The sequence below is a fragment of the Microcebus murinus genome, chromosome 8 (genome assembly GCF_040939455.1).
Source record: "Microcebus murinus isolate Inina chromosome 8, M.murinus_Inina_mat1.0, whole genome shotgun sequence".
NCBI lineage: Eukaryota > Metazoa > Chordata > Mammalia > Primates > Cheirogaleidae > Microcebus > Microcebus murinus.
Window position 1 is genome coordinate 513,192 of NC_134111.1, and position 72,089 is coordinate 585,280.

The window sequence follows — 72,089 nt, forward strand, 5'->3', positions numbered from 1 at the left end:
TTTATAATTACATTGTTACTGTGATGCTTATAATAAAGATTTTGCACTTAATGAAAAGTCATACATTTCTGAACACGGAATGACTACTTGTTACATTCTATCCTACATTTTTCTTTTAACATGCAACCTGTCTGGCCAGTGAAACAGAAATAAGCATCTTTTTTATTTATATTGAATCAAATATACAAATACATCACATTAGAGAAAATGGGTAATTTCAAAAGTGTTGAGAATTTACTAGCAAACTAGAAACTTCAAAGGTTCTGAAAGGAAATATTTTGTTTGTTTATGTTGAATTAATTGTTTAAAACCCTAAAGCTTCTGAATTGGAACCTGCCCGTGCCGATCCTCTGTTCTTACATGGTTCTTACTCATGTTAGGCCTACTATGTTATTTTATTATTTCAAAGTTCATTAAGTATTGTTTATATGACCTGTCTGCAATTACAGCAAGGATTATTATAAAAATTAATGGTGCTCATAAAATTACCTGAAGATATGAGTAATTCCACAGTGTAGTAATATCATTTTACTTAGTACATTCTATCTTTTCATTTTCATTTGGGAAGTATATTGAAAGCACTTTTTGGTTACTGTTTCTTTTACTTTTGGTCATTGAACTAATTGATTTATTAACTTTATCAGGCTACTTTGTTCAGGTAAACACTAAGAAGGATTTATAAATTATGGAGTTGATTTTATATTTATTTATTTATTTATTTTTTATTTTTTTGGAGACAGAGTCTCGCTTTGTTGCCCAGGCTAGAGTGAGTGCCGTGGCGTCAGCCTGGCTCACAGCAACCTCAAACTCCTGGGCTCGAGTGATCCTTCTGCCTCAGCCTCCCCGGTAGCTGGGACTACAGGCATGCGCCACCATGCCCGGCTAATTTTTTCTATATATATCAGTTGGCCAATTAATTTCTATTTATAGTAGAGACGGGGTCTCGCTCTTACTCAGGCTGGTTTTGAACTCCTGACCTTGAGCAATCCGCCCGCCTTGGCCTCCCAAGAGCTAGGATTACAGGCGTGAGCCACAGCGCCCAGCCTGATTTTATATTTAAATAGAAGAAATAAGCACAGGACAGTGTTAGATATGTAATAGATGCTTTATAATTATCAGTCAATATTTCTGTAGGAGTGAGCTTGTGGCTCCAGAGAAGAGATTCAAAATGTCCAGGGTAAAAAGTCACTGACTTTGCATGTAGAGCAAAGGAACTGGCAGAACAACCAACTCTTGGAATTTATAAGTGGAAATTCTCCTTTCATTTCATAATTATCTCAAGTTTTTTGGCAGTTTTTATCTTCATGCCCTTCTACAACTCTATCTAAGCCATTCTTCTTTCTGCCTGTGCTTGGGCTACAGTATTCTCACTTTTGTACTCATGCACAGCCAGTTCACACAGTACTTTAAAAGTTCTGATGAGAAGTGTAGAATTTTTTTTAATTTGGTGAACAAAAATTTTAGCTAGAGAGCTTGAGGCCATTTATAGGCTATACATACAGCATTCTCATTACTTAAGTAAAATTAGAGAGGTTCAGTATCCTAAGGCTAAAGTAAGAGCCTTAAAGGCCAAAGTAAGATAAACAATTCTGAAGGCCAGAGGAGTAAATCAAGAACTCAGCATTGTTTGCTTTTGTAAAGGGAAAGTTATTAGATCCTAACATATAATGTCATAAATATGAAAATAATTATAATAAGTGAAGCATTAGTAAGTGTGTGATGCATATGGTACGTTCTATAAAAAGAAATATGAGAATTTGGCAATCTCTTAATAGGGAGTTTAGGTGAAGAGCATTCGATTTGATTTTCTGTGGGGCGCGATGTCAACGCCATTACAAGTTGGCGCCTGTTTCCGGCTTTGCCTAGAGCAGCAAACAAGTTCAGCGCATGCGCAATTGTCGGTTGCCCTGTGGCGCGAGAATGCAAACAAAGGGTCCTGATATGGACTAATGCTTTGGTGGCTCGACAGCTGAGCGGCCTATCGCAGCTTAGGGGTTGTACTTCTGGGGTATATAGCGGCCTGCACGCTGCCGGGCTGGGTCTTCCGCATCATGTAAGTCTAAAGGGAACCCCATTAAAGCACGGTCAGAAGAACTCCGGTTGCCGCGTCTTCCTTGCTGGCGAGGCGGGCGCGACAATTTTCTATGAATTACTTATAGTACAACATATGCATCCATCTAGAATCTACTTATGAGTGTGTATTTTCAGTGTTAGAATATAATAGAATGATTTCTCTGGATTGAAAATATTTGGAATAATCTTTCTTTATCTGATATTTCAATCTTAGGGAATTTATTTTACATAACTTTATCTTCCTTTATTTTAGCAGGTTCAGGGCACAGTACAGAGTTCTCATTTTTAGTCATCTAACTGTGGCCAACAATTCGGCCATTCTCTCTAGAGGAATCTCAGGGATCATCACCACATTTTGATTGAAATTTTCATTACTGATTTTGGATGCAATCCTGTTTTGTATGCTCATAGTGGCCAGAGGTGAGACAGTGAGCACTGCATACCTCTTCAGTGTCTTCCATAACACAATCATCAGCACCAGGAAGTCCAGGTGTCTTTAGCTTTAAATAAAAGCATTAAAACCTCTTTCATGTTCTATCCTGGATTATGTCTGCTGTAAATATCAGAGTTCCATTGCTTATGACTGACAAATGGAATGACAAAAACAGCATTCTCACTCTGTTGCCTTGGCTACAGTGGCATGGGATCATCCTAGCTCATAGTAACCTCAAACTCTTGGGCTCAAGCAATCCTTCTGCCTCAGCCTCCCTAGTAGCTGGGACTACAGATGTATGCCACAATGCCCTGCTAATTTATATATATATATATTTGGCTGATTAATTACTTTCAATTTTAGTAGAGACATGGTCTAACTCTGGCTCAGGGTGGTTTCAAACTCCTGAACTTGAGTGATGCTCCTGCTTGGCCTCCCAGAGTGCTAGGATTACCGGTGTGAGCCATTTGGCACAGCCAGCACAAACTCTATTTCCACCAACAGCTCACTTAAAGAATTGGCTCAATTAGAAAAGTTAATTCCTTGGGATTGGAAATCTTCTGTTCCAACAGAGTTATATCTTCACCTAAATTTTTATAGTTCACCACTTGGGGCAGGGAAAAGATGTATCAGCAACCCTAGCTAAATGGGTCTACAGACCCACCAATACAAATTTCTGACACAAATTACGGGTCAGGAAATTTGGTTTGGTATTAATGCACAATTAAATTATGATGATCAGGCTATTTCTCAAATTCAACTGTGCTGTATTAAAGTGTGGAAAAAGATAGTTTCTCTTAGGCTGTATCTTCCTAAATAAATGTTAAACAAAATGCTAATGAAACTTATGTAGATTCAATTACTAAATTGCAAGAAATATCAGGTGCAAGCAATGATTAGTCCTTCTAATTTAAGAAATATGATATTAGTACATTGGCTTTTAATAATGTTAATTCTAAATGCCAGCAGCTTTATGCTCAGCATAATGAAACATCATGGTGCCACCGCTGCCATGGCTGCTGAGCCACCCAGGCTGTGGCTGTGCTCAGCCAGGCAGCCCAGCACCAGCTCCCCACCACTGCACCCCAGTGGTACCTTATGTAGCAAGTGGAGCACCTGGCTGCTGAAAAAACTTTTAAGAAATTGCCAAAAGGTTTTCTCAGACATTTAAAACGCAACTTTTGGCTGAGACTGTTGGCACAAAAGGTAATTTCAGAGAACAAAAACCATCTTGTGACAATGGCCTGTTAATACCATCTACTGATATATATATATATATACACATATATATATATCAGTTATATATATATAATCAGTTATATATATCAGTTTTATATATATATATATATATATATATATATATATTAGTAGATGATATAGCTTGCTGGACTCTGAAAACTGCAGAAATGTCCACAGAAATCATATGTTCAACACTATGTTTTTCAGTCCTAGACACATTGTAGAATATATTCCTTCCTCAATGAAAGAATGAGTGAATGAATAAAATATACAGTGGAGAACATCACAGACCTTAACCTCAATGTTTAGGTACTTACTAAAACCAGGGGTGTCTTTATTCCCTGCTGGAGATACTTTTGTTTTTGTATTTAAAAAATACCTATATTATACAAAGTATCTAGAAGAATCAAATTCATAGAAACAAAAATTAAAATGGTGGTGCCAGGGACTGGATGAATGGAAAAATGGAGCTATGTTTACTGGGTGTAAAAAAGTTCTGCCAATTTCTTTCACATAGTGTGAATATACTTAACACTACTGTACTGTATACCTAACAATGTGTAAGATGGCAAATATTATATTGGGTGCATTTTACCACAATTTCAAATTGTAAATTACCTATGTAGTCATCAAGTGGTTTAGAATAGGACAGGGTTATTCTGTCTATATGATCACATTGGTGATATTGGCCGCATTGGCCAGAATGTTTTCTCAGTCATGATCATTTTTGCTTTTTGTCAGATAGTCCTAGAGGGTTTTGATTCTATGTAAAGTGCTTAAAAGTGGGAGAGGTTTTGGACCTCTTCCAAATCTTTTTTTTAGAAAAGAGATATCCAAGCTGAGGTCCAATATTATGTCCATTACCTTCTGGGTTTGCCCTACACAGCAAGTTCTTTCCTGGCAGTATCCAGGGGCAGTTTTTTTTTTTTTTTTTGAGACAGAGTCTCACTTTATTGCCCATGCTAGAGTGAGTGCCATGGCATCAGCCTAGCTCACAGCAACCTCAATCTCCTGAGCTCAAGCGATCCTCCTGCCTCAGCCTCCCGAGTAGCTGGGATGACAGGCATGCGCCACCATGCCTGGCTAATTTTTTCTATATATATTAGTTGGCCAATTAATTTCTTTCTATTTATAGTAGAGACGGGGTCTCGCTCTTGCTCAGGCTGGTTTCGAACTTCTGACCTTGAGCAATCCGCCCGCCTCGGCCTCCCAGAGAGCTAGGATTACAGGCGTGAGCCACCCCGCCCAGCCTGGGGGCAGTTCTAGTAACAAGGCAGGTCCTCAGAAGCCAGGGCCTGTGAGTGGAGCAAGAAGAGGGTGGGGCATGAAATAAGATCCTGAGAGGTGAGAACATGGTGGAACGGATGCAGACAGGAAAATGGGCAACCTGAGTGAGATCTACCCCAGTAAGGGAGTAGCACAGGAATGCTTTTGTCTCAGGACAGCAGAAGACCCTGGACCAGGCCAACTGCCAGAGAGTACTGAGAGAGCCCTGGACTGGATCAAGCAGTGGCAAGGCCACCATGACACACCAGAGGGAGAAGGTGATCTAAGATGATATTCATCACAACTAAATTAATTTTATGTCAAGAGCATGAGAGGGTGGAGGTGGAGATGGGTATATACACACCCAGTGGATACAGTGCTCACCATCTGGGAGATGGACACACTTGAAGCTATGACTCTTTTGGGTCAATACATAACCTGATCATTTTTACCCCTGTGAAATAAAAAAAAAAATTAAAAAGAACTAAATCTTGTGAGAAACATACCACAAGGAGCTACTAACACAGAAAGTCTATACTCAGCATTACAAAAATCCCCTCCAATATTGAGAGATGTGGAGATTGGTACAATGGGCAAGAATGGGGAGGGCACCCCAGGAAGGAGGTGTCAGGGGCTAGGGGATGGGGATTGCAGGTGCCAGTGAAAGAAAAGACGCCTTTTTGCACACCCCAACCTCTTTCATAGACTTAAAAAAAAAAATTTGAAGGGCTCTCATTCCACACTACATTACACATATTAGCTATATGAAAATTCATCGACAATGTGATTCAATAATATTGTTGTAGGAAAAAAATAGAATACCTTTTGATAATATTTCTTTGCAAATAATTATATTTTGCAAGGTTTTTATGTTTTCTTTTTGTTTGTATTTTAGTTTGTTTTTAACAAGCTAGAGGTTTTACATCAGGCTTCTGATATTGTTTTAGACCTCTGAAAGTTCACAGGTAGCAGGTTCTAGGCCTGTGTTGCTCCCCTGATAAAACAACATTACCCTCCACTCTTCACTGTGCACACTCCTTGGGCAGTTTTGTCTAGTCCTGTCACATCAGCTCCCCCTAAATGCTACAAGTGCTAAAATGCAGCTTCAGGTCCACACGACAAACCACCACCCAGAGGTGGTTGCCTTCCCTGGGCAACCCATGCTCACATTTAGCAGGTGGAAAGCTAGGCTCACTCTGGACCTTCTTTCACACCCTCTGTGGTACTTCAGATCATCTTGTCTCAGCAGAAGACACCACAATCATTCATCGTTTGAATTTGAAAGCCCAAGAGTCATTATCAAGGCATATCCTTCACTTGATATTCTTAACCACTTCGGTACTGTGCTTACTGGCCGTTAAAACTTGCCCTCTGCCGACACTCATACTCTGCCCGATAGTTTGTGCTGTACATTGATGACAAATCGGTTTTGCTCTTGTGTGATGAGGAAAGGTTCAAAGCACTGAAAGCTTGCTTTACATTATAGGCAGCTTTAGGAAAATAACTATAATAACTCATAGGAAGGACTTGTTAAAAGGTCACAGATTTCTAGTAACTTATTTGCTGAACATACACACTGCAACTACAGAGATAAAAGCTGTAAAAGTAAAAGCTTTTGGCTGTCGCCTAAAGTCTACCTCAGCTGCACACCTTCATATCATGGCTGTTGGCTAAAGTCAATACTCAGCTGTCCGTTTTCATCTGTGGCTGTTGACTATAGTCGATGCTCCTGTAGAAGTGGTAAGTAGGCTTAAGTCTCATTGATTCCTTAATATTTCTCTTACCTGATTCATATGTTCCTACCTCCGTAAAAAATACCATTGTGCACTTATCTCACCTCTAATAGTACCTGAAACTATCTCTCTCCTTCATCAATGCCAAAGCCTCAGCAGAGCCCTAGTCACTGCCACCTTGATTGGTCTGATGGGTTCCCAACTATGCTTTCCCCCTGAAAGTTGGCCCCTGCAATCCCACCCATACACCTCTACTAGCTAGAGGGATGATAAAAGGCCAGTTTTATCACATCAATCCCTCTACAAAATTCTTCAGAGCCCCCACAGTTTCTGAGCTATCAGAATCAATATATAAAGCTCCTTTGTATTGAACTCTAATTCATGATAGTTTCCTTCCATGCTCTCCTTCATCATTCCACCTGTGTTATTTTCATAAATGTTTAAGTATCTACTATGCACCAGCCACTGCTGAAGCATCCTACACATGTCCCATGCTCTCTCATCATTTACAAATAAATTGTATTTCTAATTACACCATGCCATTTTCTACCACTTTACCTATGCAAACATTGTTTTTTCTCTTCCTGAACTCCTTCTCCAACTCCTCCTGTGCCTAATTAATTACAGTCCATACATGCCTGAATACAGAGATAAAATGTAGTGTGTTTTCTTTACTTATGACATACCTGGTTTTCTCTAGGAGCCCCCAGTCACAAATATCAGGAAAAAAATTAAGTCCAATTCCCATTTTACAAATGAGAAAACTGAGAGTCAGTAAGCATAAATAAATTGCTCAAAGTTATATACAGCAAGTAGAGGAGCTTGATTTGCCCAAAGTGGTACTTAGAAGTATGCTATACAGCTTCTTTCCAAATGGCTCGGTTATAGAAGTGTTTGCACTGCTTACAGGAGCTTTCTGCTGTGAAGAAGCTTTGCTATATGCTGAGTGGCTAAAATATGGTCCATTCATTCAATTTAATTAATCCCTTCTGGCAACTTTCAGACTTTATAAGGAAAGAAAATCTCTCACTTAATGTCCCTTAGGCAAATGATACATTGGGGTAAATTGAAAGAATACTAGAACTTGTATTGATGTTTACTTTTACCTTTAAATGTAGTGATGATGCTTTGCTAATATACAGATAATAATAAATAAAGACTCTCATATGCATGAATTAGGGTTGCATACCCCAAGTTTTAGATAAACAGTAGGGACCCCTGTTCTCTACTGACCTCAGCTCATTTCCTTCTACTCTCCACCCAGCTCATTCCACTTGAGCCACAACTCACCAAGCTCACACGCATTCGGCCCAACCCACCTGTCCACTGCCCTATATATTTTCTGATCAGCAAGCCATCCCTCATGTGCCAGTTCTCTAAGTCTATGTTTGTTTCTCAAATGGCCTTCAACTTTCTCTCTAGGGATCATCCCATCCCTCTCACTGACTGAGGCATTCATCTCTTCCTCCACATCACCCTGTTGGCAGCAGAGTGTCAGACACTGTCCATCCTGGCTTAGGACTGCTACGTGGCCATCTGTCACCCATTGTGCTACCCCAACCACATTCCCCATGTTCTCCTGGTGCTTCCATCTTCGCTGAGGACAGTGCTCAATGCCTTGATCTATGTGCTCTATCCTCTGACTTTCCATTAATTCACCTTCACGGAAGGTCATCATTTAGTTTCTGAGATCCCAGCTGTATTTAAACAAGTCTCTGCTGACACTTCCCTCTATATAAGGGTCTTTTTATCCATGGTGTTATTTTTCTCTTCCCTCCTATCTTAGCTATTATGGCCTCTTATGTATATATACTGTCCACTCAACTGGTGACAGTCTCAAGCCTGGGGCACATGGAAACCCTGGCTACTTACTTCTCTCACATGTCCCTGGAGTCTCTATTCTATGTGGCTTCCATTACCAAGTATCTTCTACAAAAGTCTCATTCCCCTGGGCAGAAAAAGTGGTCTCTGTCATCTACATCATCCTAATTCCAATACTTAACCCTCTCATCTACAATCTGACAAACAGGGATGTCTTGGAACCCCCAGAAGAGTTCTCAGAAAATAGGGAATATTACATACTTAACTTTCCACCGAAAATCCAAATCTAAAACAATGAAATATATACATTGAAATGGTGGGATTTACCATATGTAGAGCACATATTCATATACATTTAACTATAAAGCCAGATATTTTGAAGAACAGATAATAGACAAAAAGAAATCATCCTGTCTTCAAAGTTGATATGTAAATTGGTCATTTTCTTCCTTTTATTCATTTCTGTGTTTGTACTCCAATATAATATATTTGGAATGTAGCTTATTTGTGTACTATATCAAATATCAATTTCTTATTCCTGTGCAATCATCTTATTTGGTCATTGTTATTTATTTTGCTATATTTTTGTTTTTATTTGAGAAATAATTGTATATGTACATGTTGGACACAGTGTAATGATTTAATCTAGGCATACTTTGGGAAAGATGTGATAAAACTAATTGATATTTCTCAAAAAGCAGGAATGAATGTTCCACAGCTATATGTCAAAAAGCTCAACCAATCTAATCGTCATGGAAATGAAAGTTAAAGCCACAGTGAGCTATTACCCCACACCTGTGAGAATGCCTATTCTCAATATGATGAATGCTAAGTGCTGGTGAGGATGTGGAGAAAAGGAAACACTTGCATATTGTTGCTGTGAAAATAAATTAGGACAGCCAAATTTATTTGTATTTCAGTAAATTAAGAGGGTACCAGTCGTGTTTTTTTCTTTGATGTCTACCCCCCAGCCCTGAATCCCTGGTGAGCACCACCACCATTTGAGCACTGTAGTGTTAATCAGTCAGTACCAATTTGATGGCAAGTATATGTGAAGCCCATTCTTCTGATCTTGTGTCACTTAAATTTGGATATTGGGCTCACTCAATTCAGGAAAATATAAGCAGTGCTAGCTAACTGTCATTTCTTAAAATTGAGTAATATTTCATTGTAAACATATGCCAAATATTAATAATCCACTCATGAACTGACGGGCTCTTGGGTGGTTTTTATTTTTTTACTTTAAAATTGTAACATGCTCATTAATTTCATTTCATCAGAATTTGTATCTTTGGAGGTGTAGGTGCTTATCAAATAATCAACAGGTGTCTTGAAAGTTTCATCAAACTATAGGAGCTCCCTCTAAGAAAGCCCACAGGGGAGGGGGAACTGCAATGGAGATTAAGGGTAATGACATATTCATTACCCTTAGGATAACCTAGTTCACTTTGCAAATCTTATTACATCTTGGATGGGGAAACGCTATATTGATAAAACTTTCCCTCCTTCCTCAGGTGTAAAAGTGGCTCAGGGTAGAATTAACGGTGGAGCAGCACCAAATTGGAATGGCAGCCTTATCCATCTCCACAGCTGGAGCAATTGCTGGAAACAGCGCCAAAACAGGGCACCATTGTCCCAAGAAGGACCAGAGATATTAACTATCTTCTTAAGATTTGTAAATCCTTTTGAAAGATTTTTAAAAGGTTTTTTTTAAAGAAATACTTTTTCTGAAACTGAGCAATATCACTTTCAAATGAAATATCAAGGAACATAGCTCCCTATCCCACAATTTCCATGTGAAGATGGGATCCAAACTTCATTGAGCACCTAGCTTTAAGTTGCAAAATTATCCTCCTGCATTAACTTCAGAAGCTTGTTTTTTATTTGAATTTAACCAATTACCAAAAAAAGAGTCTGACTAATGACCCAGTAAGTTTATAGTGCACTGTTTAGGACAAATAGGGCTGTCTAGACTTCTTTCTTCAAAGCTAATTATTATTTATCTGGACAACATTTATGGAAAAATTAGGATATGCTTAGTTATATACAGGAATGACTTTATGTGTCCCTTTGCAATCTCTCAGTGGATTGGCTCTCTGCACATGACATTGTGATTTGAGTAATAAAAGGGTTTCTTTTAATTCTCTTTTAACTTTGTGGAGTGGTTTTCTTAGTTGGATACTCTTTACTATTAATATTTCCTGAACATTTTCCTGAATTAAAACTGCAACATAAACATAAAATGTGCCCACCACTTCTAAATTACAAGGGCTTTGAACACTAGATTCCTTCTTGAGCTTCCAGTCTATAACCTGCAACTCTGCAGCACACAGCTGCACTGTCCCCACATCTGCACACAGTAAGTTCTCTAAGCCTCTTTGGTGTCTACTGTCCCTCCAGAGCATACTTAGACCAGATTCCTGTGAATACACTCTCATAGGATAAAAATCAGTACTTCTATCCTTTCTCTAAATGCATCTCACATCTGTAGCACTGAATGAATTCACAGACCATGGGGCTTAGACACAAATGGGAACAAGATAATGCACTCTGGGTTGGACACATAAACTCCCTTTCTGCCTTTTCTTCTTGCCCACATGCCAGAAATGTGCAGTGAGTACTATTGAATTCATGCCTTTCTAGAGAACTAAATCTGCAGCCCTGAATTTTGAATCCAACTTTTGAGGTTCCCAAGGATGCATTAGAGCAGTTTCCAAAGAGGAATTTCTCTTTCTGTTTTCCTTGTCTCTCTGTATAGGCAAAGATTACACCAGTTTGATTGAAAATAGACATGGCCATGGCCTCTACCTGGAATTCACAAGGCAGGGACAGACTTTAGGCTGAGGATGTACCAAAATCTCAGGGCAGACATATGCTGCAGTGTAAGAGATCAACATGGAATTGCAAATTGATTTTGAATTGATTTTTCACCTTTTTGATGGGAGTGAAAATTATTTTCTAGATCTTGTGTAGTGTCATATTTTAGTTGTGTGAGAAGAATAGAAAGGCTGCTACCACATCTAAATTTTTGTAAATTATTGAACACTTACTACTCACCTTTTGTGGCAAAATAATGATTAAATCACACAATGTAAAGGCTTCTTCACAGTGCAACAAACCATACTTCTGAGCACATAGCACATGCTCAATAGACATAGAATTATGCTGCTATTCACTTTGGATATTAGGTATATGTTGTGATGAGTGTTGGGCAAAAGGCAGCATGTATGCTGTGCTTGCTGTCTCTACCTGAGTGCTACTAATAATGGATCTAGGTTGAGCAACATCAGCACTAAAAGGGGACCTGACAAAGAACCCAATTAATGTACTCCTTCCACACCAGCTGACCACATTTCTTAGAGTGAGGCCCACAGTACCACATGATTTATATTGGCAGTGATATTTCAGATACAAATTTAAGGTAATTACCTCTCAGCCCAGGTTTTCAATTCGGATAACCTGACTAGATTGAAGAAACACCATCACCTGCCTGTTGGGCTGGGTAGAAACATCCATGTGGTTTTAATTGTGCTCCAAATAATTCTAATTTGATACAAGGGTCAAGCATTAGGACTTCTGCACACATTCATGAGAATTGAGTTTAACCTTTGTTCCTGAGGGAAGTCACAGGTTCTGCTCTCTAAGGTTTGGTAGAGGCAGATCAGTGTGGTCCAGATTCCTATTCCTGTAGCAGAAACTCCTGGAATCTGTAGCAGGAGAAGGTAACCAGAAGAAAAGACAGGAGAAATTCACATTTTGGTCTCCCTGAATGAGCTGATCATAGCTGACTCTTTCTTGTGACCAAGAATAAGTGAGTGTGGCCCTTCGGCATTTTATGTTCCTCCTACTTGTGAGTGTTGTGGAAACAAGGAAAGAAATTGTGCTGACTCCATTAAGGGAAGTCTCAAGATTTAATTCTAATTGTTCCACACAATCTCACCTGGAAAGAAATTTCAGAGTAGTAGAAGAGGAAGAAGAAATGGCTAGTTTTCAGGTAAGTGTGTCTCAGATTAGGGGTTGTGTCCACTATTTCTTCCAGAAAGTCATGTAGAAGTTTAATTTTTTGAACTTGTAAACCTTTCCTTCTTTACTTCTGATGCGTACGCCTAATAAGTTTTATAACTACATTTTTTTTCTTCCTATGGTAGTCAAAGTTCTCTGGGAAATCCTTCCTCCCTATATAAGAGAGCCTGCTGTATATTCTCTCCCACAAGCTTGTTACTACAATAACCATGTTTCATAAGAAATATATGACATGTAATATTAAAAATATTTCCATCGTGACAGGTCAAGATAGCATAGTGTGAATGTTTGAGATTCCCATTGGGGATAGGATAGAGTTTTTGGATTTGAGTGAGGAAAGGAAACAAGTACTCTCAAAGTTTGAACTGGATGCTTCATCATCTCTATGTAATATATTATTAGGAAAGTTCAGAAAGAAGAAAGCATTGATTGCCTAAGATAACCAGAAAATTATGGAAACTATAAAATAAAAAATTATGGAACTATAAAATAAAAGACTTGCTCCATATGATGCTAAAGTATTTACATACATTATTAAAGATAACAAAACATGGGAAGTATCTGAAATTTGCATAAATCTGATGATTCTTCATGGTTACATATTGTTGGCCACTACCATCCCAGCAGTCATTTTGTATCCTCCTCTTTGCAACAATGCCTAACACTAATTCATTCTGCTAAAGTTATGCTAATTTCATTCACTTGCTTAACATGCTTTCTGACAGATTCATCCAATATAAAGTTAATTGTTTTTTTGTTTATCATTAAGGGTCTTGTGGAGATTTACTTTCTGATGTGCATGAGCCATCACATTTAATCTAGAAGCTCTAATTTCTTCTTATAGCTTGCTTTGAAAACTGAGGGATATTATCTGTGTTCTGTTCAGATGAACTGAGATATATTCAAAGTCTACCACTTACTGGATATTGACAAAATACTCTCCTTAGGCAAGAAGCATTGTTATCAGTAGTTATATTATGTGAAATGCAGAGATTCAGACCCCACCCCAGATCGCCTGTATCAGAAGCTGTATTTTAACAAAATCTCCAGTTCTTTACTGTACTTGTAAAAATTACGTGATACCTTCTAACTCTCTATGATCCTGTATGTGAGAAATATGCACAATTTATTGATGTGATATAAATATAACACCCATAAATTTATATTACTGTAGTAGGGCCCTTAATTTTGTATTAAATACTTTATCATCCATAGCAGAATCATATGCACACAGATTCATACATCTTTTTTGATCCTCATTCTAGCGGATAAGAGAATATGTTCAAGAATATCAATGTGCTAGAGAATATCTTATTGGATAATTCTAGTACTTCATGTGTCAGAAACAGTTCTCACAACTCATTTTCCTTGTAGTCAAGTGAATAACTCTCTCTATGGCCACTTGGGAAATATGTGTCTTTTTACAGGAGAGAGTGACATTTCAGGATGTGGCTGTAGAATTCTCTCCAGAGGAGTGGGCATGCCTTGACAATGCTCAGCGGAATTTGTATAGGGATATGATGTTAGAGAACTATGGAAACCTGGTGTCCCTTGGTGAGGATCACTTATATACAGAATTTCTATTCCACATTAAGGCCATTCTTTTTTTATTAATAGTTTCTTAAAAGTTTCTACTTTACATGAATACATTTTATTTTATTTTGTTTTATTTATTTATATTTTATCATGTTATGGGGATACAAGTGTTAAGGTCACTTATATTGCCCATGCCCCCCTCCCCCCTCAAGTAAGAGCTTCAAACATGTCCAATCCCCAAACGTTGCACATCTTACACATTGTCATTGTATATACCTATCCCCTCCTCCCCCTCCCACCCTCCCAACACCAGATAAATGTTACTCCTATATGTCCACTTAAGTGTTGATCCGTTAATACCAATTTGCTGGTGAGTACATGTGGTGCTGGTTTTTCCATTCTTGAGATACTTCACTTAGTAGAATGGGTTCCAGCTTTATCCAGGAATATACGAGAGGTGCTATATCATCATTGTTTCTTAAAACTGAGTAGTATTCCATGGTATACATATACCTCATTTTATTAATCCATTCATGAATTGATGGGCACTTGGGTTGTTTCCATAGCTTCACAATTGTGAATTGTGCTGCTATAAACATTCGAGTGCAGGTGTCTTTTCATAAAATGACTTTTGATCTTTTGTGTAGATGCTCAGTAATTGAATTGCTGGATCAAATGGTAGATCTACTTGTATTGCTTTGAGGTTTCTCCATATTGCTTTCCATAGAGGCTGAATCAGTTTGCAGTCCCACTAGCAGTGTAGGAGTGTTCCTATCTCCAAATCTATGCCAATATTTATTGTTAGGGGACTTTTTACTGAAAGGTCATTCTTACTGGAGATAAGTGATATCTCATTGCAGTATGTTCAACATCTCTGATCATCAGGGAAATGCAAATAATTTTATTCTTTCTGTATTTTTATTTTCTGATCTGTTGTATGTCTATTTTGTATAATATTAGAATCCAAGGTTCAGAATAACATGGCAGTATTTCAATTTCTCTACATTCTCAACATATGTATGTATGTGTATATATATTTACTTATTTAAAAGTGCTTAATGTAATCAAAAAGTCCCCAAACAGCAAATGCTGGCATGGATGCAGAGACAGAAGAACACTCCTACACTGCTGGTGGGACTGCAAACTAGTTCAACCTATGTGGAAAGCAACGTGAATGAATTTCATATCCATGCTTTTAAAGAAAATTTGAAGATTTTGGTGCATAAAATAAAATCATTAGATGTCTCATGTTATCTTGAACCTTTCCCTTTGTTGGGATTTCACACTAGATTAGTGGTTACTCTAGAAATCAGGGTATAAAATTGTTGTCTGTACCTTGGAATAGAATTTCCAACTCTTATTTATTTGGTGCTAGTGGGAATTGGTGCTCTAGTCATAAATTAGATCAATTTTTTATCATTCTACAGGGTCTGTGAGAAAGCAATATGTTGCAAAGGAATTTTCTAGAATCTTCACTAATGTTCTCTCTACTAAGGATAGTACTGCATTAGTAATTGGAAACTCTTCAGCAAGAGTCATGTGAAATTTCTCTAATGAAACAGGTCTTGCCAAGTCAAAGCCAGAGCTGATCACATGCCTGGAGCGAAGGATAGAACCCTGGATTATGAAGAAAGAGGAAACAACAGCTAAATATCCAGGTAGGTGAGATTCAGTGAAGCAGATTAACAAATGTTAGAGAGCCAAAACTCAAGGAGGAAGGCAGATATTAAAAAGTGGGTTAGAATATTCTGCTCTTTGGAAATGATTTTTAGAAGGACATCTTCTGTCCCATGCTCTTAAACTCTCTAAGAACTCTACCCATGCAGTGATCTTCCTTAGAATTCAGTGAGAGCCAAACTTCTTGTCATGGCTTATAAGGGAATACATTATCTATTAGCATTTCTATTGGTTAGGAGTTATGTGACTATCTGTGCATATTTTGAAGACCATGACATTAAACCATCTTTTGATAGCCTTTCGCTCTCCTGCTCTTTCTGGAGTACAGTGGCTGATCATAGCTCACTGCAACCTCAAACCTATGGGCTCTCGAGATCCTACAACCTCTGTCTTCCAAGTAACTAGATCTATGGGCATGAGCTACCATTTTGTTATTATTATTTTCTTATAAAAATGGAGTCTCCTCATGTTGCTAGGGCTGGTATCAAGATCCTGGCTTCCTTCTTGCTTGGTCTCCCAAAGTGCTGGGATTGTAAGGGTGATCCTCCATGCCCAGGTCCATGGGTTTTTTGTTTGTTTGTTTGTTTGTTTTAATTTTTTTTTTATTTTGGCATATTATGGGGGTACAGATTTTAAGGTTTCAATAAATGCCCATTTCCCCCCCCCAAAAGTCTGAGTCTCCATCATGACCATCCCCCAGATGGTGCACATCTCACTCATTATGTATAAGTTCCTTTTGATGCCTCATTTCTGAAATGTGTAAAGGGGAATAGTGAAGATGTTGGGATTTGTTTCTGGAATGCAAGAAACACTAGGGAAAGATATTTATATTTTCTGCATCATGATTTCCAATTCTACGTTTTCAGAGGCAATCCTACAGAAAGTAACATTCACTAATTTTGTACAAATGCATATCCTCTTCCTAAATGTAAAAATATCTAATGTTATTTGACTTAAAATAATCTTTTTCTAGTATAAAATGAAAGTAAAATTTCAACTTTATTATACCCAAATACCCAAACTATAATATAGTTTATTTTCTCTGTTCACCTTATATAATTCTTAAATACACTGTCTCATTCAGTGCTTCAAATAACTGAATATATGTATACTCCCAATTGATATATAATACTTTGATAACTTATGTTCCATAATTTCCTCCTATTTAGTAGCATCAGAAATGTGTCACTCATATGTGTGTGTGTGTGTGTGTGTGTGTGTGTGTGTGTGTGTGCATATATTTCTGTGTGTGGGGTGTTTAATGGCTGGAAGTCTCCACAAATAATATTTGTATAACTGCATAAATTTATTGTACACACTGTAGTGATCTGATGTGTGTATGAATGGTAAAACAATATAATTAAGGTAATAAACATATCCATCATCTCACATATTTATCATTTAATTATAGTGAGAACATTTATTAATAGTGAGTTCTATGGTCTTAAAAATTTTAAGCGTATAAAACATTATTAATAACTCTAATCATGTTGCCATACAATAGATCTCCAAGATCTATTCATCTTATAACTAAAAGATTTTACCCTTAAAATCTCCTCATTTTTCCTTACTCTACACCCTGGAAACTACTGTTGTACTCTTTACTTTTGTAAATTCAACTTTAAAAAAATTATCCATAGCAGTATTTATCTTTCTGGGAATGGCTGATTTTACTTAGCATAATGCCTCCTATGTCCATCCATGTTGTTGAAATGGCAGGGTATTTATCATTTTCATGGCTTAGTAATATTATATGGTATGTGTTTGTACAGTCATTTTTTATTCTATTCATCAAAGCAGGCATTTAGTTTGTTTCCATTTTCTTGGCTAATGTGCATAATGCTGCAATATATATGGGGTGCAGAATCTTCTTCAGATAATGATTTTACATGAGTATGCTCATAGGTAGAATTGGTGAATGATGAGGCAGTTGTATTATTTACATTTTTTAACAAATCTGTATGATGACACTATCCATTTATAATCAATAACAGTCTACAGGGATGGATTTCCTGCACACTCTAGTCATCACTTATTATGTCTCTTGTTTTGGACATTAGCCATTTTAAAAGTCTACAAATGTGAAGAATGTGGCAAAGCCTTTACCCAGTGCACACATCTTACTTGACATAAAAGAATCCATTCTGGAGAGAAATCCTACAAATGTGAAGAATGTGGCAAAGCCTTTAACCAGTGCACATACCTTACTCAACATAAAAGAATCCATAGTGGAGAGAAACCCTACAAATGTGAAGAATGTGGCAAAACCTTTACACGGTGCACACACCTTACTCGACATAAAAGAATCCATAATGGAGAGAAACCCTACAAATGTGAAGAATGTGGCAAAGCCTTTTCCCAGTCCTCAATCCTTATTCAACATAAAAGAATGCATAATGGAGAGAAACCCTACAAATGTGAAGAATGTGGCAAAGCCTTTACGTGGTGCACACACTTTACTCAACATAAAAGAATTCATACTGGAGAGAAACCCTAGAAAGGAATAGAATCTGGCAAAGCCTGTATCCGGCTAAAAGGCCTCACTCTACATAAATGAATCCATAGAGCAGAGAAACCATACAAATGTGAGGAATGTGGCAAAGCATTTTCCCAGTGCTCACACCTTAATCTACATAAAAGAATTCCTATCACTGAAAAATTTTACGAATGTGAGATTTGTGGCAAAGTCTTTAATATTTGTTCACATCTTATTCAACATCAAAGAAATCATACTAGATAAAAGTTAGATAAATGTAATGAGTATGTAAGTGCTTTTCCAATGTATTAGCCTTAAAATGCACAACAGTACTGAAACTTAAAGTAAAATATAATGATGTAGACTGCTGACAATATCTTTAGTTATGAGAGATCTTACCGGATATGGGAGAACTTACACTGAAAGAAATGTTCCAATATATTCTCAAATATTGCTCAACATCAGAAAAATATTAAAGAATAGAAACCTTACAAATATAATGAATGTGAAAAAATATTTATACAAAAGATATACCTCAGAGAACACAAAAACAGTTGATACTTAAAACTACTTTAATAAATTTCAGAATGCAATTAATCAAGAATCAAGTATAAACATATATCCGATGACTCGCAGTGCAATACACTAATGCACTAACACATTCACACATTTCTTTAAACCAGGTTGTTCATTATAAAGAACTACCCAGTTAAAATAGTTAGTTGATTTATTTGTATGTTAGCTTTAAAACGAGAGAGATTTTCTGAGAGTTATAATTACATGTAAAATATACTTTCTTGTCAGTGTGGGATGAAATTGTAATAAAGTGAAATTTTGTTTTGCTATTTGTGACAAGCAAATACTGATATTATTCAACTTTAAATACAATCGATGGTATGCTTTCATTCTTAGCGTGCATGTGAATGTGTGTGTTTAATGATAGCTACATCACATTTATTAGAGGTCTTTCTGTATTAAGTAGGCATTATTCATGTACTTTTCTATGGAAAATTAAAAACACTGAAATGTAAGATTTACTAAATTGAGAGGTACTATGGAGTTTTCTTATAACAAACAGTATTTTAAGTGATGTACGATGTAGGTATACAGACTAATATTCTCCTCATTATAATCAGAATGAAAAAATTACAATATGAAAAATAACTTGTTTTAATATTGCACATTATGATAATAAAATAGAATGAAATTTGGAATGTTTTTAGATTGCATGTGAACTTAATTTGTTTCATTAAATTAAAAATATTTTTAATATATCAAACATGTTGTAGATAGAATGAAGTGTTATTTTGCACCAACATTAATCTATCCCGAGTTACTCAATGTTGGAGGTAATGGATTATAAAAATGTACTGTTGGGTTACACAGTACAAAGACAGCATTTGAGATCCTTTTTATTAGTTGCTCTACTTTGAAGAATATTGTTCCCAAAGCTTTTTTTATTATATTTATAATTATATTGTTGCTGTAATGCTTATAATAAAGATTTTGCACTTAATGAAAAGCCATACATTCCTGAACATGGAATGACTAGTTGTTACATTTTATCCTACATTTTTCTTTCAACATGCAACTTGCTTGGCCAGTAAAACAGAAATAAGCATATTTTTTAAAATTTATATTGAATCAAGTATACAAATACATCATGGTTAAGTTGACCTACAGTTGCAGTATATTTACAGAGTAAGTAATTATGTTTGTTTGAATGTGGATATATACTTATTTTGAAGAGAAAAGAAGAAATATTAGACAAAATGGGTAATTTCAAAAGTGTTGAGAATTTACTAGCAAACTAGAAACTTCAAAGATTCTGAAAGGAAATATTTTGTTCGCTTTATATTGAATTAATTGTTTAAAACCCTTAAGCCTCTGAATGGGAACCTGCCCATGCCAATCCCCTGTTCTTACATGCTTATTACTCATGCTAGGCCTACTATGTTTTTTTATTATTTCAAAGTTCATTAAGTATTGGTTATGTGATGTGATCTGCAATTACAGCAAAGATTGTTAAAAAACTTACTGGTGCTCATAAAATTACCTGAAGGTATGAATAATTCCACAGTGTAGTAATATCATTTTACTTAGTACATTATATCTTTTCATTCTAATTTGGGAAGTATATTGAAAGCACTTTTTGGCTACTGTTTCTTTTACTTTTGGTCATCGAACTAATTGATTTATTGACTTTATCAGGCTACTTTGTTCAGGTAAACACTCAGAAGAATTTATAAATTATGGAGTTGATTTTATATTTAAATAGGATTAAAAAGTACAGGACAGTGTTAGATATGTAATAGATACTTCATAATTATCAGTCAATATGTCTGTGGGAGTGAGCTTGTGGCTCCAGAGAAGAAATTGAAAATGTCCAGGGTAAAAAAAAGTCATTTATTTTGCATGTGGAGCGAAGGGACAAACAGAACAACCAACTCTCGGAATTTATAAGTGGAAATTCTGCTTCTTTCATTTCATAATTATCTCTAGTTTTTTGCCATTTTTTATCTTCATTCCCTCTACAACTGTATCTAGCCATTGTTCTTTTTGTCTGTGTTTGGTCTACGATATTCTCACTGTTGTACTCACCCCCAGCCAGTTCACAAAGTTTTTAAGAAGTTTTGATGAGAATTGTTGAGTATTTATAATTTGGAGGAAAATAACATTTTAACTAGAAAGCTTGAGACGATTTACAGCCTATACATATAGCATTCTGATTATTTAATTAAGATTAGAGAAATTCATTGTCCTAAGGTTAAAGTAAGAGCCTTAAAGTCCTATGCAAGATAAACAATTCTGAAGGTCAGAGAATTAAATCAAGAACTCAGCATTGTTTGCTTAGTAAAAGCATACTGTTACTAGATCCTAACATATAACGTCATAAATATAAAAATAATTACAATAAGTGAAGCATTAATAAGTGTGTGATGCATATGGTAAGTACTATATAAAGAAATATGAGAATTTGGCAATCTCTTAATAGGGAGTTTAGGTAAATAAAGAGCATTGAATTTAATTTTCTATGAATTACTTATAGTATAACATGCATCCATCTAGAATCTACTTATGAGTGTGTATTTTCAGTGTTAGAATATAATAGAATGATTTCTCTGGATTGAAAATATTTGGAATAACCTTTCTTATATGATATTTCAATTTTAGAGAATTTGTTTTACATAACTTTATCTTCCTTTATTTTAGTATGTGCATGGTGCAATACACAGTTCTCATTTTTAGTCATCTACCTTTGGCCAACAATTTGGTCATTCTCTCTAGAGGAATCTCAGGATTCATGGCCACTTTTTGATTGAAAATTTTATTAGTGATTTTGGATCCAATCCTGTTTTGTATGGTCACAGTGGCCAGAGGTGAGACAGTGAGCACCACACACCTCTTCAGTGTCTTCCATAACATAATGATCAGCACCAGGAAGTCCAGGTGTCTTTAACTTCAAATAAAAGCATTAAAACCCCTTTCATGCTCTGTGCTGGATTATGAATCTCTTGGTAAATATCAGAGTTCCCTTGTTTATGACTGACAAATGGAATGACAAAAGCAGCAGTCTCACTCTGTTGCCCAGGCTAGAGTGCCATGGCATCAGCCTAGCTCACAGCAACTTTAAATTTCTGGGCTCAAGCAATCCTTCTGCCTCAGCCTCTCTAGTAGCTGGGACTACAAGCATATGCCACAATGCCCTGCTGATTTCTCTATATATTTTTATTTGGCCAATTAATTACTTTCTATTTTTAAGTAGAAATATGGTCGTCTTCTTGTTCAGGCTGGTTTCAAACTCCTGACCTTCAGTGAACCTCCTTCCTTTGCCTTACAGAGTACTAGGGTTACAGGGGTGAGCCACTGGGCACAGCCAGCACAAACTCTCTTGACACCAAGAGCACACTTAAAAAATTGGCTCAATTAGAAATGTTAATTCCTTGGGATTGGAAATCTCCTGTGTGAACAGTTATATCTCTGATTAAATTTTTACAATTCACCACTTGGTGCAGGGATAAGATGTGTCAGATACCCTAGCTAAATTAGCTGACAGACCCACCAGTAAAAATTTCTGGCTGAAATTATGGGTGAAGAAAATTGGTTTGATATTAATGTTCAACTAAAATGTGATGATCAGGCTATTTCTCAAATTCAACAGTGCTGTATTAAAGTATGGAAAAAGATACCTTCTCTTAGACTGTAGCTTCCTATATAAATGTTAAACAAAATGTTAATGAAACTCATGTAGATTTTATTGCTAGATTGTAAGAAAGATATGGTGCAAGAAATGGTTAGTCCTCCTAATTTAAGGAATAGTATTTTACATATATTGGCTTTTAATAATGTTAAATCTAAATGCCAACGGCATTATGCCCAGCAAAATTAAGCAGCATGGTGTCACCGCTGCCATGGCTGCTGAGCCACCAAGGCGGTGGCTGTGATCAGCCAGGCAGCCCAGCACCAGCTCCCCACCACCGCACACCAATGGCACCTTATGTAGCAAGTGGAGCACCTGGTGGCTGAAAAAACGTTTAAGAAATTCCCAAAAGATTTGCTCAGACATTTAAAATGCAACTTTTGGCTGAGACTGTTGGCACAAAAGGTAATTTTAGAGAACAAAAACCATCTTGTGACAATGGCCTGTTAATACCATCTACTGATATATATATACATATATATACATATATACTGATATATATATCAGTTATATATATATCAGTTATATATATAATCAGTTATATATAATCAGTTATATATATATATATTAGTAGATGATATAGCTTGCTAGACTCTGAAAATTGCAGAAATGTCTACAGAACTCATATGTTCAACACTATGTTTTTCAGTCCTAGACACATTGTAGAATATATTCCTTCCTCAATGAAAGAATGAGTGAATGAATAAAATATACAGTGGAGAACATCACAGACCTTAACCTCAGTGTTTAGGTACTTACTAAAACCAGGGGTGTCTTTATTCTCTGCTGGAGATACTTTTGTTTTTGTATTTAAAAAATACCTATATTATACAAAGTATCTAGAAAAATAAAATTCATAGAAAGAAAAATTAAAATGGTGGTGCCAGGGACTGAACAAATGCAAAAATGGAGCTATGTTTACTGGGTGTAAAAAAGTTCTGCAAATTTCTTTCACATAGTGTGATTATACTTAACACTACTGTACTGCATACCTAACAATGTGTAAGATGTCAAATATTATATTGGGTGCATTTTACCACAATTTCAAATTGTAAATTACCTATATAGTCACCAAGTGGTTTAGAATGGGACAGGGTTATTCTTTATATATTATCACATTGGTGATATTGGCCACATTGGCCAGAATGTTTTCTCAGCCATGAACACCCATTTTTGTTTTCATTTTTGCTTTTATTCAGATAAGCCATAGAGGGTTTTGATTCTATGTATGTGCTTAAAATTGGGAGAGGTTTTAGACCTCTTTCAAAATATTTTTTTTAGAAAATAGATATCCAAGCTGAGTTCCAATATTATGTCCATTACCTTGTGGGTTTGCCCTACACAGCAAGCCCTTTCCTTGCAGCATTCAGGAGCAGTTCTAGTAACAAGGCAGGTCCTCAGAAGCCAGAGCATGTGAGTGAAGCAAGAAGAGGGTGGGGCATGAAATAAGATCCTGAGAGGTGAGAACATGGTTGAGGGGTATAGACAGGAAAATGGGCAACCTGAGTGATCTCTACTCCAGCAGAGGAGAAGCACAGGAATGCTTTTGTCTCAGGACAGCAGAAGACCCTAGACCAGGCCAACTGCCAGAGAGTACTGAGAGAGCCCTGGACTGGATCAAGCAGTGGCAAGGCCACCATGGCACACCAGAGAGAGAAGGTGATCTAAGATGATATTGATCAGAACTAAATTGATCTTGTGTCAGGTGGCTTAGAGGGTGGAGGATGGGATGGGTATATATACACCTAATGCTTGCAGTGCTCACCGTCTGGGGGATCAACATAATGGAAGCTCTGACTCATGTGGGGCAAAGGCCATATACATAATGAAAACATATTTACCCCTGTAATATGCTGAAATAAAAAAAAAATTAAAAAGACCTCAATCTTTTGGGAAAGGTACTACAAGGAGCTACTAACCCAAAATGTCTATACTCATCATTACAGAAATGCCCTCCCAAAGTGAGAGACATGGTGATTGGTACAATGGGCAAGAGTGGGGAAGGCACCCCAGGAAGAAGGAGTCAGGGGTGAGGATGGGGGTTGCAGGTGATAGTGAAAGAGAAGACACCTTTTTGCACACCCCAACCTCTTTCATAGACTTCAAAAATAGTAAATTTGGAAGAGGTGTCTCATTCCATATCACAGTGGTAAGTAGGCTCAAATCCCATCAATTCCTTAATATTTCTCTTACCTGACTCCTATGTTCTTACCTCAGTAAAAAATACCATTCTGCACTTCATCTCACTTCTAATATTACCTGAATCTACCTCTCTCCTTCCTCAATGCCAAAGCCTCAACAGGGCCCTAGTCACTGCCACCTTGACTGGTCTGATGGGTTCCCAACTATGCTTTTCCCCTGAAAGTTGGCTCCTCCAACCCATCCCCTACGCCACTACTAGCTAGAGGGATGCTAAACAGCCAGTTTTAACACATCAATCCCTCCATAAAATTCTTCAGAGCCCTCCACAGTCTCTGAGCTTTCATAATCAGTATATAAAGCTCCTTTGGATTGGACTCTAATTCCTGATAGTTTCCTTCCATACTCTCCTTCATCATTCTGCCTGTGTTATTTTCATAAATGTTTAAGTATCTACTATGCACCAGCCACTGCTGAAGGATCCTACACATGACACATGCTCTCTCACCATTTACAAATAAATGGAATTCCTAATTACACCATGCCATTTTCTACCACTTTACCTATACAAACATTGTGTTGTTTTTTTTTTTATTCCTGAACGCCTTCTCCAAGTCCTGTGCCTAATTAACTACAATCCATAGAAGCCTGACTACAGAGATAAAATGTAGTGTGTTTTCTTTACTTATAACTTACCTGGTTTTCTTTAGGAGCCTCCAGTCACAAATTTCAGGGAAAAAAAATTAAGTCAAATTCCCATTTTACAAATGAGAAAACTGAGAGTCGGTAAGCATAAAGAACGCGTTCAAAGTTATATACCAAGTAGAGGAGCTTGATTTGCCCAAAAGTGGTACTTATAAGTATGCCATATGCCTTCTTTCCAAATGGCTTGTTTATGGAAATTTATGCATTACTTATAGGAGCTTTTGGCTGTGAAGAAGTTTTGCTATATGCTGAGTGGCAAAAACTTGGTCCATTCAACCAATTTAATTAATCCCTTCTGGCAACTTTAAGACTTTATAAGGAAGCACAATCACTCAATTAATGTCCCTTAGGCAAAAGATACATTGGGGTAAAGTGAGAGAAACTAGAACTTGTATCGATGTTTACTTTTATCCTTAAATGTAGTGATGATGCTTTGCAAAGATACTGATAATAGTAAATAAAAACTCTCTATGTGCATGAATTAGGGGTGCATGCACCAAAGGTGTTTACTAGTAGGAGTTAGAGATAAACAGTATAGGGGCTCCTGTTCTCTACTGACCTCTGCTCATTTCTTTCTACTCTCCACCCAGGTCACTCCCCTTGAGCCACAACTCACCAAGCTCACACTCAGGTTCTTCCCACCTATCCTCACACAGTGCACTCACTACCTTCATCCAGGCCTCTGCTCAAATGGATCTCCCTAGGGGGATATCGCCCACACCCCACCCCACCATTAACTCTCGCTCCACTTATCCTGCTTTGCCCCTCTCCATCACAGCTACATTTACCTCACATTATATATTTGTGTCAATCACCACAAACAGAATGAGAGTTCAGGGATCCTGGGAGCCTTCTCTGTTTTGTTTCCAGCCTTTTCTCCAGAGCAGTAGGAATTATGACCTGAATGGGTAAATGTAGATTTTTCTCTTCTGTTACCATGTACCCTCATGAGTGTAGATTATTCTTTGGCTAAACTTGTTTGGCTGCCTGGTGGATTTGTCCTATGTACAGGCCAGTACTGTCTCTTCCCATGCCTGGTTTCTGCTTGGTATCCAAAAGAACATTCTTCAATACTGAAAATGTTCTCTATCCATGCTGTAGTATAAGCAGTAGCCTTTAACCACATGTTGGTATTTAGCTCATGAAAAGTGTCTAGTGTAACTAAAACATTGAATTTTTTTATTGTACTTAGTTCTTTAGAATGTTACTGTAATTATGAGAGGATTTCAATTTTTAGAAATTTAATTAAGGAAAAAATATTTCAAAAGTACACATTCGAAAGGTACATGGTATGATTTCTATTTTTTTAAATTTCTTGAGATTTACTTTGTGTCCTAGGATATGGTCAATCTTAGAGAATGTCCCGTGAGCTGATGAGAAGAACGTATAGTCAGTGGATTTTGGGTAAAATGTTCTGTAAATGTCAGTCAGACCCAATTGTTCTAGAGTTTTGTTTAAGTTCATTATTTCTTTATTAATTTTCTGTTTGGAGGATCTGTCTCATGCCATCAGTGGGGTATTGAAATCTCCGGTGATTATGAAGTTGCTATTAATCAATTTGCTTAGCTCCAGTAAGGTTTGCTTTATGAATCTGGGTGCACCTAAGTTGGGTGCATATATATTTAAAATTGATATCTCTTCTTGTTGAAGTGTGCCCTTCACCATTATATAATGACCCTCTTTGTCTTTCACTACTTTTGTTGGTTTAAAAACTAAATCGTCTGAAATTAGAACTGCCACACAAGCCTTCTTTTGGCTTCTATTTGCTTGAACCCTAACAGAAACTCACATTTCTACACAAAAACGTGGAAATTAAACAACCTCATACTAAATGATTACTTCATAAAGGAAGAAATCAAGACGGAAATAAAAAAAATTCTATGAAGAAAACGACAATGGAGAGACAACTTATCAACTCCTCTGGGACACAGCTAAAGCAGTTCTGAGAGGAAAGTTTATCTCCATAAATGCCTATAACCAAAAGTCAAAAAGATCACAAATAGACAATCTAATGAAACGACTCAAAGAGCTGGAAAAAGAAGAACAGACCAACCCCAAACCCAGCAGAAGAAGTGAAATCAACAAGATCAAATCACAACTAAACGAAATTGAAAACAGGGAAGCTATCCAGGAGATTAAGAAAACAAAAAGTTGGTTCTTTCAAAAAATAAACAAAATTGACACACCATTGGCTAAGCTAACGAAAAGCAGAAAAGAGAAATCTCTAATAAGCTCCATCAGGAATAAAAAAGGAGATATCACAACTGATCCCAAAGAGATACAAGATACAATTTATGAATACTACAAAATTCTTTATGCACACAAACTGGAAAATGTGGAGGAAATGGACCAATTTCTAGAAACACACAGCCTCCCTAGGCTCAACCAGGAAGAAATAGATTCCCTGAACAGACCAATCTCAACAGCTAAAATAGAAACAGCAATTAAAAATCTCCCTAAAAAGAAAAATCCTGGTCCAGATGGCTTCACACCCGAATTTTACCACACTTACAAAAAAGAACTAGTACCTATCTTGCAGAAACTATTCCACAACATTGAGAAGAACGGAAACCTCCCCGACACCTTTTATGAAGCAAATATTACTCCAATACCAAAACCAGGAAAGGATGCAACAAAAAAAGAAAACTACAGACCAATATCCCTAATGAATACAGATGCAAAAATTTTCAACAAAATCTTAGCTAACCGAATCCAGACACTTATCAAAAAAATAATCCACCACGACCAAATGGGCTTCATCCCAGGGATGCAGGGATGATTCAACATACATAAATCTATAAATGCAATTCACCACATAAACAGAAGCAAAAACAAAGACCACATGATTCTTTCAATAGATGCAGAAAAAGCTTTTGACAAAATTCAACACCCTTTCATGATACGAACACTTAAGAAAATAGGCATAGAAGGGACATACCTAAAAATGATACAAGCCATATATGACAGACCCATAGGCAACATCATACTGAATGGGGAAAGATTGAAATCATTCCCACTTAAAACTGGAACCAGACAAGGCTGCCCACTATCTCCACTTCTGTTCAACATAGTGCTGGAAGTCTTGGCTACAGCAATCAGACAGGAAAATGGAATCAAAGGTATCCAAATAGGGTCAGAAGAGATCAAACTTTCACTGTTTGCTGATGATATGATATTGTATCTAGAAAACCCCAAAGATTCAACCAAGAAACTCCTGGAACTGATCAATGAATTTAGTAAAGTCTCAGGATACAAAATCAATACACAGAAATCAGAGGCATTCATATACGCCAACAACAATCTAATTGAGAACGAAATCAAAGACTCAATTCCCTTCACAATAGCAACAAAAAAATTAAAGTACCTAGGAATATACTTAACCAAGGACGTAGAAGACCTCTACAGGGAGAACTAAGAAGCATTGAGGAAGGAAATAGCAGAGGATGTAAACAGAAGGAAATCCATACCATGCTCATGGATCCGCAGACTCAATATCATCAAAATGTCTATACTACCCAAACTGATCTACAGATTCAATGCAATACCTATTAAAATCCCATCAGCATTCTTCACAGATATAGAAAAAATAATTTTACACTTTGTATGGAACCAAAGAAGACCCCGAATATCAAGAGCAATTCTAGGCAACAAAAACAAAATGGGAGGCATTAATATGCCAGATATCAAACTATACTACAAAGCTGTAGTAATTAAAACAATATGGTATTGGCACAAAAATAGGAATATTGACCAGTGGAACAGACGTGAGAATCCTGATATAAAACCATCCTCATTTAGCCATCTAATCTTTGACAAAGCAGACAAAAATATACGCTGGGGAAAAGAATCCCTTTTCAATAAATGGTGCTGGGAAAACTGGATAGCCACCTGTAGAAGGCTAAAAAAGGACCCACACCTTTCACCTCTCACAAAAACCAACTCACGCTGTATAACAGACTTAAACCTAAGATATGAAACTATTAGAACTCTAGAGGAAAATGTTGGAAACACTCTCCTAGACATCGGCCTGGGCAAAGAGTTTATGAAGAAGTCCGCAAAGGCAATCACAGCAGCAACAAAAATAAATAAATGGGACATGATCAAACTACAAAGCTTCTGCACAGCCAAAGAAATAGTCATGAAAGTAAACAGACAACCTGCAGAATGGGAGAAAATTTTTGCATCCTATGCATCCGATAAGGGACTGATAACTAGAATATACTTAGAACTCACGAAAATCAGGAAGAAAAAATCAAATATCCCTATTAAAAAGTGGGTAAAGGAGTTGAACAGAAACTTTTCTAAAGAAGACAGAAGGATGGCCAACAAACTTATGAAAAAATGCTCAAAATCTCTAATCATCAGGGAAATGCAAATCAAAACCACAATGAGATATCACTTAATTCCAGTGAAAATGGCCTTTATCAAAAAGTCTCCAAACAATAAATGCTGGCGTGGATGCAGAGAGAGAGGAACACTCCTATACTGCTGGTGGGACTGCAAACTAGTTCAACCTCTGTGGAAAGCAATATGGAGATACCTTAAAGTGATACAAATGAATCTACCATTCGATTCAGCAATCCCATTGCTGGGCATCTACCCAAAAGATGCAATGACACTCTACAAAAAAGACACCTGCACTCGAATGTTTACAGCAGCACAATTCATAATTGAAGTGCTGTGGAAACAGCCCAAGTGCCCATCAATCCAAGAATGGATTAATAAAATGTAGTATATGTATACCATGGAGTATTATTCAGCTCTAAGAAACAATGGTGATATAGCACATCTTATATTTTCCTGGTTAGAGATGGAATCGATACTATTAAGTGAAGTTTCCCAAGAATGGAAAAACAAGCACCACATATACTCACCAGCAAATTGGTATTATAGGACCAGCACCTAAGTGGTCACATAGGTACTACAGTAATAGGGAATTGGGCGGGTGGGAGGGGAGAGGGGGGCGGGTATATACATATATAATGAGTGAGATGTGCACCATCTGGGGGGAAATGGGCATTTATTGAAACCTTAAAATCTGTACCCCCATAATATGCCGAAATAAAAAAAAAGTAAAAATATATATATATATATGTTATATGTTATGGATTATATGTTATATAATATATAAATTACATGTATATATAACATCAGGGATTTCAAACACATGAAAAAATATATTGGCAGAAGTGAAGCAAAAAATAACACAGCAACATGGTTGCTGTTTATTTTAAGACCACACCATCAATAATGATTAGGAGAATTAGAGAAAAGATCATTAAGAAAGTTGAAAACATAAATATTATATAGCAATTAGAACTAACAAATACAGAATTCTCAAGTCAAAGCAGCAAAGTATATAATATTTTCAATTACATATGGTGTCTTCTGTTAGAACACGTAAAAATCCTAATCAAATTTAAGATGACAGAAGGGCAAGAAAGTTGATGAGAAAACCCACCAGCCAGAGTCTCTAAGCAAGAAAGACAAATTTTAGAAAAAAGTGAAAAAAAGCCAAGGGGCAGGAAAACATAGATTGGTCAAGGATCAAAAGGAAGAGTGCCTGAAACTACAGAAGACTCTATAGGAAGAAGTTGTAGAGGAGAATTAGAAGAAAGACTCCCTCAAGAGGTATAGAGACCAGTAAAAAGAAGGGTAATAGGAGCAGTTAAATTTCCCTTCCCTTGCATCTCAGACTGCTGGTGGACACTGGAGCAGTTAGAGAGACCTGCCAACATCAGCCCAGAGATGGCCACCACCAGTGAGTGGTGAGCCCCTTGCAGACACCAGAATCCCAGCTCCCTTTGGGTACCTCCCAGCCCATAGACTCTAGCCAATATGTAGGCACCATACTGCTTCCTTCTACCCTTACCCTATCCTACCTGTGGCTGTGAGAGAGACAATTTAGCTACCACTCAGAGGCATCTGCAGGTAATGTGACCTTTCCTTTTGGGACCCTCTAGCAGACTGAGGGGTATTCAGACTGTGACCTCCTACCCTCCAGCTCTCCAGGGTGCCACCTGCCTGGACTCCAGAACAATGGGGCATATCCTGGGGCAGAGAACGTTGATCCACTTTGGACACCTTGATCTCCTGGACCCAGGAGACAGGCCTGCAGATGAGATCCCTTACAGCGAGGTCCTGATCACATACACTGGGGCACAGAATGGATATTTGTGAATGAGCCTACTGACGTGTGTGTGTGTGTCTTCAGGGGCAGATCAGCATGCTTCAGGGACAACAGTCTTCCCACCAGAAGGCTGTCCACCTGGCCCAGGCTGCAATCCTGGGCAGGGAACCTCCCAGTGCACATCATGGCCAGGGGATACGAATTGACTTGTGGTCTTGACTGCTGGCAGAAGTCCGGGAAAAACTGTGGAATGGGGGGATGAAAACGAGTGAGGCATGCTCCAAACTGCAGTCTCAGACAGATCCACTCCCACACATGGACTTTTCAGCTGAATGAGACAATTTCAGCCCCTCCCTGGAAGCTTTGCTCAGAAGTAGAGAATAGATCTTTGACCCCTGCTAACAGCATCTGTGGAGTTTAAGAGCAGGCTCACCCAACCCAGCTGTGTCCAGTCTCATTCTCTCACCTACTACCACTGAGGTGAAGAATAAGGACACACCTGGAAGTCCCAGGGTCCCACTTACCACCTGAGGCATTAGAGGACCTCTGCAGAGGAATAAAAGCTAGTTACGGAACCCACAAACAACACTGCAGCCTGCTCCTCCTAGAAAGTGCTACAAACTGACAGGGAGGTAATTCCGCACATACCCTTTTACTGCATCTACTGACTCATCATAAAGGGTGTAATTGAACCTCATTCACAAACACCACCTACTGGATCAGAGAATAAACATGGTGTGTCATATTCAAATGAAAATCTAAAGGTAAGAAACAATAGCTGATCCACATGGGATGGAATCAGTGAAAGAATTCTGGAAGTATGAAGAATCAAACAGAAAGCACACCTCCAAGGGGGAACACCAGCTCTCTAGCAATAGACAGAAACTAAATTCCAAATGCTAAAATGACAGAAGAATTTTGAACATGGATTGTTAGAAAACTGAATGATGTGCAAAAAAAAAAAAAATGGATAACCAACACAAAGAAACCACACACAAAAAACCCCCAAAATCCAGGACTTTGAAAAAAAATCACTAAAGCAATTGAAATAAAGCAGTCATGAGAGGAAAATTTATATCCATAAATGCCTACAAGCAAAAGACAGAAAGATCACAAATAAACAACCTAACAAATCATCTCAAAGAACTGCAAGAATGAGCAAACCAACCCCAAACCCACCAGAAGAAATGAAGACAGAAAGATCACAAATAAACCATCTAATGAATTGTCTCAAGAACTGGAAAGGATGAGCAAACCGACCCCAAACCCACCAAAAGAAATGACATCACAAAGATCAGAGCAAAACTAAATTAAATTGATAACAAAAGACCTGTATAAAAGATTAATTTTAAAAAAGTTAGTTCTTTGAAAAAATAAATAAAAGTGACTCGCCTTTGGATAGATTAATGAGAAGCATATCAGAAAGAACTCTAAAGCTCCAATAGGAAGGAAAAAGGAGAAATTACAATGATGCAATGGAAATACAAAATATCATCCACGAATTTTATAAAAACTGCTATGCACATAAACTGGAAAATGTGTAGGAAATGGACAAATTCTTAGAAATACACAGCCTCACTACTCTCAGTCAGGAAGAAATAGAATTCCTGAACAGACAAATATCAAGGTCCAAAACTGAAACAGCACTAAAAAACCTTCCTGAAAAGAAAAGTCCCGAACCAGATTGTTTCACACTCTAATTTTACCAGACCTACAAAAAGAAGTGGCACCTATCCTGCAGAAAATATTTAACAACATGGAGAAGGAAGTTAACCTCTCTGACATGTTTTTTTGAAGCTAACATCACCCTGATATGAAAACCAGGAAAGGATGCAACAACAACAACAAAAAAAACTACAGGCCAATATCCCTTATGAATATAGATGTAAGAATTCTCAACAAAATCCTAGCAAACAGAATTCAGCTTATTATAAAAAAAATAATCTATGACGATCAAGTGAGTTTCATCCCAGAGAAGCAGGGATGGTTCTACATCTGCAAATCTATAAATTCAACTTACCACATAAATAGAAGCAAAAACTAAGACCATATGATCCTCTTAATAGACACAGAAAACACATTTGAATAAATTCAACATCCATTTGTGATAAGAATGCTTAATAAAATAGGCAGAGACAGGACTTACCTACAAAAGGTAAGCCACATATGACAAACCCACAGCCACCTTCATACTGAATGGGGAAAAATTGAAAGCATTCCCACTTAGAACTGAAACCAAACAAAGTTGCCCTCTATCACTGCTTCTATTCAACATAGTGCTGGAAGTCCTAGCCAGAGCAATCAGACAAGAGAATCAAATCATGTGCATGCAAATAGGGGCAGAAGAAATGAAACTATCTCTCTTTGCTGATGATATGAACTTGTCATCAGTAAAACCCCAAACAGTGTGCCATTAGATAGGGACAACAAGAATACAAAATGCAAAAAGAACGGTCTCTTCAATTGGTGCTAGGAAAACAGGATATCCGTAAGCAAAAAATAAGATTAGACAATTTTGCTTATAGCACTATCAAAAATTAACTCAGAATAAAACAAAAAGTCTCATGTAAGACATAAATCCTTTAAAATTTTAAAACATATTAAAAAAACCTTCTTGGTATTGATATTAGTAATACATTTTTTAGATATGACACCAAAGGTATGAAAACCAAAAGAAATACAAAACAAGTTGGGCTGCAACAAATTAAAAAGCTTCTGTATGGAAAAGAAAACAATAAAAAAGAGTATTTTCTGATTTACAAATAATATACCTGATAAGAGGTTAATATCCCAATTATGTAAGAAAGTTATTCAAATCAAAGGTAAAAATAATAATAAATAGTTTGAAAATAGGCAAAGACTAAATGCATATCTTCTAGATGAAGTCATACAAATAAATGACCAAGAAGTATGTCAATATCACTTATAATATCTCAATATCACAAATCATCAGAGAATTGAAAATCAAAATCGTGATGAATTATCACTGTATACCTGATAGAATGGCTCACATCAAAAGGAAGAGATAAGATTTAATAAGAACATGAAGAAAAAGAAAAAGAAATCCTGTACCCAGTTGGTAAGTTTAAATTGGTCAATTATGAAAACCAATACAGAAATTCTTTAAACAATAAAATAGAAAAGGACTACCATACAATGCAACCGCCTCACTTCTATGTATATAACCAAAGGAAATAAAATCAGTATCTTGAACAAATATCTGCATCCTCATGTTTATTGCAACATTATTCAAAATTGCCAAGACATGAAAACAACCTAAACATTTGTAAAAGCTGAATGAATAAAGAAAATAGGGTACATATGCAAAATAGAATATCACTCAGCTATAAAAATTGTAATCAATCATTTCTACAACATGGATGGATGTGGAGGACATTATGCTAACTGAAATCATTCAAGCAAACAAAGATAAATACTGTACAATCTTACATACATGGGGAATCTAAAAAGTTTAAACTCATAGAAGCAGAGATTACAAGGCTAATTTCCAGGGCCTGAGGTGAGAAAAAAAGCAAAGATGTGGTTCAAGAGTACAAACATTAAGTTACAAGACCAAAAAGTTTTGTAGACATAATGTATATCATGGTGTCTATAGCTAATAATAATGTTGTGCATCTTAAAATTTACTGACTGTAGACCTTAAGTATTCTCACTATAAAAAAAAAATAAGTAACTGTGAGGTAATATATATTTTCATTAACTTGGTTGTGTTAATCATATCAAAACATATATCAAATCATTACATTGTACATAATAATTATATAGTTATACTATTTTTGTGAAGAAAATTCATATGACACACACAAACACATATATATACACACATAGATAAACATTTGAATGACACAGTACCAGTAGGCTTCATACTAAACAAGAGAAAATTATAGAATTAGAGTTGGTAACAGTTAAAGACTGGGAGTTTAATGTATGCTCAGCAGTGTTCTATGCACCCCAAACATATTTCACAATTGTAGGGTATTGCAGGGCTTAGTGGCTCACGCCTATAATTCTAGCACTCTGGGAGGCCGAGGTGGGCGAATCGCTCCTGGTCAGGCATTTGAACCCAGACTGAGCAAGAGCAAGACCCCATCTCTACTAAAAATAGAAAGAAATGAATTGGCAAACAAAAATATATAGAAAAAATTAGCCGAGCATTTTGGCACATGCCTGTAGTCCCAGCTACTCCAAAGGCTGAGGCAGTAGGATTGCTCTAACCCAGGATTTTGAGGTTGCTGTGATGTAGGCTGATGCCACAGCACCCTAGCACAGGCAACGAAGGGAGACTCTGACTAAAAAAAAAATGTAAAGTGTACATACATTAAACTATATTAAAATTTAGAAATTTGGACACATAGAATTAAATTATTAATCAGAGTCACAAAAAAACCCAGAATTTTGATGTAAAATAACATTATCTTTTCTAATATTTAAGGAGATACTTAGTGTTCTGATAATGAGCATGAATATCTATAGAAACACATTTAATCATTTCACAGGATAACAAAAACTAAAGCAGAAAACATATAACATCTGCTTGTGGTGATCCTGGGATTTCTGAACTAAATACCAATATCACCACCACACTCACACATTCCAGACATGATGCAATAAATGCAGAGCAATTAAAAGACGGTTTGCAGACTGGTGTGGTGGCTCGTGCTTGTAATCCTAGTGCTCTGGGAGGGCAAAGGGGGAGGATCGCTTGAGCTCAGGAGTTCAAGACCAGTCAGAGCAATAGCAAGACATCATCTTTACTAAAAATAGAAAAATCAGCCAGAGACTTTGGCACATGCCTATAGTGTCAGCTACTCAGGATACTGAGCAGGAGGATCACTTGAGCCCAAGAGTTTGAGGATTCAGTGAGCTACCACAATGCCGTTGCACTCTATCCAGGTTGAGAGAGTGAGATTCGGTCTCAAACATAATTCTTTACCATAGATTTTCTCAAATATACACACATATTTCCATGTCTTGTAATGTAATGGAACGCAGTCAGTACCTGCAGTCCATTATAAACCAAGAGTAGGGCTTTTGTTCTCACTCTAACCTTAAAAGAACAATAAAGAAAAATAAAGTCCTTAGATAATTTAAGCATAAGGGACAGGGAAGCCTCTATCAAAGATTAAGAGAAAGAAACCCAGGCTTCCCAGATCCAATTTCCATTGAAGCAGAGTTTTCCAAAGCACTTTTTAAGGTCTGGCTTCTTCCTTGACCTTTGAACTTCTAATATGTGTCATCTGCTTTATTCACTCCCACCTACCTGAGTTTTTGGCTACTGTCTTCTTCGTCTTCACATTCCAAGGCTCTTTTCCTTGCTCCAGACAGGTGATCAGGTCTGGCTTAGAGGCAACAAGACCTGTTTTATTTGAAAAATGTAACATATTTTTGGGATTCTTCCATTACCAATTGAGTACTGTGCTCAGTAGAGAAAGGGGAACAATATAGAAAGATTCTCAAAAAAATCCCAAAATACTAAGTTCTAACAGACACTTTAGAATATTTAGAAAGTATTTAAAATTTGGGGGTCCTTAGCTCCATTACCCAATACTGTGGAATCAAATATTGGTTATGGAAATTGGAATTTAAGATGTGAGCAATAGCATCTTATGCCACTAATGTTTTGGAATTACCACTGATGAAGAGTGAAGGGTACAGATCAGTTCAAGAAAGGGAAAGATTCATGTCAAGATAAAATAGATTGAAGATTTTCTTTCCTATACCAACAAATTTTTCCTTGAAAACAAACATCTTAACTTCCGTCATGCAAAGAAAAAAATCCCAGAAAAATTCTACAAAGTTAGAATATAAAATCTGTAGTATGAAATAAAAATTGTGTATTGAAATGATCTTTACCCATGAACACCAAATGTCTGTAGTTCTCAAGCATCACATCTCTATACAACTTCTGCTGAGCATTGTCAAGACATGCCCACTCCTCCAGAGAGAATTCTATGGCCACATCCCTTAATGTCAACAGTCCCTGAAACAAAACAAAACAAAACAAAACAAAACAAACACATATTTACCAAGTGGTCATGTAGAGAATTCTTAATCTCACAGCTGGTGAAATAATGGAGTGAAGAGAACTGGTTATGAATCATATGAATAACTGGAATTATTCAAGCAGACAAATTTTAACACAAAAATATTCTCTAATATATTATCTAACTCTGGAGAGAGAGGATGACATAAGGTCCACAAATCTCATGTAGATATTATAATTTTATGGATAAGGAATAAAATTCCAGTCACCAACATAGACATTTATATTTGTGAGTACTATATTTACATCATACAGGATAAGTTGTGTATATTTTTCAGATAGAAAAATCATGTTGACTTAGAAGATATTAATGCTTCTTAAATTTTGCAAAGACTTTAATACGTACAACAACAAACTAGAAATAATCCTAAAATACAAATTTTTGATTTCAAAAATCTGGAGTGAAGCCTGAGTTTCTGAATTTCTAACAAACTCAGCAGTGACATCATTGCTTCTGGTGGAAAGGGAATATTTTTCAAACATTCAGTAAGCAGCAGAACCTGGCTTCATCTGAGTTCACTGTTCCAGGAAACAAAGATGAGAGACTTTATTTTCCAGAGCAAGTAATATGCAAATGGAATCTAATATAAAAGAAGAGCTTCCACATAAACTGTGATGGTTTATGCTCATCACTAAGTAAATCTTCACAAGGTACTTCATAATTGACAGGAAAATAATTAACTCTATACTAGAAAAATGATAGAGAACACATTAACCAAGTGAATAAAATTAATACCAACTATAATACAACAAATTACTATCAGGTATCAATGCACACAGACGTACCACCACTGCTGTGATATTTTGATATTTTTGGCCAAAAGAAAATAGTAAATTATCATCTGAATCTAATCATGAACATCAGTTTTATGCAAAGTTCAAGCTACAGTTATCTCTCATGTTCTGTCATCTCAAATAATGTATTTAAATAGTCTTTCTTTAGTATCCCAGAGAGCTAGTGTCTTCTAATTATTCTTTTTCGCAGAACTTTCTAAGTTATCTGAACAATTAATGTGTATTCCACTAATCTCTTTCTGCACAGAACTGATGGAGCATCTAGATAGAACATAAACTATACTTGTACCCCTTCTTCACTGATATCCTGGGGATTGAACTCATCTCCAATAGTAATCTTGGGCATCCAAGATTCTGCCTCCAAGATGTTCAACAGCAACAAAGGGAATATTTTCAATATTGCAAGTTTTAAATTTATGGTGACAATTGTTCATGGTGCATAAGCATGGATGGAGAGAAGGCTCTGGCATATAGGGGGAGAATAATTTTTTAGAGCTCCTTGACTATCATTAAGAAAAAGAGGGAAAAAAGTATTTGAAATGAAGGCATTAGGTAGGAACAACAATGCAAAGTCTGTACACAAGACATAACAAGAGGAAAAGTGAACATAGCCCCTGACCTGGGACACATTCCCAGGAGAACCAGCCATTTCTTTCTCTTTTCGAGAAATACCTTCTTAGTTAAGATTATCTGGAAAGATCACACATGTATCTTGAGAATATGCATCTAAAGGTGTTCGCACAACCTTTTCCCCTGCTACCACCTCACCCACAGCAAAAGGACCATGGTGCAGAAAAATTCACACTTCCCTGTCCTTTATCACAGGAGACAGTTAGAAGCAATGATCTCCTACATATAGATCAAAATTTGAGGTTTTTTCCTTTCCTGCCCTCAGCTTTTCTGTCCTGCCAAAGTCACCAGCAACTTTTGCTGCAGCCGTGAGAATATGGACCATACTGACCTGCCCTTACAAAACACAAGAAACTTTTCTAAAGAAGACAGAAGAATGCCCAACAAACATATGAAAAAAAATGCTCAACATCTCTAATCATTAGGGAAATGCAAATCAAAACCACAATGAGATATCACTTAACTCCAGTGAAAATGGCCTTTATTAAAAAGTCCCCAAACAATAAATGCTAGTGTGGATGTGGAGAGATAGGAACACTCCTACACTGCTAGTGGGACTGCAAACTAATTCAACCTCTGTGGAAAGCAATATGGAGATACCTTAAAGCGATACAAGTGGATCTACCATTTGATCCAGCAATCCCATTACTGGACATCTACCCCAAAGATCCAATGAAACTTTCCCAAAAAGACACCTGCACTCGAATGTTTATAGCAGCACAATTCATAATTGCAAGGCTGTGGAAACAGCCCAAGTGCCCATCAATCCAAGAGTGGATTAATAAAATGTGGTATATGTATACCATGGAGTACTATTCAGCTATAGGAAACAATGGTGATATAGAACATCTTGTATTTTCCTGCTTAGAGCTGGAACCCATACTACTAAGTGAAGTATCCCAAGAATGGAAAAACAAGCATCACATATACTCACCAGCACACTGGTATTAACTGAGCAGCACCTAATTGGACACATAGGAACTACAGTAATGCGGTATTGGGCAGGTGGGAGGGGGGAGGGAGGTGGGCATATACATACATAATGAGTGAGATGTGCACCATCTGGGGGATGGTCATGCTGGAAACTCAGACTTGTGGGGAGAGGGGGGAAAGGGCATTATTTGAAACCTTAAAATTTGTACCCCCATAATGTGTTGAAATAAAAAACAAACAAACCTTAAAAATATCTCTAATCTTGTGAAGGGAATCAGGTCAGGTATTGCTGACCAATCCTTGTGCTGCTAAATTTAAGATCAATGTCTCTTTAGTATTTACACTTCTAAACTGCCTATAAATTGAGCATTCCCATAACTCCCTTCTCAGCTCCACTAATTCAATATAACTACTCATAGAACACAGCAAAACATTTTAATTACATTTTACAGTTTATTAGAATTGGTACACACAGGAATGGCCAAATGGAAGAAATGTGCAGAGCAAGGCAAAGTGGTGGGGCAAGATGGCACTAGAAACTAATGCTGGTAAATAGCTGTGATCAATTAAAGAAATCTCCCATCCTTTTTGTTCATTAAGAGGAGCTCACCGCAAAGAAACACCCTTTATGTTATGACTTAGATGATGCTCCCTATTTTACCTATCACAAAGCCAGACACAGACCCTAAAAAAATCCCATTTTTGCTTCACAAACAATTAGAAGAACAATTCTGTATTCACTAGTGTAAACTAAATACTTGCTAACCATATGTGAGCTAAGTTACTCTCCTTTTGCCAGGCCCCTGAACTGTCATCCTCCCTCAGCATTAACCAGTATATAACCCCACTCTCTGCCTCTCCTAAAAATAGTCTGACTTCAGAGTAATTCATTCTCTGATTTACCATCTACTTGTGCCAGCTGACATCCTGACATCTCCCTGAAATGCTGTTTCTAATCTCATTTTCTCTTTCCTATAAAAGGAAGCCCCTTTTTGCCTAACCTTTGAGATGCTTGCAGATCTTATATTTGGTGCTTCCCACAGTCGCAATACTCCTTCACAATAAAGACACTTCTGACCTAAATCTGAAATGGTTGTATTTGCCAATGTCTAAAAGCAGTCCCAGGACAATAACAGATGCACTCCCAGAAGGGGTATCACACAGTTTTCCATCCCTAAACAGACCAAACCTTCCAATGGGTCCTTGTTCCCAGCTTTCCAGGGCTCTGTATCTTCTTTCACTATAAAAAGCTCCTTCCTGGCAGACATGAGTAGGCTAGAACACCTAAGAGTTAGGCCCCTTAGGAAAAACTCACTGGGCATTCAATGACCTCCTTTTACAGTCTGAAGATTGGGGTAAGCTTGGAGGCCCTGGTTCCATGCCTCTGCTTCTCATTCAGGGTTACTCATTTCATTGTAAATAAAAGAATACCCAGTGTTTGAAGAATCTAGAAAAATTTCTTAAACTCAGTGTATAGGTTTATAGAAGGGAGAACAATTCTGAAGGGAAAATACTCAGACCACAGTGTTTTTCCTCTGCTCTCACAGGACAACAACCAACACAGAAGATTTATAGGACCAAATGTGTACAAATTTCCCCATAATAACAAACAAGCAATCAATTTTGCAGCTAAATTTCCTCAAATACAGCTCAATCTGATACTATCTGACTGAAGATAGTCTCAAATCACACAGGTTTAGGATTCAACCCCCAAAACTATCCCCTCTTTCAGACACCCCTTGCAGGTCCAGGACTCCAAAACTTCTGATAGACCAGCCTCAAGTTGGAGTTCCATGACCTCCTCTGTATATTTGATTCATTTCCCAGACCAGCTCACAAAGCTCAAGAAAATACTTATTATATTCACTGATTTATCACAAAGGATATCTTGAAATATATAAACAAAAATCCAGGTCAGGAGATACATAAGGCAAGGTATGGGGAAGAAGGCGTGCATATTCAAGCCCTTGATAGGCTCCCCACTTCCAGGAACCACCACTTGTTCAGCTATCTAGAAGTTCTCCAAACCCTGTCCTTTGGGGTTTTTATAGTAGCTTCATTTATAAGCATAATTAGTTTATCTATATAAGTTATTTACAATCCAATTGACCTTCAGCCCCTCCCTGCTACCCAAAGGCTGGGAATGGGACTGAAAATTCCATCCCTTCAAGCAAATGGCAGGTTTCCCTGGCAACCAGCCTCCCACCCAGTGGTTTCAGGGAGTTTTGTAAAAACTGCCTTATTAACATAAGCTCAGATGTGTTTGATAGGCTAATTGACTGCCTTTCACCTTTACCATTCAGGAAATACTTCAGGAACCAAGAAAGAAAGGGTAAATATTTTAACAAAAAAAACATTGTTATTGGTATAGACATTTAGCAAATAACAAAGCCTTCAGGAGCTGAGATCCAGGAATCATGCATAAAAAAACAAAATATATCTATCATAATATAGAAATTGTAAGGCACTTACATTTATACTTCTACAGGAAAACCAAAAGTATTTATCTCTTTTAGACAATAAGTGGGTCATTTAATTATTATTTTCATAATAACAAATCATTTAGTAAACAATGACATGTGAACTCTTCTAAGAGTTGCCAAATTTCATCTCATAGGCTTTATCGTTAAACTGCAATATCCAGATAACAGGACACAAAACAGAGAGTTATCCACTTTCACACATCCTCAACTCTAAAAAAAAAAAAAAAAGAAAGAAAGAAAAGGAGGAGAAATAGGTGTGGGTGAGTCTTTGTCACTCACTACTTTTTTGCCCACACTTCCTTGTGGAAACATATTCATTTATCTGCAACCAAAATGGAACAAATATTTGTTTCTATTTCAATTCCTGGCTATACTTGCCAAAAGAAAGCCCTGAAATTCTATTAAAAATCACTCACAGGCCGGGTGTGGTGGCTCACACCTGTAATCCTAGAACTCTGAGGCGGGTGGATTGCTTGAGGTCAAGAGTTTGAAACCAGCCTGAGCAAGAGTGAGATCAGTCTCTACTATAAATAGAAAGAAATTAAGTGGCCAACTAATATATATAGAAAAATTTAGCCGGACATAGTGACGCATGCCTTTAGTCCCGGCTGCTAGGAAGGCTGAGGCAGGAGGATTGCTTGAGCCCAGGAGTTGGAGGTGCTGTGAGCTAGGCTGAGGCCATGGCACTCACTCTAGCCTAGGCAACAAAGTGAGACTCTATCTCAAAAAAAAAAAAAGAAAGGAGTAGAAAAATGGCCGAGTAGGGGTGCCCTCCTGGCTCTCTGCTCCCAGAGCAAATAGTGAAGAAAGCGGATAGCCACACTCCAGCGATCTACACTTCCACGAGACCAGCTTTGCCAGCCTGCAGACATTCAACAGGAAATGGAGGGATAAGACCATTTACAGCCTAAAGCAAAGGTGAACCGATCATTCTTCCGCAAAACTCGGGGATTCGGAGGCACACATCAGGGAGGGAGCTGCCGGCGGGCAGTGGCGCCAGCCTCTAACCGGCGCTGAGAAACACCCCTTCCTACACCGAGCTCCACTCCCACTCCCACGTAGGCTGGGAGGTGCCTGAAGTTGGTGAGAAGTGGCAGCGCGGGATTAAGCTGTGTGGAGAAGAGACTAGAGTAGGGAATGCGCTGAGTTAGCCAGAGCACACGACGGCCGGCCGCGGTTTAAGGCGGGGGAGGATCCGCGCGCAGCAACCGCTCTCCGCGCATCAGGAACCAGAGCCCTGCCGAACACTCCCAGGTCAAGAGTAAGGGGAGTTTACACAGCAGGAGGCTTTTTGACTTTGGATTTGGAGGAGGTTTGGGATAGCACTGAGAGGTCAGAGTGCGCAAAGTTAGACTCCTTGATCCATTAGGACCCCCCTCCTTCTGCCCCTCCGGCACCACCGCTCCGCCCCTGCTTTCCGGCGCTGACTCGGCATTCCAGCGCTGACTCGGCATTCCGGCGCTGACTCGGCATTCCGGCGCTGACTCGGCATTCCGGCGCTGACTTGCGCTCGGGGTTTGGAGAGGAGGCGCAGAGAAAGCGCTGGTACGCACCGCTGCTCCAGCAATTTGATATTGGACCGTCACTTGCTGCACAAGCGGCACTGACTCTGTGCTCAGAGAGTGGACCCTGCCTGGATGGGGCAGAGCTACAGGGGAGATTGATTGCCCTTGGTGAATTTAAGGCAGAGAAAGGGTGCCTTCCACACTCTCCAGTGACCCGGAGCCCCGCCCTGGGCTCCAAAGTCTCTGTCCCAGCCTTGGGGGCGGAGCTGAGATAGAAACTCTTTTCGTTCCTGCCGCTTATCTCCACCTGGGTAATTCAAGAGACAAAAGGCAGGGACAGGTGGGTCCCATTGACTGCCTGCCAGCTTTTCATCAGTCTCACCCTGCACAGGTCTCCCGCGCGCTGTGTCCAGAGTGTGGAGCGCTGGGCCTTGCTGGAGGCAGCCGTCAGTGGTTATAAGGCAGAGATATTTTACGGACCCCCACATCCGGGGATTTGGGGCTAGGCCTTTGGCTCCAAAGTTTGTATCCCCGCCTTGGGGGTGCAGCCGAGATAGAAACTGCTCCCGTTCCTGCCGCTTATCTCCACCTGTGGAATTAAAGAGACAGAACAAGGGGCCTGGTGGGTCTGGCTTCAGGACAATCTCTCACTGCACAGGTCTCTCGCGCTCTGTGTCCAGAGTGCAGAACCTGCCTGGCAGGAGACACCCACGAAGGAAGTTACCCTTAGCTGCTATAAGGCAGAGCGTCTTTACATCTACCACCGTCCTGTTTCTTGTGGCTGAGCCTTGGCTCCAAAGTTTCTGTCCCCGCCTTGGGGGCAAAGCTGAGATAGGAACTGTTCCCATTCCTACCGCTTATCTCCACCTGTGCAATTAAAGAGACAGAAGACGGGGTTCCCTGGGTTTGGCTACCGGCCTGCCGGCTTCTGGCCAATCTCTGTCTGCACAGGTCTTCTGTGCTCGGTGTCCAGGCCCTGGAGTTTGCCTGGGCAGAGCCGAGCCTTGTAGGAAGCAGGCTTCAGCGAATACAAGACAGAGAGACGTTACAACCCACACACTCTGGTGACTTGGAGCTGGGCCTTCGGTTCCAAAGTCTCTAGCCCCGCCTAGGGGGTGGAGCTGAGAGAGGAACTGCTCCGATTCCTGCCATCTATTCCCACCTGTGTAATTAAGGAGACCAGCAGGAAGGGTAGGGTAATTAGCTGTTTCCCCTCCTCTACATCTCGGACTGCTGGATCCCCAGTGGGTTGAGAGACCTGCAGACATCACCCCAGCGAAGGCTGCTGACAGAGAGCAACTCCACCTACTGGCTCAGAAAATAAATCAGACGTGTGAATACCCAAACGAAAACCTAAAGGAAAGAAACAACAACTGAGCAAAATGGGAAGAAATCAGCGAAGGAACTCCGGAAATATGAAGAAACAAACGGAAAACACACCCCCAAAGAGGAGCACCAGCCCCTTAGAAACAGACAACAACCAAAACCTGGCAACTAAAATGACAGAAGAGGAATTTCGAATGTGGATCATAAGAACACTCACTGACCTGCAACAACAACTCAATAACCAACACCAAGAAACCACAAAAAGCCTCCAGGAAATGGAACAAAGGTTCAACAAAGAGATTGACACAGTGAAGAAAACTTTAACCGAAGTCCTGGAGATGAAGAATCAACTCAGGGAACTACAAAATACTGTGGAAAGTCTCAAGAACAGGGTGGATCAAGCAGAAGAAAGAATCTCAGAGCTTGAAGATAACACCTTCTAATTAAATAAATCAGTCACAGAAATACAGCAGAGAAACAGGAGAAAAGACCAAAGCCTACAAGAGCTGTGGGATTATGTGAAAAAACCTAACGTGAGGGTCATAGGGTTAGCCGAAGGGGAGGAAGACAACAAACAGGGGCTGGACAAGCTTTTTGAAGATATAATAGAGGAAAATTTCCCAGGCCTTGCTCAAAATCTCGATATACAAGTTCAAGAAGCCCAGAGGACCCCTGGGAGATTCAATGCAAACAGGAAGACGTCACGTCATGCAGTCATCAGACTGACCAAAGTATCAACTAAAGAGGCCCTTCTAAGAGCTGTAAGACAAAAGAAGCAAGTAACATACAAGGGAAAGCCAATTCGAATAACATCAGACTTCTCTAATGAGACTTTACAAGCAAGGAGAGACTGGGGCCCCATTCTCACTCTTCTGAAACAAAACAATGCCCAGCGTAGAATCTTATTCCCTGCAAAGCTAAGCTTCATATATGAAGGAGAAATAAAGACATTCCCAGACAAGCAAAGCCTCAGAGAATTCACCAAGACAAGACCAGCCCTACAAGAAGTTCTCAAAACAGTGTAACACGTGGAACACCATAATAGAAACTCACGAATATAAACAAAATAAAAATAAAAAACCAACACCCAATGACTAAAGGCCAGATATCTCTATGGCTCAAGAGAGAAATCAAAGCAACAACATCCAACCCAAGAGAATGAACAGTAACCTACCTTACCTATCAGTTCTCTCAATAAATGTAAATGGCTTAAACTCTCCACTCAAGAGACATAGGCTGGCTGAATGGATAAGAAAATACAGGCCAAGTATATGCTGTCTTCAGAAAACACATCTAACCTGCAAGGATGCATATAGACTAAAATTAAAAGGGTGGAGATCAGTATTCCAGGCAAGTGGAAGCCAAAAGAAGGCTGGTGTGGCTGTCCTAATTTCAGACGATTTAGTTTTTTTTTTATTATTATTTATTTATTTATTTTTTTTTTTTGAGACAGAGTCTCACTTTGTCGCCCAGGCTAGAGCGAGTGCCGTGGCGTCAGCCTAGCTCACAGCAACCTCAAACTCCTGGCTCAAGCAATCCTTCTGCCTCAGCCTCCCAAGTAGCTGGGACTACAGGCATTCGCCACCATGCCCGGCTAATTTTTTGTATATATATTAGTTGGCCAATTAATTTCTATTTATAGTAGAGACGGGGTTTCGCTCTTGCTAAGGCTGGTTTCAAACTCCTGACCTCGAGCAATCCGCCCGCCTTGGCCTCCCAGAGAGCTAGGATTACAGGCGTGAGCCACCGCGCCCGGCCTCAGACGATTTAGTTTTTAAACCAACAAAAGTAGTGAAAGAAAAAGAGGGTCATTACATAATGGTGAAGGGCACAGTTCAACAAGAAGAGATAACAATTTTAAATATTTATACACCCAACTTAGGTGCACCCAGTTTCATAAAGCAAACCTTACTGGATCTAAGCAAATGGATTAATACCAACTCCATAATCACTGGAGATTTCAACACCCCACTGACGGCTCAAGACAGATCCTCCAAACAGAAAATTAATAAAGAAATAATGGACTTAAACAAAACTCTAGAACAACTGGGTCTGACTGACATCTACAGGACATTCTACCCCAAATCCACTGAATACACGTTCTTCTCATCAGCTCATGGGACATTCTCTAAGATTGACCATATCCTAGGACACAAAGTAAACCTCAAGAAATTTAAAAAAATAGAAATCATACCATGTACATTCTCAGATCACAATGGAATAAGGGTAGAAATCAACCCTAACAGAAACTCACATTTCTACACAAAAACATGGAAATTAAACAACCTTCTACTAAATGATTACTTCATAAATGAAGAAATCAAGACGGAAATAAAAAAATTCCATGAAGAAAATGACATTGGAGAGAAAAGTTATCAACTCCTCTGGAACACAGCTAAAGCAGTTCTGAGAGGAAAGTTTATCTCCATAAATGCCTATAACCAAAAGTCAAAAAGATCACAAATAGACAATCTAATGAAACGACTCAAAGAGCTGGAAAAAGAAGAACAGACCAGCCCCAAACCCAGCAGAAGGAGTGAAATCAACAAGATCAAATCAGAACTAAATGAAATTGAAAACAGGAAAGCTATTCAGGAGATTAACAAAACAAAAAGTTGGTTCTTTGAAAAAATAAACAAAATTGACACGCCACTGGCTAAGCTAACGAAAAGCAGAAAAGAGAAATCTCTAATAAGCTCCATCAGGAATAAAAAAGGAGATATCACAACCGATCCCAAAGAGATACAAGATATAATTTACAAGTACTACAAAGATATTTATTCACACAAACTGGAAAATGTGGAGGAAATGGACCAATTTCTAGAAACACACAGCCTCCCTAGGCTCAACCAGGAAGAAATAGATTCCCTGAACAGACCAATCTCAACAGCTGAAATAGAAACAGCAATTAAAAATCTTCCTAAAAAGAAAAGTCCCGGTCCAGATGGCTTCACACCCGAATTTTACCACACTTACAAAGAAGAACTAATACCTATCTTGCAGAAACTATTCCACAACATCGAGAAGAATGGAAACCTCCCTGACACCTTTTATGAAACGAATATTACTCTGATACCAAAACCAGGAAAGAATCCAACAAAAAAAGAAAACTACAGACCAATATCCCTAATGAATATAGAGCAAAAATTTTCAACAAAATCTTAGCTAACCGAATCCAAACGCTTATCAAAAAAATAATCCATCATGACCAAGTGGGCTTCATCCCAGGAATGCAGGGATGGTTCAACATACGCAAATCTATAAATGCAATTCACCACATAAACAGAAGCAAAAACAAAGACCACATGATTCTCTCAATAGATGCACAAAAAGCTTTTGACAAAATTCAACACCCTTTCATGATACGAACACTGAAGAAAATAGGAATAGAAGGGACATATCTAAAAATGATACATACAAGCCATTTATGACAGACCCATAGCTAAAATCATACTGAATGGGGAAAAACTGAAAGCATTCCCACTTAGAACCGGAACCAGACAAGGCTGCCCACTATCTCCACTTCTATTCAACATAGTACTGGAAGTCCTGGCTACAGCAATCAGACAGGAAAGTGGAATTAAAGGTATCCAAATAGGGGCAGAAGAGATCAAACTTTCACTGTTTGCTGATGATATGATATTATATCTAGAAAACCCCAAAGATTCAACCAGGAAACTTCTGGAACTGATCAATGAATTTAGCAAAGTCTCAGGATACAAAATCAATACACAGAAATCAGAGGCATTCGTATATGCCAACAACAATCAAATCGAGAACCAAATTAAAGACTCAATACCCTTCATAATAGCAACAAAGAAATTAAAGTACCTAGGAGTATACTTAACCAAGGAGGTAAAAGACCTCTATAGGGAGAACTATGAAACACTGAGGAAGGAAATAGCAGAGGATGTAAACAGATGGAAATCCATTCCATGCGCGTGGATCGGCAGACTCAACATCATTAACATGTCTATACTACCCAAACTGATCTACAGTTTCAATGCAATACCTATTAAAATCCCATCAGCATTCTTCACAGATATAGAAAAAATAATTTTACGCTTCGTATGGAACCAAAGAAGACCCCGAATATCAAGAGCAATTCTAGGCAACAAAAACAAATTGGGAGGCATTAATATGCCAGATATCAAACTATACTACAAAGCTGTAGTAATTAAAATAATCTGGTATTGGCACAAAAATAGGATTATTGACCAGTGGAACAGATGTGAGAATCCTGATATAAAACCATCCTCATATAGCCATCTAATCTTTGACAAAGTAGACAAAAACATACGCTGGGGAAAAGAATCCCTTTTCAATAAAAGGTGCTGGGAAAACTGGATAGCCACTTGTAGAAGGTTAAAACAGGACCCACACCTTTCACCTCTCACAAAAATCAACTCACGCTGGCTAACAGACTTAAATCTCAGGTGTGAAACCATTAGAATTCTAGAGGAAAATGTTGGAAACACTCTCCTAGACATCGGCCTGGGCAAAGAGTTTATGAAGAAATCCCCAAAGGCAATCAAAGCAGCAACAAAAATAAATACATGGGACATGATGAAACTGCAAAGCTTCTGCACAGCCAAAGAAACAGTCATGAAAGTAAACAGACAACCTACAGAATGGGAGAAAATTTTTGCATCCTACGTATCCGATAAAGGGCTGATAACTAGAATATACTTAGAACTCACGAAAATCAGCAAGAAAAAATCAAATAACCCTATTAAAAAGTGGGCAAAGGACATGAACAGAAACTTTTCTAAAGAAGACAGAAGAATGGCCAACAAACATATGAAAAAATGCTCAACATCCCTAATCATCAGGGAAATGCAAATCAAAACTACAATGAGATATCACTTAACTCCAGTGAGAATGGCCTTTATCAAAAAGTCTCCAAATAACAAATGCTGGCGTGGATGTGGAGAGAGAGGAACACTCCTACACTGCTGGTGGGACTGCAAACTAGTTCAACCTCTGTGGAAAGCAATATAGAGACACCTTAAAGCGATACAAGTGAATCTACCATTTGATCCAGCAATCCCATTGCTGGGCATCTACCCAAATGATCCAATGACACTCTACAAAAAAGACACCTGCACTCGAATGTTCATAGCAGCACAATTCATAATCGCAAGGCTGTGGAAACAGCCCAAGTGCCCATCAATTCAAGAATGGATTAATAAAATGTGGTATATGTATACCATGGAGTACTATTCAGCTCTAAGAAACAATGGTGACATAGCACATCTTATATTTTCCTGGTTAGAGCTGGAACCCATATTACTAAGTGAAGTATCCCAAGAATGGAAAAACAAGCACCAGATATATTCTCCAGCAAACTGGTATTAACTGAGTAGCACCTAAGTGGACACATAGGTACTACAGTAATAGAGTATTGGGGAGGGGGGGGAGGGGGGGCAGGTATATACATACATAACGAGTGATAGGCGCACCATCTGAGGGATGGTCATGCTGGAGACTCAGACTTGTGGGGGGAGGGGGGGAAGGGCATTTATTGAAACTTTAAAATCTGTACCCCCTAATATGCCGAAATAAAAAAAAAAAAAAAAGAAAAATCATTAGCAAAAAAGCAACAGACCTGGGAGATTACTACACTCACTCTGGGGAAGAAAATAGATACATAATAAGTTTTAAAAATACAATATATAAATAGAGTTTTTCTGAAATCTACTTTTATATGACTCCTTTTTATGATGACATAAAGACTACACAACTATAACCACTAAATTATTGAATTTGGTTTGCTGTCTCCTGGACTTTTTGAAAGTCTTTGATTTAAGCCCTCCTGATGGACCTCAAAAAGGAACCATAGATGACTGCTCTCAGAACCATAAATCGCAGTTTGCTTTAATAAATTCTGTCACCTTTTTAAGCGGTGCCTTAGTTTCACTTTTAACATGAGAGTGGAGTGGTGGGGACCCCAGGGGCTACAGATCCTCCCATGCATGAACCCTGCACCCCAGCTTAAATTCCTCCCTGATGACCCTGTAGTCACCCCACAATGTAGGGGAGACACAGGGCTGCATCACAGATCTACCCAGATGACTCCCACTGGGCCACAGATGCCTAGGAGGATGAGACAGGGCGCTCCTGGTTCCAGCTGCGGCCCAACCCCGCTCTAAGCCGCAGGGGACTGAGGGCCGAGCCGGCATGACGAGTCTCTTGTCCGCAGACTCCGGGTCTGGCGGGAAGCCGGGGTCCTGCCACAGCAGTTCCACTGGGTTTCAAATCCCCTGGCACAGCCGGCCCCACACACTCACCATTTTCCAACTTCCGTGGTGCCCTGGAATCCTTCTTGCAGATGTTTCAGAACCCGCAGTTCAGAGGGTGACAAAGGCTGAGGGTTACCTGAGTTCCCCAAAGCAAAGAAGAAGGAGCACTGAAGACAAAAAGGAGCATGGAGTGCAGGCAGGAGACAAAGGCCCCTCACCTGCCCCCCCTCCCGGAAGTCCCGCCCTTCCACTGCGTGCCTGATTGGAGAGTTCCCATTCCAGGATTTCTGATTGGCTCAGGCTCTAGGCCACACCCCTTAGAGCCCTGATTGGCATATAATGGGATCCACCTACTAATGGCGGCAACCAGGGCTTTCTGTCTGCGCTGGGACCTGTTGCTACCTGCAGGACATTTGCATTTAACCTTGTATGTAGGATATATCCAAGCTGGGCATGGTGGCTCCCGCCCGTAACCATAGCACTCTGGGAGGCCAGGCTGGAGGATTGCTTCATCTCAGGAGTTCAAGACCACACTGAGCAAGCGGGAGACCCTTGTCTCTACTAAAAAAATAAAAATAAATTAGCCAGGCCGGGCGCGGTGGCTCACGCTTGTAATCCTAGCACTCTGGGAGGCCGAGGCGGGCGGATTGCTCAAGGTCAGGAATTCAAAACCAGCCTGAGCGAGACCCCGTCTCTACTATAAAAATAGAAAGAAATTAATTGGCCATCTAATATATATATATATAAAAAATTAGCCGGGCATGGTGGCTCGTGCCTGTAGTCCCAGCAGCTCGGGAGGCTGAGGCAGTAGGATTGCTTAAAGCCCAGGAGTTTGAGGTTGCTGTGAGCTAGGCTGATGCCACGGCACTCACTCTAGCCTAGGCAAGAAAGCGAGACTCTGTCTCAAAAAAAAAAATAAATAAATAAATAAATAAATTAGCCAAACAACTAAAAATAAAAAAAATTTAGTCAGGCATGGTGACACATACATGTAGTCCCAGCTAATCAGGAGGCTGAGGCAGGAGGATCGTTTGACCCCAGGAGTTGGAGGTTGCTGTGAGCCAGGCTGGTGCCAGAGCAGTCTAGACCCAGGTGACAGAGAAAGACTCTGTCCCCCCCCCCAAAAAAAAGGTTATATCCAATTATGAATAATGTATTTTGTATTTGAAATTGGAATCTGTATGATGACAAACATTTTAAAATTTCAGATTCAGTAAAGTTTGCATTTTTTTATTTCTTAACTTTTCTTATACACTTTGGTAGGTTTGGGAATTTTCTGCTGTCCTAATCTGTTTGTCTACTATCCTCAACACCACACTGCTTTAACTATAGAACATTTTAATGTGTTTTAATATCTTATGGGAGCAAAAATCCTCATTGTGTGTTTTCCTCAGGAATTTTGGCTATCCTTATATGTTTGTTTTTCCATGTGCAATCTGCAAAATCATTGCTGGCTTTAAAAATGTGACAGAATCTATTATGAGAGCCAATAAATGTTGAAGTTAGCTTAAGGATAAAGGACGTCTTTATATTATTGATTTTGTTTTGTTGTAAACCAGTGGATCAAGGTGACTTGGACACCAGAATCCAATCAGCCAAATTAGTTTATTGATACCTGCACAGGGGCTGTCACCACTCCATGCAAGGAGGGAGAAGCAGCCATGAACAAAGCCTTCGTGGTTTTCTTATACCTTAGTGGCTGGCAGCTATGCAAGGGAGCAATCACAGAAGCAGAACTTTGTGGATAGTCGTTAATCAAGAGAACAATGGAAAGGTACATTGAGGGACAAGGAACTTTTCCTGGGACAAAGAACTTTTCCTGGAACAGGACCCATCTATTCTTTTGGGGAACAGGCCTCCTTGACTCCTTTCCTCCTCTGGGAACTTCCTCCAGGAATTTAAACTAATAGTGAGAGCAAGACTGACTCCATTTTAAATTTTCAGGCACCATCTTTTGTCTATCTACTTTATTCTCCACTGGTCTTACTAGCTAATCAAATTCTTGATTCTACGAGGTGATCTGTGTCAGGTACTGTTTGGTATTGGGTGCTTAAGACCAACAGCTTGACCGCTTGCACCTGGTTTTGCACAAATGCCATGATAGGGTTAATTATGAGGGGGCCACAAGTAAGCCCTAGAAGGAGAAGAATTACGGGGCCTGTGAGGGCAGATACTAGGGTTGTTGGAACAAAAACTGAAGTCATGCTGAATTTTAATATGTTTTTTGGCATCAGTGTTTTTCCAGGGGGCTATAGTTTCACAACCCCAGTGCTTACAGTAGTAATATGTGGCTCCTCCACAGCCTATAGCATCGGCCGGGCATGAGTAGACCTGTATATTGTTTAGATCGTGATCTTTGCACTGTGGTGCCTGCACCAGTGGCCTCACCCCATTGCCTCCCGTGAAAGATTTCTACCACCGTACTTGGTTAGGGAGATTTGGGCCCTTGAAGTCACACAGATCAACTATAAATAAGGGTTGCTGATTGGTAGCGTTTGTCCAGGCAATCTCCTGTCCATCCTCCATGCGCAACAAAATCCAGGTATATGGGGGCATGTAGTGGGATGTGCCCCAAGTCTGACTGGTCCAACCCAGGGGAGTTGCTGCTAGGAGCAAGAGGAGGACTGTGGAGAGTGTCGGGACACACATACCTTTAGGGGGTCGCCTGTGTGTTCTATTTTCCATGTTTTTGGTATCTGGCTATCTTGGGCCCTTTTCACTTGCGTATAGTGGAACCAGGTCTTTTTTCCCCACAACCTTGACAGCTCTGGGAGTAGTGAGGATCACAGGGTATGGTCCGTCCAACCAAGCTTTGAGGGAGTCTAGGTTGTGTCTCTCTTTTTTTTTTTTTTTTTCTTTTTTTTTTTCTTTAACAGGAAACAACAGCTAAATAGGTTGTGTCTCTTAATCCACACCCAATAACTGGGCTCCAAATGGTGAAGCAGATCCAGACCAGGAGGGAGAGGCCTTGTGTCCTACTGTGCCCCGACAGCTTTTTGGATGTCCGATCGGAGATGCTGGAAGGCCTGTAAAGAGCTAAGAAGGTTATGGTTACTTATGGAGGCCAGTGCCTCTTGCCTTAATTTTGGCAATATTGGTGGGGGAAATCCGTAAATGATTTTAAAGGGGGTGATTCCCACCCTGTAGGGAGTACAGGGGGTCCGCAGTAAGGCAAAGAGGAGTAGGCTAACCCAATTTTTGCCAGTCTCTAAATGCAATTTGTTCAAACTTTTCTTTTTTTTTATGGTCCTATTTATTCTTTTAACCTGCTAGGAACTCTGAGGCCTATATGGACAAAGCAACTTTTAAGTAACTTTTAATGCCTTGGCTACTGTTTTGGAGATCTGGGCAGTAAACTCCAGGCCATGGTCAGACTCCAGTGGTAGAGGGAGGCCGAATTGGGGGATTATCTCAGTGAGTAGGAATTTAGCCACTAACTGTGCTGTTTTCTTTTTAGTAGGGAAAGCTTCAGTCCAGCCTGAAAAAATATCCACTAATACAAGGAGGTACCTGTACCCATACTTTCCTGGTTTTATTTTAGTGAAGTCGAACTCCCATTGTTCTCCAGGGCTTTGTCCCCTTTGGCGTTGTCCAATGAATCGGAGGGTCTTAGTTTTATTTACTTTTACACAGGTTACACAATGACTAGCAATGTCCTTTGTTATCCCAGCCAGATTTGTGAGGATAAAATGCCTGGACACAAGCTGCTGAAGTTTTGTAACTCCTAGGTGAGATCCCTGATGAAGGTGTTTCAAAAGCTCCTGCTCTACTGCCTTGGGGGGTAATATTCTGCCAGCTGGAGTCTTTAGCCATCCATTTTCTCCTTGGACACAATTCATCTCGGCCCCTACCCTTTGCTTCTCATGGGAGTAAGTTGGTTTTGGGGGCAGGAGTCTTGCAGGCAAGAAAGGCAAAACATCGATAGGCCCTACTGGTCTTTGGGCTGCTTTCTTGGCACTCTGGTCAGCAAATGTATTGCCCTTAGTTATGTCTGATTTATCTTTTTGGTGGCCCCAGCAATGGACAATTGCTACTGCTTTGGGAAGCCCAATGGCTTCTAACAGAGCCAGGATTTTTGCTTTGTTTTTTATATTTTTGACCCCTGAGGTTAGGAGTCCCCATACCTGGTACAGAGCCCTGTGTTCATGTGCTGTTGCGAATGCGTACCAGCTGTCTGTGTAGATATTGACAGTCTTTCCTTTGGCCAGCCTTCAAGCCTGGGTCACAGCTAGTAGCTCTGCCCTTTGAGCTGAGGTGCCATGCCCTGATGCCTGTGCCCACAGTATCTCAGTCATGGTGGTGATTGCTGCTCCGGCCACTCTCACTCCATCCTGGATGAAACTGCTCCCATCTGTGAAGTGTTGCAGGTCAGCGTTCAGCAAGGTCTCATCTTGCAGTTCCAGCCTTAGGCTAGATCAGGCTTCTAGAACCTGTTTCCATTCATGCACTGGCAAGGTGGGGGCATCATCAGGGAGAAGGATGGCTGGGTTAAGGGCCATGATGTGTGATAAACTCACCCGCCGGGGTCCAGCAGGAGAACTTGATACTGGGTGATAAAAGCGTTAGAAACCACCAATCAGGAGGGCTTCGCAGTAGAGTTTCTACCATGTGTGCCCCAGAAACCTGTACATCCTGTCCCAGAGTTAGTTGTCGCGCCCGCCTCGCCAGCAAGGAAGACGCGGCAACTGGAGTTCTTCTGACCGTGCTTTAATGGGGTTCCCTTTAGACTTACATGATGCGGAAGACGCTGAGCACAAGCTCTCACACACTTATATACTCTAAGGAAGGAGGGAAGTGATGGGGATAGGTTAAAAGCGCGCGAGGGTTGTTACTGATAGGCCAAGCTAAGATCCTTCATATGCATACTTGATGAGACAGGAAAAGCCCCTACACCTGCGCGGTTCACCCTGTTTATCAGTCCTGTAGTATCGGCGTGACCAGGAAGCCGGCGCCATCTTGAAATGGCGTTAACACCGCGCCCCACAGTTAGTCTCTTTGCCTCTTTTCCTAAAAGCACTATAGCCACAACAGCTCACATACATCCCGGGCCCCAGAGGCTACCGAGTCCAGCCGTTTGGATAAGTAGGTTACTGGTCACCACCATGGTCCCAGTGTTTGGGTTAGAACCCCTTTGGCTATTCCCGGGGCCTCAGACACAAACAGCTGGAATGGCTTTGTGATGTTCGGTAGTGCCAGAGCTGGTGCAGCAGTGAGAGCTGCTTTTAGGGCCTCGAAGGCTTGTTGTTCTTTTTCTGTCCACACCAAGGATGGGTCCCTGCCCCCAGTGCTGGAGTATAGGGGCTTGGCTAAGTCTGCAAACCCTGGAATCCACAGATGGCAATATCCCACCGCCCCTAAGAACTCTCTGACTTGCCTTTTGGTGGTGGGTACAGGTATCTGCAATATGGCTCAGATTCTGCTCTGAGAGAGGGCTCGATGACCCCCAGTCAAATCATATCCCAGGTACGTTGCCATCTGGGTGCAGAGTTGAGCCTTTTTTGCTGAAACTCTATAGCCCTACCTTTGTAACTCTTGCAGGAGATTCAGGGAGGCGTGTTGGCATTCCTCCTCAGTTTCAGTAGCTATCAGCAGGTCATCGACATACTGTAGCAAAGTGACCTCGGGGTGTCTTTCCCGGTACCCCTGTAGATCCTTACATAAGGCCTCATCAAAGAGGGTTGGTGAGTTTTTGAACACATGGGGAAGGCGTGTACAGGTTAACTGTCCTGAATAACCTCCTTCTGGGTCTGTCCATTCGAATGCAAAAATTGGCTGATTCAGTGGGGAGAGAAGCAAGGAGAAGAAATCATCTTTGAAGTCTAAGACGGTGTAGACCACCAGGTCAAAGGGAATGAGGCTCAGCAGATTGTAGGGGTTGGGTACCGTGGAGTGGATAGTTTCCAATCTCTGGTTTACCTCCCTCAGGTCCTGTACTGGTCAATAGTCATTAGTTCCAGGCTTTTTAACTGGTAACAGTGGGGTTTTCCAGGCCGACTGACAGGGGATTAATATCCCTGCATCCCTCAGGTGCTTGATGTGCACTGCTATGCCTTGTTGGGTGTCCAAAGAAATAGAGTACTGGCGTACTCACACTGGGCTTGCTGTACTACAGAGTTGCACTACTATGGGTGGTTAGTGCTTTTCTAAGCCTGGGGGAGTTGTTTTAGCCCATACACCTAGGACTTGAGTCCTCCATTGTGCCAACAAGGCAGAGCTTCCTGAAGCCTCTGAGGCTTCCTCTTCAAAGAGGACATATTCCTCGGACAATGGGGTCTCAGGAAGAGACAGAGTGATTACTTCTGAACTGAAGGAGATGGTGGCATGCAACTTTCTAGCAGATCTCTCCCAAGCAGTGGGTATGGGCAGTCTGGCATAACTAGAAAGGAGTGTGTGATGACCCCTTTTCCTAAATCTGTGGGCCTGGCAGTAGTCCATGGATACATCTTGGGCTGCCCCATTGCCCCCTCTGTGGGAGTCTTGGTTGTGGTTAGCGGTCCCACAGCCTCTTTTAGGACGGAGAAAGTAGCTCCCATGTCAACTAAAAAGTCTGCAGGCTGGCCCCCTACCTTGAAGGTTATCATGGGCTTCCAGGGGCCAAGAGGATAGGAGCCCTGACCTCTTCATTGGGCACTTTCCAGGAGGACCTGGGCAGGCCTCTCTTTGGGCCTCCCCCTGCTCGGGGACTCGTTTTTCCAATGCCCGAATTGCTTCCAGACTGCACATTGGTCGGGGGCTAACGTTTTTCCTCTACGGGAGTGTCCTCCTGGGGGAGTTTTGCAGCTTCCTAGAGCGGGGCTTCCCTGTCTTCAGGGTGGCCTAGTTTCCTGCAGTGCAGCAATGACAACTCTTGCTATCTTTTTAGAGGCTGCTACCTCAGCTGAGTCCTGGTTATTTAAGAACACTTGAGCTATTTCCACTAACTCACTGAGATTTTTACCTTCAAATCCATCTAATTTTTTCAACTTCCTCCTGATGTCTGGGGCGACTGGGACACAAAGGCAACATTAATAGCTCTATGGTTTTTAGGGGCCTCCGGGTCAAGTCTGGTACGACTTGAACAATTGCTCTAAGAAGGTGGCCGGACTTTCCCCATTTCCCTGAGCCAATTCACTAACCTTAGACATATTTGTGAGCTTCCTGGCTGCTCCACAGAGGCCCAGCAACAGAGTTTGGTGATATTGGGTCAGCGACCCCCTATCTTGATCAGTGTTAGGGTCCCAGTCTGGTCTATGGTTGGGGAAGTGAGTGTCTATGAAGTCTGCATCGGATGCCGGATGCCCATCTGGGCCAAGAACAGCTTTTGTCACCTCCCAGTTTATGCGCTCGCATTCTTCGGATGTGAGGAAAACCTGGAGGAGCTGCTGGCAGTCGTCTCATGTGGGTTGGTGGGTGTGAAACACCATTTCCAAGAGGGAAATGAGACCCTGTGGTTTCTCAGAAAATGGAGGGTTTGGGGCTTTCCAGTTATACAAATCACTGGTCAAGAATGGGTCATAAATCATAAAAGGGCAGTCACTCCCGGGCAGAGGGGCCATCTGGCGCAGTGGTAAGATAGCCTGGAGTCCCCTGATGTGTCTGGCAAAGGGGGTCAGTGTCCCCATCCATGTGTTTTTGTTGGGCTATAGGGTGGTTCAGGGGTTGCTTCTCTCTCACCCTGAGTCTCTTGTCCCCTAACTAATTCTAGGGCCCACCCCCCTCTCCCATCCTGCTCATCTCCCCTGTCTTGTGTGGCCTCAGAGGGAGCATAAGGCAGAGGTCACCATGGATCACACAGGGGGTCTTCACTCTGTGATTGGAAGACCAGGGGACCGGTTTCAGCTGGGGGAAGGGGATCCCACCACATCTTTAGAGACTTATCAGGGAACGGAGATGTTCTAGGCTTGCTCCCTGGGGTCTGGTTGGAAGTGCCTGCCAATAAGACTTGAGAGGGTTTGATGTCAACACACTTGGTTAGGTATTGGGATCTTTCAGTAGCTATGTCAATCCAGACATCGATATAAGGAAGTAGGTCTGGGTGACCTGGGTTACTGTAGACCACCCAATAAGTTGAAGAAGCCCTCTGGTGGCCAGTGAGTGCTAAAAGAAGGCCACTCTAATTCACATAAAATCCTAATGGTGGGGTGTTGCCCCGACACCATAATCCCTGGCTCGCCTGGAAAAGTCGGAGAAGTTTTTCAGGAGACAACCCAAGGGGGTTTTCTTTCTTTCTTTCTTTCTTTCTTTCTTTCTTTCTTTCTTTCTTTCTTTCTTTCTTTCTTTCTTTCTTTCTTTCTTTCTTTCTTTCTTTCTTTTCTTCCTTTCTTCCTTTCTTCCTTTCTTTCTTCCTTTCTTTTTTTTTGAGACAGTCTCACTTTGTTTCCTAGGCTAGAGTGAGTGCCGTGGTGTCAGCCTAGCTCACAGCAACCTCAAACTCCTGGGCTCAAGCTATCCTCCTGCCTCAGCCTCCCAAGCAGCTGGGACTACAGCCATGCACCACCATGCCTGGCTAATTTTTTCCATATATATTTGTTGGCGAATTAGTTTCTTTCTATTTATGGTAGAGATGGGGTTTCACTCTTGCTCAGGCTGGTTTCAAACTCCTGACCTCAAGCAATCCACTCACCTTGGCCTCCCAGAGTGCTAGGATTACAGGTGTGAGCCACCGTGCCTGGGCCCAAGGGGGTTTTCTGAGCCAATGGACCCTGTTCCATCCTGAAAGTGAAAAGGCCAGCCGAAAGTGGGAGAGAATTTAGAAGTTAGTTCTAGGAAGGGATCCACCAGGACCCACAGAGAGGGGAGTCCCAAAGTCCTGTCCGGGTCAGCAAAGGAGAAGATGGTGGTGGATTTGTCATATGTTTGGGTGGCTCCGGCCCGGAGGCTCCCAACCACTTTTTCTTTTTCTCACAGTAAAAACAACACAGTCCGGCCCCTGGGGGAGACACCCCCCCCCCCCGTTTATGTTGTTGTCCCTCCCTTTCCCAACTTGAATGGAGCCACAAGACAGACAAAGGAGGGAGAGTTTTTTCTTTCAGGTGTCCACCTGGCTGTGTCCCTTGTGGGAACTTAGGTGCATCTAGGCTAATGCAAACCCATACAAAGCCCGGCCCGGTCACTCCCTATCACGGGGAGTGCAACACTGTTATGCTGTATGCTGCCACCACAGAACCACAGGTTAGGACCCACTCAGACCTTGTAGCCAAAGCCGTGGGGCCACAGACTCAGTGGCTGCAAGCAGTCACCGAGTTGCTTTCACTCACACATGCATACAGAGGTTAAACTATTCCTCTCCCCAACACCCTGGGATATCCACTATCTTATCCTGACCTGGGTATCCCCCTACTGATGTCTCACAAAGATACCAGAGGTGGCCCTAGTGCTGTGTCCAGTGGGTCCAGCCCCCAGAAAACTCTATACAGACACCTACTCACCAAGAGACGTCCCTTGTCCCAGATCCACTGATCAATGGGGTCCCCAGTTTACAGCGGGGTGGAGGAACGTCTCTCCGTGGCCTCCCCTGCAGCGACTAGGGCCTGCCCCGATAGAATTTGCCCAGGAGGAGCCAAGACTCCTCCGATCTGGGTCTGCTCAGCAGTTGATCTCGCTGAGGCCTCCAAATGTTGTAACCAGTGGATCAAGGGGATTCAGACACCAGAATCCAATCAGCCAAATTAGTTTATTGATACCTGCACAGGGGCTGTCACCCCTCCATGAAAGGAGGGAGAAGCAGCCATAAACAAAGCCTTTGTGGTTTTCTTATAACTTAGGGGCTGGCAGCTATGCAAGCAAGCAATCACAGAACCAGAACTTTGCGGTTAGTCATTAATCAAGTGAACAATGGAAAGGTACATTGAGGGACAAGGAACTTTTCCTGGAACAGGACCTCTCTATTCTTTTTGAGAACAGGCCTCCTCCACTCCCTTCTCCCTCCTCTGGGACCTTTCTGAACTTTTACTAATAGTTAGAGCAAGACTGACTCCATTTTAGACTTACAGGAGCCATCTTTAGTCTATCTACTTTAGTTTCTATCCAACAACAAGATATGACTCTCCATTTCTTTAAATCTTCATTCATATATTTCAGAAATGCTTTATTATTTTGTTTATATAGACTGCACATTTCCCATTATATTTTTTTATTGAGTAATTGTATTTTTTTTTTAAAGAAAACCACTCCTTGATCAAGAGTAATTGTATTTTGATTTTTAAAAATTTACTTTATATTATACTCTTTCATTGCATCCTTACACTGTACTGATGAGTTATTGTGAATTATACAGGCTATTGTCTGGCTTCTGGCTGATGTCCTTATCCCTTGCAGGGCAGAGCAGGGAGGGCACTAGTTAAGTAGGTAACAAAGTATGCATCTGGGTGTTAATACAACCAGCACTAGAAGCCTGTGGGAGCCAGGGCTGCAAGAGCAGGAATCACAGCATCAGTGGGTTACCTGTGACCCACATCCTCCAGGAAGTGATTGGGCCAGCCCCAAGCAGCAATGTGGGGTGGGACCCATGCTACCTACTGTGAGCTTAGGTGTCCCTGGTGACCAGAAGCCTGCAGGCACGGAAGTACCGAGAGAACTCTATAGTGGGCTGGAGTGCCCTTTTCAAAGACTCAGAGGAAGGAAAAAAAGAGACCAAGAAAGAATGTAGCTTGGAGGAGGGGTCCTGAATGGCCAGGCCTGCAGTTCCAGGTGCATGCATGCTGGGCAGGGAGCCATGACATGCCCTAGGCCAGAGGAAAAGAGGGTGCCTGCAGGATTGTCCTCTGTGGAGCAGCCCTGTTTTGTCCAGATAGTTTGTGCAACTGTGGGGAAAACAAAGCACTGGTCACAGGAGGCCTACCAAGCTGCTTCCCAGTGTGTATTCCTCCCCCCCCACCTTATCCCTCGATCCCTGGCTGGAACCTAAATGGTGGTCTCACCCTTGCTTCCAACTGCCTCCAGGGAGTCAACCAACACTGGGGGGAAGGTGAAGCCATGACCTGCAGAATTCTCCCAAAAGTGCCCGCTTTGTTTATCTGGTTAGCCTGGGCTACCTCACCAAAAACCTAGAGAGGAAGTGGACCCAGAGAAGAGCAAAGCGGAACAACCTGCCCTGATTTGTTCACCCAAGACGGGAGCCAAGCAGACATGGGGAGTGTGAAATAAAATAAAATCTTAAGGCTTCCCCACACAGGCTAACAGAATCGACCCCCTCTCGGCAAAGCGGATAACCTAAACTTCAATTACTAGCCATGAGGGGGAGGTCAGAGGTGCCTTATCATGGCCCCCTCCCTTCTTAGAGAGATCCTTTGTTACTCATTATCAGGCCTAAGGCTATGTAAGACAAACCTGCAGATCCTCAAATTATACAATAAATAGGTAGCTTGTCTCTGAATAGCACACTTCCTTAACTTCACTTAAAACATTCCAAGCCTTTATAGGAAACTTCATTTCTTTAGCCAATTATAAGTAAAACAGTCTTTAAACAAACCTATAACGTGTAACCACCCCTCCTTGGAGATGTCCCACCTTTTCATGCCAAGCAAATGTATGCCTTCCACATATTGATATATGATTTACCTTTAATCCTTGTCTTCCTGAAATGAATAAAATGGAAGTGTAACCCAACCATGGCCAGTCCACTTTCTCAAGGCTTCTTGGGCATTGCTTGGGCCATGGTCTGAAATTTGGCTCACAATAAACCTCTTTAAATTATTTGACAGCTCCACATGCAGAACTGTCCCAAAAAAAAAAAAAAAAAGAAAAAATTAAAAAAAAAAAATTATTTGACAGAATTTTGCTTCTTTTCCATTGACACCAGGCACCAAGCTTCAGGGCAGCACTTCAAGCTCACTATCCTGGAGCCCCTGGACCAGATTAAGGAGACATTCCAGTTCCTGCAGGTGCAGTATCACCACCTTCAAATAGAATGTGAGAAACTGGTAAGTGAAAACACAGAAATTGGGAGGCACTATGTGATGTATTATGAAATGTCATATGGATTAAACACTGAAATGCACAAACAGGCTGAAATCACCAAGAAATTGAATGTGACATGTGCACAAGTCATCCCATTTCTGTCTCAGGAACATCAACAACAGGGGGCCCAGGTCTTCAAGTCTGCCAAACCAGTGACCATGGCAGAGTTGAATGTCATCCTTGTGTAAGAACTTGCAAGCTCAGGGTGTATCACAATGTGAGAAACCACCAGTACCCCTAAAGTTCCAGCTTTAGGGACTTGGTACAATGGGGGTGAAGGCGCAGGTGGTAGGGCTGGGGCAGGTGATGACAGCTGGAAAGTGACAACTCAGATGGATCCTCGGTGCTTGATGGGGTGTGGGGCCTTGGAGGTGAGTGGTTCGGTGTAGGAACTATTCCTGAGATTTTTACTAGTGGTACTAGTAGTAATAATTATTATCAGAAATATAAAAATAACAGTTATTGCAATTTTAGCATAACTAGAGCTGTTGTTGTTGCTACAAAGACACTGAATAAACTTTATCTGTAAAACATGTTGGTTCAACTGAAGATCATTCAGGAGGGATTAACAGCCTGGGCTTTTGTGCATCTGAGTCTGACAAGGCCCTGACCCAGCACCTTTGCAGCAACCACCACAGAGAGCCTGAGTCCCCACACCTCTTCAGCCATTGTGTCCAAGTAGGCAGGACTGCACTGACAGTTTTCCTCATTTTCTCCTTCTTCTTCTCCTTCTTCTTCTTCCTCCTCCTCCTCCTCCTCCTCCTCCTCTTCTTCTTCTTCTTCTTCTTCCTCTTCTTCTTCTTCTTCTTTTTTTTTTTTTTTTGGTAGAGACAGGGTCTTGCTCTGTCACCCAGGCTGGAGTGCAGTGGCACAACCATAGCCCACTGTAGCCTGGGTATCAAGTTATCTTCTTGCTTCATCCTCCCAAGTGCTGAGATTACAGGCATTAGCCACTGGCTTTCCCTAATTTTTGTTGTGGCTTCTAACATAGAACTGGTGGGGAAAGGAGAGCCAAACATGTCCCCACTCAACCGGCACATAGAGTGGTCATTGGTTGTCTGCCCTTGCCTCCTTTCTCAAGCAGGCAACATCCTCCCAACAAGACTCTCCTTTCCCTTCTTCCCCCACACAGGTCACCCTCTCCTCTGCCTGCCTTCTAGTCTCTGCCAGAGGGAAACAAATGGTGGTGTTAGAGGTTTCTGGTGGTGGAGTCCACGCTCTTATTCTATATAGCAAGCTATCGGTAAACACTCCTCCTTCTCATTTGGGTAACACTCATGTGTCTTCATCCAGGAATGGAAGGAACCATTAATGAGGGCATAAGGAATTTGGAGACATCAATTATTAAGAGACTACATAGAAATAAAAATCCTCCTGGAGGTTCCTCTGTCTAGACAAAAAAAAAAAAAAAAAAAAAAAAAAATCAACAGACCAACCCCAGGAGTTAAAGTAAATTCTGAGCTTTTCACAAAAGGCAGAGATGTTAAGCCTGGCAGGTTTCAAATAACCTGCAAGAGCTCTATACCTGAAAACTCACTCCCCAAAGCTGGAACACCATGTGTTCTGAGGGAATAGGTCACCATCTGTGACTCTAAGACATTGGCCTCTCAGGCCTCAGTGGAGATGGGGCTTACAATTTCAAGTGTGAAATGCCTAAACAATCATCACCTTCAGGTGGATTTTGGGAAGTCTGTCCACTTAAACGGATTGGTGGAAATCACCCACAGACACATGCCTGGGAACTGTATTGTCCTCTGCTCTTACCAGATCCTGGGTAACCCAATAATTATGCTCTCTCATGAATAAACGTCCACATTAGCTAAAAAATGGAGTCAGTGAAGGTGACATTTCCATGAAGCCACAGTCCATGTCACCACCTGCAAAGCTCTGAAGTTGTTCAAAGGTGAGCCACGCAGAGAATTTCTCCAACAAGGGGCCGAACATGCAGTCTAGCTGGAGAAAGCAGGGGCAGCAGCACAGTGGATGATGTCTGGGCTCTAAGGCTAGTGCCTATCTATAGTAGTTTGGGAAAGCAGGCAGCTCCGTGGGCTGGAGGAGATGGATGCTGTGGAAAGACCCCTGGGTGCAGGTGGGAAAGGAAATCATTCTGCACAGCAGGAGGTTGAGCCAGGGGGAGACCCACCATATTAAGACAAATGCTAGGTGTTCTTTGCAGCCTCACACTGTCCTTACTGTCCCGCCAGGACCTGCCCCACCTGACCCTCTGCAGACTGACTTCCATCCCCAGACTGTGGCAGGGAACCACTAGCAGCCAGCAGCACTTTGAAAATTTAAAGAGCTCATTGTCCTGCCCCTGCCCCTCCAGCTGCAGCGACTCCTACCTCTTCACACCCTGAGAATGTAGTCCTGCAGCCCCGGGAACAATGGGCTGAGAGTAAACAAGAGACTACAACTCCCAGAATGCCATGCGAGGCAAGCACCTCCTTGCATTTCCTGCCATTTTGGCGCACTGCCCTAGAGCTTGATGCATGCTGGGATTGTATCCTGCAGCTCTGCAAACAATGGGCTCACAGTCCTTAAGAGACTATAGCTCCCAGCATCCCTTGCAGGGAGTGCTCCATCTTGCCCCTCCTTACAGGAGCATGCACTGCCCTCAATCCCAATGCATCCTGGGATTGTAGTACTGCAACCTTGAGACAAACAGGGCCTGGTGGTGGTGTAGAAACTACTACTGCTAGCATGCCTGGTGAAGCCACCACTCTTCCCTCCCTTCCAGTACTGTGGACCTCCTCTCAGGTTGATAAATGCTGGGATTGTAGTCCCATAGCTTTGAGACCAACAGGCTAGGAGAGTTAATGGACTACACTTCCCAGTGTGCTCTGTGAAAGTCCCTCCTTCTGCCTGGCCTACTTGCGTGCTCATACCAGTTTCTCCAACTTGCCTTGGGCACAGGTTTTCAGAAACCTCTCTTGACTGCCAGAAGCTAGCCTGATCAGGATGATCATCTCTCTGTTTAATTGTGACACTGCCTCTCCAGTAGCTGCCAGCTTCTGACTTGGCTTTCCTGAAGTTTGATTCTTCACAAACCAGCAAGGGGACAGGGCGTCTCAACTTTGCTCAGGGTTTCCGTGGTTATGCTTGCCCTCCCAGCCCATTGCTTCTGCCCTCCACCTACACTTCTTTCCACCCTTGCCATATTCCCCTTCTCTCAGCACCACTCTTTCCCTCTCCTCCTTCTCCTCCATTTCCATTTGGACATGAACAAAACTCTCCTCCTTAGGAAGGGGGCTAACTGCCCATGGCCCTGGTAGTTCTCAGGCTTTTTGGGAACCCAGACAGAAAACTCCCTGGAAAGTGTCAGAAATGCCAGTTCACTGCTAAAATGATAATACCTAGTTCTTGATAATCTGGTAGTTCCCTTTTCAAAGCCACCACTTTATCGATCCTTCTGGGGTGTCTCAGATCCACCTCTGCACTTATTGGACCCCTGGGTTAGCTGCATGACCCACACCTGAGTCAGGTCTCTCCAAGTTACACCCCTGTGTCTGTTATAAAGAGGAGAAAACACAGGGGAAAGGTCTGATCCCTGTTTCATACAGTTAGGAGACTCAAGGAAGGACCCCCTAAGCTGCTTTGGGGCTACATGCGCCACTTGTCTGACCCCCACTGAGGCTGGTTCCCAGGACTTGGGTTTCCTACTCTGGGCCTCTGGGCCATAATTGACACAGGCCAAAAGGACACAAAGTGCATCTTGGTCCTTCCCAAAATATTAAGAAACTTTACATACGGATGTAATATACAATGTCTACATTTCTATTCTGACTTATGCTCCCATGGAAACTCTTTTGATATTCCCTATTAAATATTGTTTGGAACCATTTTTAATAATTTTCTATTGGAACTTCAGAGTGCTAATTTCCTTAATTCATGTTGGGGACTGACATTATACTTTCCTGGTTTAAGAAATAAATTCAGTGAATAATGTACATGCTCTGCCCAGAGCATTTGGAAGTAATGTGTTCCAGAGAAGGTCCTTGTGACAAACGAGGTTGCTGCCTGGAGGCATAACTATAGACCCGAGTTTCTGCATTGAGGCAAGAGCTGCCCAGCACTATGATAAGTGGATGCCTGGAGGCCACACAATAAACACATTGTTCCTGTGATTGCTGCTTAGCCCCATAAGATGGCTGGTTAGACAATGATGGGTAAGTCCCCTCAAGGAAGGGGCGACCTAAGACAGGCACAGCTGCAGGGGATCGACCTAAGAGGAACTCGGGACAAAAAATGCCCCCTGTGGCTGCCTTCCCCAACCTTGCTAATCTTGGTCTGTGATCTATGCCTGGGGCCTTGAGCAACTGCCTGGAAAACTAGAGTCAGGGGACTTCTATGTCCTTAGACTACGTGTTCTGGAATGTATGGCCTTTGCTACAAGGCCTGGTTGGTCATGTACAAGAAAGTAACTTTGATTTTTGGGGGTGTAAAATTAAATGACTGGTGCATTCAGCACTGCAGTCTTGTAACGGACTTTTTGTGTGTCTGTGTGTCTTTTTGTGTTCTATGTTCATCCTCTGTCCTGCAAATGGGCCACAACAATTCTTTTATTTTTTTTAAATCTTGCTCTGTCACCTGGGTTAGAGTGCCCTAGCATCAGCCTAGCTCACAAAAACCTCATACTCTTGGGCTCAGCAATTCTCTTGCCTCAGTCTCCTGAGTAGCTAGGATTATAGGCACAGGCCACCACGCACACCTTAGTTTTCTATTTTTAGAAGAGACCAGTTCTCACTCTTGCTCAGGCTAGTTTCCAACTCCTGACCAAAATCAATCCTCCCACCTCAGCCTCCCAGAGTTCTAGGATTACAGGAGTGAACCACTGTGCCCAGTCAATTTTCTTAATTCCTTTTTCCATTTAGTTTTTCAGATTAAGTTCTATACCACTACACACTTTTGAAACTGGAGTAGGTGCAATGTCAATTCTGTGCAGGAAGTCACCACAAGAGCAGAATATCCATGGTACACATGCCTGGAGCATCAATTTTACTTCTAGATTTGAAAGACACAAATTGAGTGATTTCCAATGTAAGAAATTAAACTGGGAAACAAGGCTGGAAAATAATCTGGCTTAAATAACTATCAGTAACACATGTCTGACATGTCAGAGTTTGTATGAGGAATAAAAATTAAAAATAAAAGAAGCTCTAAAGATAAAATTTTCTATTACTTAAATTAGTAATAATTAGAACTCATATCAAGTTAACTGAAACTCTGCCGAGCGTGCATCTGGACTCCTAGTTACTTGGGAGAATGAGTCAGGAGGATCGTTTAAACCCAGGATTTCCAGGCTGCAGTGAATATGATTGTACCACTTCACTTCAGCCTGAGCAGCAGAGTGAAACCCTATCTCAACAACAACAACAACAACAACAACAACAACAAAAGCAAGGAAAGCCTGTTTTCTAAATGACAGAATGGCCTTTTTATGGTATTATTTGTATTTTCTTGAAGGTTGTTGACCCTTAGGATATAAATATTTAGGTGTTAAATAATTTTTAGAAGTTTTCAGCTAGTGGTGTTGATGTACTTTTGTACTTCATTTAAATTTTCTATCTTTCCCATCTCCTTCTCAGACTCAATTATTCTACAGATCTCTAAGGCTCTGTTCATTTTTTCAACCTTTTTTAAACACTTTTCCTTAGATAAGATAATATCTATTGCTTTGTCTAATTTGTTTAATCTGTGGATAAGCCCAAAAATATTTTTTTTCTTTTACTATCTTTTTATTTGGACTTTTTAATAATCTCCAGTTCTCTACTGAGGTTTCCACCTGTTCACTCATTAGAAGATTTTCTTTTACACCTATGAATATATTTATAATGCCTGCTTTTTTTTTTTTTTTTTTTTTTTGAGACAGAGTCTCGCTTTGTTGCCCAGGCTAGAGTGAGTGCCATGGCGTCAGCCTAGCTCACAGCAACCTCAAACTCCTGGGCTCCAGTGATCCTTCTGCCTCAGCCTCCCAGGTAGCTGGGACTACAGGCATGCGCCACCATGCCCGGCTAATTTTTTTTATATATATATCAGTTGGCCAATTAATTTCTTTCTATTTATAGTAGAGACGGGGTCTCGCTCTTGCTCAGGCTGGTTTTGAACTCCTGACCTTGAGCAATCCGCCCGCCTCGACCTCCCAAGAGCTAGGATTACAGGCGTGAGCCACAGCGCCCAGCCAATATAATGCCTGCTTTTAAATCCTTGTCTGCTCATTAGAGCATCTTAGACATCTTGGGGATAGGTTCTTCTGCCTGCTTTTTATCTTGCATATGGATTATGTATTTATTTATTTATATTTATCATGAATTTTATTTTGTATTATTTCTTTTATTTCAGAGTTTATTTTTTTGAGACAGAGTCTCACTGTGTTGCCGACACTAGAGTGCCATGTTGTCAGCCTAGCTCACAGCAACATCCGACTCCTGGGATCAAGTGATCCTCCTTCCTCAGCCTCCTGAGTAGCTGTGACTACAGGTGTATGTCACCACTACCTGTTGGGTTTAAGGGTATCCTGCAGAAAGCATTTGCTAAATCTAGGACACTATGCCTTCTACCTAAATAAGTAGATAGCCTTTCCAATATTTGAGCCACCTCTGGGACAACAGCATGTATGGCTGGAGGAAACTTATCGAGTTCTTGGTAATCAGCCAACCCTCTGCAGGTGCTCACAGGCTTTTCATGGCCACCCTGGGCTGCTGTGTGGGCTCGGTGTGTGTGCTCAATCCCACCCCTCCAGTTTGTGAATAGCTGCCACTATCTATTTGTGCCTTCCTGGGAAATAATATTTTTTGATACTATACACTAAAAATAAAATTTGAAGTCCCCAACTGACTGAATGAACCCTCTTTTGGCCAAGGGGACCTTAAAATCTGAGTTTCCAGACATGATGGTCTGAGAGGTCAGACAGCCCTCATTATACTCCCTACCTTTTAGGGTTTAGACATGACAACTGAGAAGCATTATTAATGTTAAAATAGAGGTCATAAGACTGACAGAATGGACTCTACATGGTAATAAGATACCAGGTTATAAACAGAGCCTAAGATATGTAAGACCAGGGTTAAGTCACACGCCCCTGCACTTAAAGAATCAGCTATGTTCTAACTGCCACCAGGTTTTCTTTTTCTCTAGCAGCTAAGTAAGCACTGACCTCCATATGAGCAACATTAAATAGTTTTTAGCTCCACTGACAGATGCTGAGCCTTGCTCCCTGTTCCATTAGCCATAACACAGCTTGGACTGGCAAAAGAGACTGACTTCAGTAACTTTCCCCTGATACAAAGACCACTGACCTTGGACTGGTGCTGGCTGGCTTTATAGAGGCTTCACACTTGAGTGCCTTTGTGTCCTAAAAAAGACCTTTTGATGTAAAAGGACTAATTGTAATATATTGACACATTAATTCCCCATCCCATGGCGAACATGGGTCATATGCAACATGTATGTTTGTTCAATACATATTTGTTATGGCCACCTTCATGAATATTTATAGATCATCCTATAATTTGTTAAATATGCATATTTGGCCAACCTGGAGCTTAAATTTCTGTCTTACCCCTCCCTTCTCTGCTCTTTGATGAAGGTGATGCTTCCCAGCCTGTCATAATGGCCACCTTGCAGGCAACCTCAAACTCCTGGTCTCAAGTGATCCTCTGCCTCAGCCTCCTGAGGAGCTGGGATTTCAGGCATGTGCCTGAAATGCCCAGCTAATTTTTTCTATATATTTTTAGTTGGCCAATTAATTTCTTTCTATATATAGTAGAGATGAGGTCTCACTCTTGCTCAGGCTGCTTTCAAACTCCTGACCTTGAGTGATCTGCCTGCCTCGGCTTCCCAGAGTGCTAGGATTATAGGTGTGAGCCACTGTGCCCAGCCAGGAAATAGACTGTAAATAAGCAACAGTTTAAAAAAAGACAAAAAAACACATTATATAAAGGAGTAGATTCAACAAGAAGATACAAAAATTCTACATATATAATGCACCTAACATCAGAGATTCCAGATTCATAATATAAATACTACTAGAACTAACAAAATAAATAAACAGTAATACATTAATTGTGGTAGATTTCAATACTGCACTAATATTATTAGACAGAGCATAAGAAAAAAGTCAACAAAGAAATTCTTGACTTGAGTCGAACTTTAGAACAAATGTACGTGACAGATATTTTCTGAACATTTTACCCCCTAAGTGCAGAATATACATTCTTCTCATCAGCATATGAAACATTTTCCAAAATATGCCACATATTAGGGTACAAAACAAGTCTCAACAAATTGAAAATAATTAAAATCAAACAAACTATCTTCTCAGTCCACAGTAGAAAAAAACTAGAAATCAATTCCAAGAGTAACTCTAAAAGCCATATGAACACAATGGATATTAAACAACCTGCTGCTGAACAACCTTTATGTCAATGATAAAATTAAGATAAAAACATGAATTTTTTTCAAAATGAATGACAGTAAGGCCACTAGTTATCAAAATCTATAAAATGACATGTACTTGCCAGCAAATGGGTTTCACTGATCAGCACATAACTGCACATATGGGAATAACATTTATCAGGCATTCAGCAGCTGGGAGGGTGGAAGAGGGCATGAGTATACACATACATAATGAGTGTGATGTGCACCACCTCTGGTGGATGGACCTGCTTAAAGCTCTGACTAGGGGTGAAGGGAGAGCAAGGTCAACATATCCTCAATATTTGTA

At 40.4% G+C, this 72,089-nt stretch overlaps 1 protein-coding gene across 1 annotated transcript; it reads right to left on the bottom strand.

The window, feature by feature from the left end:
- Positions 1–30,269: 30,269 nt before the first annotated feature.
- LOC142872329 (zinc finger protein 679-like) lies at positions 30,270–51,645 on the bottom strand. The gene is made up of 3 exons (XM_076005405.1): positions 51,479–51,645; positions 37,327–37,453; positions 30,270–36,829 (listed from the first exon to the last, which is right to left on the bottom strand). The coding sequence occupies exons 1-3, from the start codon at positions 51,479–51,481 to the stop codon at positions 36,720–36,722; spliced, it is 240 nt and encodes a 79-aa protein (XP_075861520.1). The 5' UTR covers positions 51,482–51,645; the 3' UTR covers positions 30,270–36,719.
- Positions 51,646–72,089: the final 20,444 nt, after the last annotated feature.

Bases quoted from the DNA above. Each gene is read 5' to 3' on its own strand.
- LOC142872329 (XM_076005405.1), bottom strand. The intron at 36,830-37,326 runs GTAAAGATCATT...CAAATAAAACAG, and splicing joins CAGACATTTGGTGTTCATGG to GTCTTGTTGCCTCTAAGCCA.